This window comes from Barbatula barbatula (assembly GCF_947034865.1).
Source record: "Barbatula barbatula genome assembly, chromosome: 22".
In the NCBI taxonomy this organism is placed as follows: Eukaryota; Metazoa; Chordata; class Actinopteri; order Cypriniformes; family Nemacheilidae; genus Barbatula; species Barbatula barbatula.
The window spans coordinates 12,069,585-12,135,253 of record NC_136785.1 but is presented as its reverse complement, the minus strand read 5'-3'; the positions used below and the strand labels follow the sequence as shown (position 1 = coordinate 12,135,253).

General features: G+C 40.3%; 6 protein-coding genes and 1 pseudogene across 7 annotated transcripts; all 7 read left to right on the top strand.

Moving 5' to 3' along the window:
- Nucleotides 1-9,921: 9,921 nt before the first annotated feature.
- On the top strand, nt 9,922-10,878 carry or70b1 (olfactory receptor, family 70, subfamily B, member 1; the record flags this gene model as incomplete). Its single annotated transcript, XM_079487069.1, has 1 exon — nt 9,922-10,878. The coding sequence occupies one exon, from the start codon at nt 9,922-9,924 to the stop codon at nt 10,876-10,878; it is 957 nt and encodes a 318-aa protein (XP_079343195.1).
- Nucleotides 10,879-19,348: 8,470 nt separating this feature from the next.
- LOC306911604 (olfactory receptor 8G17-like) lies at nt 19,349-20,284 on the top strand (the record flags this gene model as incomplete). The annotated part of the gene is made up of 1 exon (XM_079487068.1): nt 19,349-20,284. The coding sequence occupies one exon, from the start codon at nt 19,349-19,351 to the stop codon at nt 20,282-20,284; it is 936 nt and encodes a 311-aa protein (XP_079343194.1).
- Nucleotides 20,285-24,309: 4,025 nt separating this feature from the next.
- LOC306911603 (olfactory receptor 52L1-like) lies at nt 24,310-29,523 on the top strand (the record flags this gene model as incomplete). The annotated part of the gene is made up of 2 exons (XM_079487067.1): nt 24,310-24,450; nt 28,738-29,523. The coding sequence occupies 2 exons, from the start codon at nt 24,310-24,312 to the stop codon at nt 29,521-29,523; spliced, it is 927 nt and encodes a 308-aa protein (XP_079343193.1).
- Nucleotides 29,524-33,977: 4,454 nt separating this feature from the next.
- LOC306911602 (olfactory receptor 52N5-like) lies at nt 33,978-42,574 on the top strand (the record flags this gene model as incomplete). The annotated part of the gene is made up of 3 exons (XM_079487066.1): nt 33,978-34,317; nt 41,557-42,023; nt 42,566-42,574. The coding sequence occupies 3 exons, from the start codon at nt 33,978-33,980 to the stop codon at nt 42,572-42,574; spliced, it is 816 nt and encodes a 271-aa protein (XP_079343192.1).
- Nucleotides 42,575-43,981: 1,407 nt separating this feature from the next.
- LOC306911148 (olfactory receptor 8G17-like) lies at nt 43,982-44,920 on the top strand (the record flags this gene model as incomplete). The annotated part of the gene is made up of 1 exon (XM_079486251.1): nt 43,982-44,920. The coding sequence occupies one exon, from the start codon at nt 43,982-43,984 to the stop codon at nt 44,918-44,920; it is 939 nt and encodes a 312-aa protein (XP_079342377.1).
- Nucleotides 44,921-45,797: 877 nt separating this feature from the next.
- Nucleotides 45,798-54,785, top strand: LOC306911601 (olfactory receptor 52N5-like; annotated as a pseudogene). Its single transcript has 3 exons — nt 45,798-46,026; nt 47,490-47,647; nt 54,307-54,785. The product of its transcript is annotated as an olfactory receptor 52N5-like (transcript).
- Nucleotides 54,786-57,919: 3,134 nt separating this feature from the next.
- On the top strand, nt 57,920-64,448 carry LOC306911600 (olfactory receptor 8G17-like; the record flags this gene model as incomplete). Its single annotated transcript, XM_079487065.1, has 2 exons — nt 57,920-58,431; nt 64,019-64,448. 2 exons carry the CDS (start codon nt 57,920-57,922, stop codon nt 64,446-64,448), a joined length of 942 nt encoding a protein of 313 aa, XP_079343191.1.
- Between the last annotated feature and the right edge of the window lie 1,221 nt (nt 64,449-65,669).

The window sequence follows — 65,669 nt, the reverse complement described above, 5'->3', positions numbered from 1 at the left end:
TGTGTTTTATTTACAACAGTACATTGCCATTCGTATGCCTAAGCAGTTTGTGAAGCAGTTCATAGAAATCTACTTACAACTTGCTGTGACTGAAGAGTTGGAGAAAGTATGTCCTACTTTCACTATGAGGAAGCTAAAGACAACTTAACCAGCTGCTGTGACTGAGCAGGCGGGCTTTCAAGACTGCGCAATCAAAGAAAGAAAGAAAGAAAGAAAGAAAAAAAGAAAGAACTTTATTATGTATATTGCAAAAAGTACATTTCTGATGATTTTAATGTTTTTTGTATTTGTATATATATATATATATACATAAATAAATATATATATATATATGTATATATATATTTATATATATTTTTTTACAAAAAAGGTCTAGCTTAACCTTATTAAAATGGCCAAACCCAACAAAAAAAGATCCACATACTCTCCTAATGTTTTATTCAAGTTTGCACAAACATTAATATATTTTTTTTCCACAATGACATGATAATACCTCAAACCATTGCTGAACAGCTTTTGTAGCTTAGATCGGTTGGAGATGCTGGAGGCTGTCATTTTGCAAACTGTTTGACTCACATAAACACACGAATTGAACAAGCAGGGTCTAGTGCCTGATAAAAAAATGATCTGATTAAATTGTATTTTATCATAGGCGCAATGTGAAAGCAAGATAATACATGATGAATCATTCACCTGCACCGTGTGAAAACTGTGACTCATCAGATCATTAAAGAAACTCATAACTCTCATGTCTTCAGCAATCTCACAACCTGTTTTATCGAAAAACCTGTTTCTTTAAATTCTGTGTTTCGGTTTATGCAGTAGATAAACACATTTTAAATCAGGCTGAAACAAATCATTTTCCCATACAGCAGATTTGTTTTCCATTGCTGGCATGCTGTGTAGACTTTATAAAGGCAACTATGGGAGGTTTAGAACCTCACAAGAATTTGCAAATACAACCAGCAGGCGGAGACAAAGTAAAGTCTAGAAACATCACTCTCACTCCAAGACATCACATGACAGAAATGGGAATTCATTTAAAGAGGGGATGGAATTCTATGGACATTGCAGAAATTAAGAGCAGCGTAGTGCATTTCCATCCTGCGCATGCAGGCTTCTTTATCATTTGGAGGAAAGAGGAAGGTGATTTGTACAAACCCAGTTGAGTTTAAATGAAGCTATTCTGCGTTGTTTCATCTCATGGTTGGGTCAAGACTTTTTCTACCATAATTTCTTAGGGTGTAACATTAAGATATTTAGTTTATTCGAGTTTAATGATCATTCTGGTAATTAGAAATGAAAAGTACAAAGGTTTACACTTCCTGGTGCCAAGTAGGCAACTTACTAAGAATACAGCAGACAAGAGTTCTGCTTAAAAGTAGCCTACAGTTCACCCAAAACTAAAAGTTCTGTCATCGTTTACTGTACCTTATGCCATTCCAAACTTTGATCACTTTCTTTCTTCTGCAGAACACAAATATATTTCGAGGAACATGATGTTGGGGTTAGTTTTGGAAATACTGAGGAAATGTGTTGCATTTCTCCTTTTCCATTTTCATTCCACGCAGGCTTCTATATTAAAGATGACTGCTACAGTTTGTAAGAAATGGGTACTGAAAGGACTTTCATAGAATTTGAGGAGAAAGGCCTTTGAGTATGTACGTTTTTAGTCATTTTAGTCATTTTTGCAATTAGCCTTTACGCTAATATATTGGAACAATATATTTTTGATATGAGGATTAAGTCTGATGACCCAGCATGATCTCACAGGAGTCCATAACAATTAGGTGTCTAATTCGCATTAATGTATATGATGTGAATGATCTGCCAATAAAGGAGATTGTACCAAAATGTAGGCCAACAAATGAATTCATACAAAGTTAAGAATTAGACCCCCCCTACAACAGCTACAAATTGCCATGTGATTGGCTTGGATGTTTGACCGTGTCTGCAGTTAATGTATTAAATGTATTAAGGATGTATTATGGATCAGGAAAGTGGGGCCTGAGTCGAGGTTCAGAGACCTGTGGTGGTCAAGACGAAACACTCAAAAACAAGCAAATGAACTTGTGAATGGACAATGAAAGAAAATAACGAAATAAAGTGACTGCATGTCATTTTCACATAATGTTATCAATCCAAGCATGTGCAAATACGTAAAGCATACAAGGCAATTACATAAACTGGCCATCAGTAAACACAATGAATCTGATACAATAATAAGAAATGCACAATGTTTGACCTCTGGCCATCTGAGATTTAAGTTATGAGTACATTTACTGTTTTAGCTCCAGTCATATTAAAAGACTCACTTTAAAAGATGTCCTAGCAGATGAAATATTACTTCAACATTGATTAGAGTGACATTTATAAATTTGTTTGTCAAAGAATGCAGAAATATGCAGACAGGAAGAGGAACTAACAAACAGCTGGATCCTGTTAATGGATTTGGGTCACAATATATTAAAATGTGAACCCTTGGATTTAGAAATAGACATAAGCTGCTTAAACAAATAAGGCAGAAGCCCTGATATGTTTTTTTCTGTGCTGAACACATCCTGTCATAGTACAGGGAGGAAAAAAACATGTTACCCCAGGATTATAATTTCTCCAGAGGAAAGCAAAACAAGAATGAAAGTATCAAAGTGTGATATTCACAGCATCAAGCTGTAAAGGTCCACATTGTGTATTTTAATAAAAGTAATGTCTTTTAAAAACATATTTGTGGAATTTGAAATGTGGTAAAATACTAAGACCTATTTACTAGGACACTACCTAATGACTAGGACATCATCAGCAACATGATGCAACACTTGAGGATGATTGTGTAGCCCCTGACAGCATCCGCTCCTCGCAAGACAACATTCATTTAGGACATGTGTATCATACTTTTATTTAAATATATGGTCTGATGGGAACAATAAAAGAACAAATCAGAACAACAAAATACAAGATGGAACCCCTGTGCAAATAGGTACTTCCGGAAACAAGGAGACGAGGCGGGACAGCAGAAAATAGGGGCACAACATCCCTCCACAGCATATCACAATGGTCACACCTATCACTCACACACACGTGCACACACCACGGCATTCCTGAGAAAAGCACCGCCACCAAAATCCGCATCGCCCTAGGCACTCGACTCCTGTACAAAATTTGTTATATAATTATATTGGGTTATCCGAACAGTTATAGCCACCTTAAGAATCCAGGAGATACAACAAGCAGGCCCTCTTCTTGTTCCTGTCTATACAAACTCGCACACAACCATTAAGAAAATAAAATAACAAAATACAAAGTCAAACACACGTAACCCTGAGGCACAGTCAAGACTGGTTAACACAAACAAAGCAAAGCAAAAGCAAACACAAAACAACAAAAAAGCAACAGCGCAGGAAAATAATTCCCACGTAGCCCAGAAGCACAGAACTTAAACACACGTATCCGTCTATAATACAATTAACATTAAGACAGATTAAACGAAAATGCCCGCTCGGCGTGCCTCGCCTTCTCCAGAGAGAGAGCTTTCCCCGGTTTGCTTCACCCAAACGGATCAGCGTCCACTGGTGGCCGCCAGTGACATGATCTAGTTCGGTGGAGACGAACTCGAGGAGGACGACACCATGTCGTTAGCGGCTTCGGACGGGGAGGAGCTAGCGGGTTCAGTCGATGACCCCGCCCCCTCTTCAGGGAGCTTCGGAGCGCAACGGATCTCGCCCTACGCGCCACCAAGGCCACGGCCCAGGCAATAGGAAGATCCAGGGCCAGCCTGGTAGTGTTTGAGCGTCATCTGTGGCTGACGCTCACGGAGATCAAGGAGGCAGACAAGGTCCCCTTCCTGGATGCTCCAATTTCCACTACCGGCCTCTTCGGACCGGCGGTCGAGGGATTCGCGGAACGCTTCACGGCTGCGCAGAAGTCTTCGCAGGCCATGAAGCACTTTCTGCCGAAAAGACCCGGATCCAGACCTGTGGCGACTCACCCCAAGTCAGCTCCGACGCAACAGCCGGTGAGAACCCCTGCTGCTCATAAGGCTCCGGGAGCTGACGGTCGTCAACGCTCCCGATCGTGACGGCGCTACCCGCATCCCCATGACAGGGTCCCCGGCCTAAGATCACGCTGGACCCTGCGTCTCAGGCTCCCTCCTGAGACCGATGCAAGGAAGAGGAAGGCTACAGGGCCCGCTCCAGCTGGCCCTCCTTCAAATACTGCTCTCATGTCTGCCCAGTCACCCCGTTCAGTTCCGGGTGCCGGCGAAGTGTTGATAATGTGCAATGTTGTAAGTGCGGGGCCTGTTGTGTTCCACACAACATACCGCAAAATGTTTAATAAAACCACGCTCAAAGTCTATGTGGCAGCCATTTCAGCCTCACATACCCACATCGAGGGAAAAGGAGTGGGCAAAAACGACCTCATCGTCTGTTTCTTGAAGGGCTCCAGGCGGTTACACCCCCCTCGCCCTCTTACAGTTCCCACTTGGGATCTGCCCACGGTCCTGAGGGCTCTAAAGAGTTCTCCCTTTGAGCCTATGCTATCTGTGGACCTCCGTTCCTTAACGCTGAAGACCGTTCTGCTTCTCGCTTTAGCATCGGTGAAGCGTGTGGGCGACCTACAGGCTCTCTCTGTGAGCCCATCCTGTCTTGAATTTGGGCCTAACGACGCCAAGGTCGTCCTCAAACCAGGGCATGGCTATGTACCTAAGGTGCTCTCTCCTCCGTTCAGAGCACAGGTTATTACGCTCTCTGCTCTCCCCTCCTCCGAGCGGGACCCAGAGCCTAACCTGCTCTGCCCAGTCAGAGCATTAAAAATCTACATTGAGCGCTCTGCCCCATTCAGACGGTCGGAACAGCTCTTTGTGTGCTTCGGTGACTGCACCAGAGGGTCTTCGGTCTCGAAACATAGACTGTCAAAATGGATAGTCGAGGCTATATCGCTGGCGTACTCTTCCTTGGGCCTTCAATGTCCCACAAGAATTAGAGCCCATTCTACTAGAGGCGTTGCCTCTTCCTGGGCCTGGTCTAGCGGTGTCTCTATAGAGGATATCTGTGCGGCGGCCTGCTGGGCTTCGCCGTCCACTTTTACAAGTTTCTACAGTCTGGACGTCCCGGCCCTTCAGGCCCGGGTCCTTTCTGCTTTGGATTAGGCCGCTGAGCCCCGGCTCTATAGCCACGCCAGCACCTAATACTTTTTGGGACGATTTTTTTGGGACCATTTTCCAGGTTATTCTAAAGCAACAGCTGTGTTTGTCTATACCAAACCATGGGTTGAAACAACACAGCATTTCTTGGTGTTACATTGTGTATGTATTATTTAGTGGAGTGTAATGATTGGGATCACATAAATTAACATGCAAAAACATTCTGGGAATTAAAGATGAAAAGTACAAAGATTCACACTTCCTTGTGTGACTACCAGGGAACTTACTAGGAGTACAGCAGACAAGGGTTCTACTCAAAGTGACAGCTCACCCATGTTAAATATTAAAATGAATTAATCAGTGCTTTACCCTCGTGTCATTCCAAACTTGTATGACTTTATTTCTTCTGCAAAGTATAAAAGAAGATATTTTAAAGAATGTGGGTAACCAAACAACGTTGACTTCCATTGTATGGACACAAAATCACTGAGAAATATCTCAAAATATTATTTTGTGTTCCACATAAGAAAGAATCAAATATAGGTTTTAAATGATATGAGAGTGAGTAAAGGATGACAGAACTTTTATTTTTTGGGTGACATATATACATATATACTGGTAGTCTAGGGTGAGGGATGTCTGGGCATCTCTGCTTAGACTGCTGCCCCCGCGACCCGGCCCCGGATAAAGCGGTAGAAAATGAATGAATGAATGAATATATACAGATATAAAGTTTGAGTTGTGCTCATGAACTGTTCAGATGATTCATTGAGAAGGTTTGACTCAAATAAAAAAATCTGTGAGTCTATATTAAAATACTTTAACCAAACTTGTAACCAAAAATCCTGTACAGTGTGGATAATCCAAATGATTCATGTGTGAAAGGCCATCAATTCAACTTTGCAGCTTTAATCTACACCCAAGGGCTTAAAATTACCATTATTGTTATTGACTGAAATAAAGCAAAGTTCAATCTCCTTTGGTGATATGATCTGACAGCTGTCCTCCCCATAGACTATTAAATGTTTGCCGTTCCAAGGGTCACTTTATGTAAACAATGTTGATGCAATATACCCAGAACCCCTTCAGGACTGTTACTACATCATCCCAAACCAATTGCTGTCGTGCAAGTAACAACATATTGCCGGAGATAATAACATGTAACTAGCAACTTGTGTTAATACTGTCTCTGGGGGACAGGGCAACTGTTGCATTGTCATTAATGAATGCTAAAACAAGTTGTTTATAGGGACACTCGAATATGTCAAATAATAATTAATCCTATGGGAGCTAATTGACACACTATTAAATGTTTATCTGATACATCTGCTAATGAGGAGAGCTGATAATGAAGTCCCGGGACGCTTTAGACCCCTCAAGGCTCTTATTCATAATGGAATAATTTATTATTCTTTATTGTTCAAAACAGCTCAATGCAACACGTACAGGCCTCTCAATATTAAGTAATATTAAAGTCTGCCATATCAACAGCAATATCATTTTCAGTATATAAAATATACCAACATTAGAAAAACAGACATAAACAAACAATCTAACATCTAAATGAACTGTTTTAAATTAGTACTTAATAAGATCAAATCAACACAAAACTACAATATGTTTCCAACAAAAGCGGTTTAAAGGTGTCGGAGGTCAGATGAGAATATATAACTACATTAGAAATACAGCACATTTCCACTTTTAACCGTGAAGAATTCTGATTCCTTGGACAATAATAGAATTGCAACAGTAATTGAATTATGGTATGGTCATTGGTGTTGTGAGTCATACACAGAGGTCATTAGAAAAGCCCCAGTGTTTCTCTTATAACTGCTCATTTGGGTTTGACCACAACAGCAGCAGCCACTGAGGGACACGCATGATGTCACAATACAAAGATTGGATTTTTATATATCCTAACCTGAAGGCATTACGAGTGACCACACTAAAACAGCACAGCAGAGAGATTCTGCCAGGTGAAAATAGAGACGATAATCGCTCTGCTACTAGCAATTGATCGTTTTGGTATTCTACTGCATTAGCAGCGCAAATGTGGTGCAAATGGGTTTAATAACCAGAGATCTTATAAAGCGAAACCGCTCATGAAACACAGCAAATCCCCTTTCGAATAGTGGAATATAGTCGATATAAAAAAGTGGATGAGTAACAATTTCTCATTACTGGACTCAGACAAAACTGAATAAGTGTTACTTATTGGACCGAAAACCGCCCTACGTAACTGTAATAAAGTTCGTAAGAAGGGAAGGAAGGAGGTGGGAACCGGCGAACATTCAAATAAAACTTTAATTAAATAAACAATAACCAATAAACAATGAACAAACCGGCAGCCACCTCACGTTAGACTGCCGGCCATAAAACATACACAAACTAAACACAGTTTCGGGCCCGGTCCTCTCTCGTCAACAGTCCTGCCGAACATCCATTTAAGCTCCCAATCTCCTCCGTGATAAGATGCGGGACCGGTGCGCGCACAGCTGCTTCCACTTATCACTCACGCCACCGGCCCCGCGTCACGGCTCTCGTCCCGCCTTCCTCACCACATACCCCCATCACCCCTTACAGGCCGGGGGGCACCACCGAGACTGTACCTACTCCCCCCCCGGGGAGCCAGTCTCGGAGTCCGCGGCGCCTGGGGGTATGCACCGGCGAGACGAAAGAACGGAGACGGGAGCCCCCGGAGCGACAGGGACGAGAGAGGGGAGAGAGGAAAAGAAAAAAAAATTGTCCGGTTCCCTGACACGCTGTCGCTCGGTCCTCAGCCCAGCCGAGAGGCTCTTCATCGCGGTGCTATGCGGTGGTGCTGGACGTCGGGGGGAAGGTCTGCTCCTCCTCCGCCCCCTGGCGGTTGGCGGTGGCTTCTTTGGCTGAGGGCAGCCGGAAGGAAGTTTTCCGTTCCCTGCTCCTCCCCTTTCCTTGGTGGACGGCAGCAGGCTCCGGCCAACGGCAAACGGCCCGAACTCCTCCGCTCCCTCTTCTACGGCCGCCACCCCACCTAGGCCCAGGAGTACGGCAGCGAGGTCTTCGTGCCCTGGCGGCCGGCGATGGCTCCAACGGCAACCACCCCACCTCGACCCAGGCGCACGCCGCGAGTTCTCCGTCCCAGCCGATTCCTCTTGCTACAGCACCACCGCCTCGGGCAGCCGCTGGCGGACGTCCCTTGTCCGCGTTGCCCGAACTCCTCAGCACCGCGATCACCCTCGGCAGCGAGGGCTCTTTGACAGCATGTCCCTCCTTCCTCCCGGGTTTCGGCACCAGTGTAATAAAGTTCGTAAGAAGGGAAGGAAGGAGGTGGGAACCGGCGAACATTCAAATAAAACTTTAATTAAATAAACAATAACCAATAAACAATGAACAAACCGGCAGCCACCTCACGTTAGACTGCCGGCCATAAAACATACACAAACTAAACACAGTTTCGGGCCCGGTCCTCTCTCGTCAACAGTCCTGCCGAACATCCATTTAAGCTCCCAATCTCCTCCGTGATAAGATGCGGGACCGGTGCGCGCACAGCTGCTTCCACTTATCACTCACGCCACCGGCCCCGCGTCACGGCTCTCGTCCCGCCTTCCTCACCACAGTAACATCCAAGAATACAGCTTAACTATTGGTGAATGTTCCATAAAAGCATCATCTTCAGCATGCCGTTTTATTCGATAGTACTCTGTCAATTGAGAAACGAGTCGCCAACACCTGTATAAGCTAATTTATGCCTTTATGACATCAAGACTACATTACTGTAATGCACTATTCGGTGATTGCCTAGCAGTCCTATAACAAAAACTCCAACTGTTCCAAAATGCCCAGAAAAAAAGTTTTCTGGAAGTGTCTTTTTATCATCATTATATTATTTGAAGCTGAATAAACAACTGAAATTTATTTTGGGAAAAAAATATGTTTTATTCATACGCTATGTTATTTCCACTGTAGTGGACATCAGGACTTGGTTGTTCAAAAAGTAAAATGGTTTTCTGTTACCAACATTCTTCAAAATAACTTTAGTGTTATGTACAAGAAAAAAAGTCATACAGGTTTGAAATGACACAAGGGTTAGTAAATGATGACAGAATTTTTATTTTTAGGTAAAATATCGATTTTAATCCTGGTGTCCACTATTGTGTACGTATAAAATCCTGTAATATTTTTACTTTAAAAAATCCATAACAATTTCCTGAGATTTAGATTTTCCACCAACAATAATGAATCTGTCAGATTAACATGATACACATTTCTACAGGAATTAGTTGATTCATTTAATGTCAGTCATATTTAAAGACCAAGGGGAAAAAGTTGACATGGTGAAACCTAACCTACATATATCTCTTATTATGTCTATGAAAAGCCCTGAATGTGCTCTTTATATGTACCGTGTCAGAGAAATTCACTCAATTCATAAAGTGTCCACTACAGTACAGAGTAAAAAAACTGTTAATTTTTTTTGTCTGACGTACTGTAGTTGTGACATAGACACAGTCACATGTGCATGTTCTGTATCCTGGCACTCTGTTAAATAGAGCACATCTGCATTCCAACTATCACACACTAGATTATGTATCCACATTTTTATCTTGTTCAAATGCATGTGAGATAAAATCTGTGCTTTTGTTTTTTTTCATTTGCTGTTTTCTAAAGAACCGTGAATGTGCTACATTAAGGAGACCTGCTATAGAGAAAAAATTCAGGACATCAGACTGTGCTCACCATCTTTTCAGTCCTCTCAGAAGGGATTGCTTTTCAACTGTCTAACTGTTCAAGGCTTTACAATGGAAAACCTGACATACAACAGAGCCGTTTTGCAATTAGAAGGACTCAAGGTGTCGGAGCAGTTTGTGTACCCTGTTTTTGTATTGTTACTTATTTTCTATGTGATACTTGTTGTGATGAACTGTGGAATAATCATTGTAATAGCAGGACAGAGAAATCTTCACAAACCCATGTATCTGCTCTTTTGCAACTTGACGTTTAATGACATCTTTGGCAATACTATCACGATGCCCAGAATCTTGTTGGACATTTTAAGGGAGCCGTCTCAACGCACCATCAGTTATGCAGAGTGCGGCATTCAATCGTTCTGTGTGCAAATGTTTGGTGCGACCTCCCATACCATACTGATGACAATGGCTTTTGACAGATATGTGGCCATATGCAATCCACTCCGCTACACGACTATAATGAGCAATAAAACGGTGATCACGCTATCGGCTTCGGCCTGGGGGGTGCCACTTTTTTTCGTTTTCATTTTGTTGGGACTCACTTACAGGCTCAAACTGTGCAGAACTTTCATAGCAAATCCTTACTGTGATAATGCGTCTTTGTTCAAGTTATCTTGCGATGATGTGACAATCAATAATCTGTATGGGTTAACATATACAGTATTTCTGTTAGTCTCCTCCTTAGGAAGTATTACAATCACATATATTAAGATTACTGTCGTCTGCTTGATATCCAAAAGCAAAGCTCTAAACAGCCGGGCACTGAAAACCTGCAGCACTCACTTGATTGTGTATTTGATTATGTTTTTAGCTGGCATAGTTGTTATACTCCTACATCGCTTTCCTGCTTATTCAGATTACAGGCAACTGGTTTCTCTATTGTTTCATATTGTTCCAAGCATCTTAAACCCTGTCATATATGGTCTGCAGTGCACCGACCTCAGACATGCTCTCGCACAGTTACTGTGCTTCAAGAAAACAGGGCAGGGAAAGACATTCTCACATTGAATTCTGTGTGGGGAGACTTAACTAGCCGTTGCCGGCTCCACTAGCTCTTGAAAATGTAATATTTGCTCTTTTACTGTAATCTGATGAAAGTAACACATTACTAGGGTGGGCCATTTTGATCCACTATGATCCGCTTAGGTGTCAGATGCATTTCTGGTCAGTTGTATGTACTGTGAATGTGAACTGTATACAAAGTAAGTTATATATAAGTTATATCCAATACACTTGATAGAAATCGTAGTCTTAGATGTTTGCGTTCAGCGAAAGGTAACTCTTTACAATAAGGTTGTATTTGTTAACACTTGTAAATGGATAAGCTTCTTTAACATAAACTACAGTAACAATTAACTTCTATAGTCCATGTTAATTGCAGCATTTACACATGCATTTTAAATCAAAAGTAAACATCAATTTAGTTGACTATACTGTGATATTGTTTTAACTGATTTTATTTCAAGATCAATGTGTCCTCCACAGAAACTCACATGTTGTTTTGACACATGCCTATTCATTATGGTGGAAAGAAATGGAATGTGTTGAAAAGGTTCCATGTTTAGCAAAGCAAAGACAAATCACCTAATTGGTGACTTTAGCAAACGAATATACAAGAAATTAGTTAAAACCTCTATGACCTTTTTATGACAACTATCATTTCATAAATAATTATTAAATAATTCAGGCTCAAGGGTTTATGTGTAATCCTGGGAATGGGAACTAATCATATTAAGTTCATTACACTAAAATGTTTGTTTATCTATCTGTGCAATATCATACTGTATCTTATATCCACATTGTGAAATGTTATATATAGTAGCCTATGTTTAGTAATACACACATTCTTTATATTCATATTCTCTGCACACATATTTACATTGAGTGAGCAAGTGTGTTTGTTAAAGTCAAATGTACAGATTTGTATAGTATATATTTTGTTTGTTTAAAGGTATAATTCAAGCAAATCAGATAATTTTACCCTCACATTGTTCCAAACCAGTATAAACTTCTTTGTTCTGCTAAACACAAAGAGAGATATTTGGAATAATGTCAGCAACCAAACATATCTCATCCCCCATTTACTGCCATAGTCAAACCAAAATCAAAATTGTGGGCCAAAACCGATACCGGAAATTTAGGCTGCAACCGACACTTTCTGATATAGTTTTGATTTCATTGTATTAATCACAAAAATGAGGGAAAACATATTTTAAAACAATACAGAATAAATCATTTTTCCTTGGTCATTGCAACACAATCTAATATGACTTTTTTTAACAATCATCTAAATATTCTAGTTTTAGAATGATTCTGGAATTATTATATGCGTAAAAGTAGTCAAGGGTTTTTCCTGCATAGAAAAATTGGAGGTGGCCGCCTCCATCCAATTTCGTGCCCCCTCAGTCTCGCCAAAATTACGTCGGGTGTCTTCACAAAAAACACTGCATGTATTCTGTCAGGAGACTATCATTTGCAACTGCAGTAGCGTTATTACACCGCAAAAGAGGAGCTGTTTCGTTATCAGCCCAGTGAGGCACTAGAGTTTCATTACAAGAGCTAATAGGAACTGTATATGCTGTGTTTCATGGCTTTTCAGATGACATTTTGTCGAGACAGAAAGGTGTTTGACCTTTCTGAACCTATCATCTTGGATTGTACTTTTAAAAGACCTATAGAGAGCAATCCCCTCATTCCATGGACGGCCATCTAAAAATACAAATACCGATAACCATTGCCCAGACTCATTATCTGTTATTGCCTTCACCTGTGTCCTGTTAACTGTTGTTTGTCTGCCTAATTATACCCAGTTGTCTCAGTCACTCATTGCTAAGTCTTGATCTCTTTCGACCTCACTCTGACCGTCACTACGGTCTAATTGGATGATAACCTACGTTCCGCCTTCTCTCGAGACCTTATGTAACAAAGTCATGCCCATGACCCACGTCACGCTCTATAAAAGGCGAGTAAACCTTCCGGCTCGTTCTCTTTACCTTTCTCGCCTTAGAGACCTGGTACAGGTAGGAACCGAATTAATATTGTTGTTCACCGTTCAATTCATCACCCTTAAGTGGTGCAGGTGCCTTGTGCCTCTGTGAATTGTGGTGTTTTATCTTTTGATGCATACTACCATTCAATGTTTCAATGCAAAACTCAATTCATGCTATAGATTCATGCTATAGGCATTTAAGAATTGAGAGTAACTTTGGTATTTTTCAGATATTCTAAGGCTAGTTTCTAAACATACTAGCCATTCAATATTATGGGTTATTTCTGTCCTCTTTCAGAGTATCCATCAGTAACCTGAATATAATTCATTATAAATTTGGTGAGTATTTGTGCCTTTGGAGCCCTATATCACTGTTCGCAGCTGTTGGGGTTTGGTAGAGGCCTGCTAAAAAACGTACTTTGCGTACTGGTGCAGGCCTTTCCTTGCTTTGTGTGAGCTGGATATTACCTTCACGACTGTGCACAGTCAGTGGGATTGTGTGTGGCCTTACCTAGATTAAGGGTATCATGGCCTCTCATTGCTGCCGATATTGCCAATCAGCAATGGACCCCCGTGATGGGCATAGGGAATGGATAATCCCTGCAGTGCGGTTGGTGACCTGCCTAGAGGGGAACGACTGCATAGAATAGGCAGTTCTGTACCTGAGCGTGGTAGGGAGAGGGAACGCTCATCGGACAAGCATAGTCATAAGCGTTCTCGCAGACACTCACGTGATCACTATGATCCACACAGTTCGAGTCATGAGAAGGTGGGGAAAGTGGCTAAACGCCCATCCCCGCTCCACCGGCAGAGGTTGTCAACACAGACACTCAACTACAGATCCTGGCTGCTATTCAGAGTTTAGCACAGAGGATAGACCGAGTGGAAGCTCGTCACTGATTGTCACCATCATTACCTCTTGGTCAGGAATGCATTCCTCCACCGGCACAACAAGGCAATCCTGAAACTGGCGCAGACGATGAGGATGTATTATCTCTTTGTGCTCCCCACTCGCTGGTTGATAATGTACAGCAGGTGGAAGGGGGGAACCAAGGAGAAGGACCCCATTCAGATTCTGCCGAAGTGGATGACGAATCAATTGGGAAAGATGATTTTTCAGCAAACACTTTTGTTGCTAGAGTATTTAGTGCAGCAAAGATACCATGCTTACAGCCCTCTGTGTCTGACCCAGCCCCTGTCGGAGGTGTTTGGGAAGGCATACCTCAGTCTAATTCTCCATCTTGTATTCCGGTCACAGATGATTATACTTCCATGTTGAGGACGGCATGGAAGAGACCATCTCAGAAGCCTCAATTCAACGCAGGCTGCAGACGCTTGGCCAATGCCCGTTATCCAAAGGAAACTGGACTAGGGGACATGCCACCTGTGGAGCAGGAAATAGCATCGTGGACAACTCTAGGACCAGGTTATGCATCATCTAACCCTCGTTGTCCCAAGAAGGAGTGTGCGAAAACTGACCGTCTCATCTCACGATCCTTTAATGCCACTGCACGGGCAGCTCATACAGGCAATGCTTTGGCTATCCTCTTGGCAGCTTTGCGAAAAACGATAAGTGGGGAGGACCAGGATTCTAGGAACCTTGTTGATTCCGCTCTTGCAGCCCACTCGCAATTGACACGGGATGTGGGGGATGCTATGTCTTTTCAGCTATTTTGTGTCGTAGACAAATATGGAAGGCACAAACTTCTTTGCCAGAGACCATAAGAGGCGAACTAATGAATCTGCCGGTAATTCCCGGTCATGTCTTTAATTCAAATTCTCAGGAGGTGCTGGATAGGGCTGAATGCTCCATTACAAGTGGGCTTGCCATAAATCAGCTTCAGTCTTCAGACCAAGGTCTCGAGAAACACCAAGACTGCAGCAACCAGCTTGGTCTAGACACACAAGTGGCAATCCTGTTAGTGTTCAAGGGCAGAGCTTTGGCACCCAGAGACAACATGCCACTTATCCCCAGAGGAGATTTCAGTCCCGTGGGGGAGCACAACAGAGAGGTTCACGAAGGGGTGCCAGGGGCGGACCGTCGACTGTATCTCTCAGCTATCGCGGGCCAGTTGGGAGAGAGTGATTTCAGACCAGTGGGTTTTGTCTAAGGTAACTCACGGCTATCGGCTACAGTTTCAACGGCCACTTCCGGAAGGGGACGTTCGTGACAGCACACAGGGTTCAGAAGCTGATAGGACTGATGGCGGCAGCATCAGTGGCGATTCCCTTAGGCCTACTGAGGGCACGCCCGATACAGAGATGGTTCAATTCATTTCGTCTTCATCCAAAAAAAGACAGAAGAACGAAGCTGTTGGTGAAAAGGGCCTGCATGCGGGCCTTACTCCCTTGGAGGGACAAGGACTTTCTTCGCAGGGGAGCCCCACTGGGCAATCTTCCCCACAGAAGATCGGTGGTAACAACGGACGCATCACTGACAGGCTGGGGAGCCGTTTGGGAAGGCAGGTCAGTAAGGGGCAAATGGGATCCCCCTTGGTAAAACACATAAATGTGCTCAAACTGAGAGCTGTTCATCTTGCTCTCAAGGGTCTGTTACCATTTTTTCGCCACAAGCATGTGCTAGTGAGGACAGACAGTACCTCAGCGGTTTACCACATAAATCACCAAGGAGGGACGAAGTCACTACGCTGTCTGCAGGTAGCAATGGATCTGCTGACTTGGGCAGCGCCACGGCTTTCCTCACTGAGAGCAATCCATTTCCCGGGGGTGGCAAACAGAGCAGCCGATATTTTGTCCAGAACAGGGCCTCTCCCAGGAGAGTGGCAGTTGCACACGGCGGTAATAGCCCAAATTTGGACCCAGTACGGGACAGCTCAAGTAGATCTCTTTGCGTCCAGGGAAACGACCCATTGCCGGGGATGGTACTCCCTCACGGTACAAGAAGGCAGTTTAGGCCTGGATGCTCTGTCACAAGAGTGGCTGACAGGCTTATTATATGCTTTCCCCCCCTTTCCTCTGATTTCCCAGGTCCTCCAGAGGATCAGGGAGGGTCATTGCACAGTTCTGCTGGTTGCTCCACGCTGGTCAGGAAGACCATGGTTCCCGGACCTAGTTCAGTTGACGCAGGGTCCTCCGTGGCAACTTCCAACACGAGTGGATCTCCTATCTCAAATACTGGCACTGCAATTGTGGGTATGGCCTCTGCAGAGTCCGTTCCTCAACAGCTAGATGAAACGGTACGTGAGACACTGAACAACGCCAGGGCCCCATCTACTCGGGCTAATTACGCCATAAAGTGGAGAATTTTTTCAGACTGGTGTGCAGCCATGAAGGTTGATCCCATAGTTTGCTCTGTTCAACCCCCTTCACTGGCAGATCAGCAGAATTTGATCACCCTTTGTCCAGTAAGGGCATTACGCACCTATGTAAATCTTACTCAGACCTTAAGGAAGGCTCTTTCCAAGCTTTTTGTTTGCTATGGAAAGACCAGATTGGGGTTGCCGCTTTCTAAGCAACGTTTGTCTCACTGGTTGGTTGAGGTTATTTCCCAGGCTTATGTAGGAAGAGGGTTGCCAGTTCCTATAGGAATACGGGCCCACTCAACCAGAAGTATAGCTACGTCATGGGCCTCACTAAAAGGAGTTTCAGTGGGGGAGATTTGTGCTGCAGCATCATGGTCTACACCATGTACATTTGCAAAATTTTATAGAGTGGATGTAACTGCCATAACGCCTGTTAGCAATGCGGTTTTGATGTCGGTTGCCCAGCGAGGGTTGAATAGTTCAGAGTCTGTAGTTCCTTACCCCTGTTGACATGAGTCATCCAATTAGACCGTAGTGACGGTCAGAGTGAGGTCGAAACAGATCGTAAGTTATGAATATACCTATGGATCTGTGAGACCGGAGGATGACCGTCACTATCCTTGTCGCTCGGAATACTGGGGCGTTCAAGGTAAGAGAACGAGCCGGAAGGTTTACTCGCCTTTTATAGAGCGTGACGTTCCGCTTCCGGGGTCATGGGCATGACTTTGTTACATAAGGTCTCGAGAGAAGGCGGAACGAAGGTTATCATCCAATTAGACCGCAGTGACGGTCATCCTTCGGTCTCACAGATCCATAGTTATATTCATAACTTACGTTTTGTGTCATACTGCAATTCCCAGCATTCTATGTCTGGATTTCTGTTTTTTGTCTTTGTCGTCTTGTCTTGATGTCTTTTGGATCATTCTGTTTGTCTTTGTCTTGTGGCTTTGTTTGCTGTGTTTGGATTTATGCCTGTCTTTTGGATTTTGTCTTTGGAGTACCCCTTTTTTGCCGAATCGAGTGCAGTAATGATTTATTTAATATAAAATCAAACCAAAATAATAAGATAAAAATACAACATAATTAAAAATGAATATTTTCAACTTTTATTTCACTGAAAACTTTAAGAAAGGGTATGATGTTGAATTTGTATTAGATTTTGTTAATATTTTATGGCTGTATTTTATAGCTGTAAGTGTTAACTATCAAGAATCAAAGTTATTTAATGCCATATACACTCAACTAAAGGATTATTAGGAACACCTTCTCAATTTCTCATTAATGCAATTATCTAATCAACCAATCACATGGCAGTTGCTTCAATGCATTTAGGGGTGTGGTCCTGGTCAATACAATCTCCTGAACTCCAAACTGAATGTCAGAATGGGAAAGCAATTTTGAGCGTGGCATGGTTGTTGGTGCCAGACGGGCCGGTCTGAGTATTTCACAATCTGCTCAGTTAGTGGGATTTACATGCATAACCATTTCTAGGGTTTACAAAGAGTGGTGAGAAAAGGTAAAAACATCCAGTATGCGGCAGTCCTGTGGGCGAAAATGCCTTGTTGATGCTAGAGGTCAGAGGAGAATGGGCCGACTGATTCAAGCTGATAGAAGAGCAACTTTGACTAAAATATCCACTCGTTACAACCGAGGTATGCAGCAATGCATTTGTGAAGCCACAACACGCACGACCTTGAGGCGGATGGGCTACAACAGCAGAAGACCCCACCGGGTACCACTCATCTCCACTACAAATAGGAAAAAGAGGCTACAATTTGCATGAGCTCACCAAAATTGGCAGTTTGAAGATTGGAAAAATGTTGAGTCTCGATTTCTGTTGCTAAATTCAGATGGTACAGTCCGAATTTGGCGTAAACAGAATGAGAACATGGATCCATCATGCCTTGTTACCACTGTGCAGGCTGGTGGTGGTGTAATGGTGTGGGGATTGTTTTCTTGGCACACTTTAGGCCCCTTAGTGGCAATTGGGCATCGTTTAAATGCCACAGCCTACCTGAGCATTGTTTCTGACCATGTCCATCCCTTTATGACCACCATGTACCCATCCTCTGATGGCTACTTCCAGCAGGATAATGCACCATGTCACAAAGCTCGAATCATTTCAAATTGGTTTCTTGAACATGACAGTGAGTTCACTGTACTAAAATGGCCCCCACAGTCACCAGATCTCAACCCAATAGAGCATCTTTGGGATGTGGTGGAACGGGAGCTTCGTGACCTGTATGTGCATCCCACAAATCTCCATCAACTGCAAGATGCTATCCTATCAATATGGGCCAACATTTCTAAAGAATGCTTTCAGCACCTTGTTGAATCAATGCCATGTAGAATTAAGGCAGATCTGAAGGCGAAAGGGGGTCAAACACAGTATTAGTATGGTGTTCCTAATAATCCTTTAGGTGAGTGTAAATACAAGTTAAACACAATTGATACAAAAATCTTATTAAACAAGCTCTTTGAATAAATATTTTGGAATTTTTTGGACAATAGGGCGATTTCCCGTTAGCCTAGTCCCAGACTAATTTAAATGTTAGAGATGTCTAAATCGAAAACTACTTGACACCTCTTAAAATATATCATTGCCATTGTTTCGTCTCAAAATGCCGACCAGTGACGTTTTTTTGTAAAGAATATTTTTAAAAATCCCTGTCCGGGAAACAGCCCCAAAGAGTCATGGGGTATGGTGACAAGACTTCACTTGTTGTGAGAGAAATATATAATGACCATGTGCACACAACTCATGTTGTGTTCTTGAGTGTAGTTACTTAATTTCTTAGTAAGACAAACTAGGAGGGAGTGCAACAGTTCAACACTTGAACAACATATCGGCGAAGTCACTGCTTTTTTTAGTTTGTGTGTGTATATTCACTGGTAAGTAAAGAATATTCAGGAGTTATTATTTAATACTATATATCATATTTTTTTCATATTTATATCTTATATTTGCAGTACAACAAAAAGCATGTAAATATTTACAACTAAAAGGAAAGCAAACTGAATAATGTACTTTATACCCAATATAAAAATCAGTAAAAAATATATATAAAAATTTATATTAATAGATAAAGAGTTTTGCTACTCTGAGAAATTTTCTTCTTGCAATACTTGTTGATGTTGTTAATGCCGGTGCTTTACTGTCCATGTACTGTATGTGCATGTTAGTGTTGCGACTCTCTTATGTCTGTGGCTTTTCTTTAGGTCACAGATGGACAACGCGACATTCAGATACAGCGTACTCTTAATGGAGGGACTGAAGATTCCACCTCAGTCAAACCATCTTGCATTTATCTTTCTTTTGATCGCTTACATATTTATAATGATATTTAACATTGGGATTTTGATTCAGATCACGATAGAAAAAAGTTTACATGAGCCCATGTACATTCTGTTCTGCCAGTTGCCATTGAATGATGTGATGGGGGCAACTCTTATTATACCACGCATGTTGAAGGATATTTTAACGGATCCCTCCGAGCGTTACATAACACACATGGAGTGTTTTACCCAAGCTTTTTTTCAACATCTGTATGGAACAAACGCCCACACTATACTCATTGTCATGGCTTTTGACAGATATGTGGCCATATGCAATCCATTACGATACACATCAATAATGACCAACAGAATGGTTGTAAAATTATCTGCAGGAGCCTGGGGTGTTTCTTTTGTGATGGTGGGGATTTTAATCGGCCTGACTGCACGTCTGTCTCAATGCAGATCAGTGATTCAAAACCACATGTGTGACAATCCCTCACTGTTTAAACTGTCCTGTGAAAATGTGATGATCAATAATATTTATGGATTAACTTTTACTGTGGTTTTGCTCACCTCTTCAATGGGGAGCGTGTTGATTACATATCTCAGGATTGCAATGATATGCATAAAAAGCAAAAACAAAGCAACAAACAGCAAAGCCATAAAAACCTGCAGCACTCACTTGACTGTTTATTTAATTATGCTGATATCTGGATTTGTGCCAGTTATCCTCCATCGTTTCCCAGAAAACCCTGAAGGTAGAAAACTATCAGCTGTGCTTTTCTATATTATACCTTGCAGCTTAAACCCATTAATTTATGGTTTACAATCCAAGGTAATAAGACAAAAGATTTTTAAATGTTCTACTAAAATTAATTCTATGTGATTTCTACAGTATGTGTGTTTATTTATTCTGTAACAATTGTGGAGGAATAATGTCTATTAAATATGAAATATACCGAATGAAGTCAATTAAATGTGACAAGTACATTGTATGTCAACACAATAAAACCTTCTTACATCAATATGTAAGATACATATTTACTGAGTATAATGGTAACACTTTTTTCAATTAGGATCTGTTTGTTAACAGTAGTAAAAGCATTATCTAACATGAACTAACAAAGAACAATTTCGTTTTTTAGCATTTATTAATCCTTGTTAATATTAGTTAATGTCAAAACAATGATTTATGTTAGTTCATGTGTATTAACTTATGTTAACAGACACAATGTTTTGATTTTAAAAATGTTTTAGGAAATTACCATGAACCAAAATGAATTAATGCTATACAGGAATTGATCATTGTTAGATCGTGTTAGCTGATGCATTAACCAAGCAGCACGTTATTGTACAGTGTTACCAGTATAATTTATGTATGGGGCAAGAGAAATCGGCTGGGAAGAGAAATCGGCCCTGGATTGTTTGGCCCACATCGGCCCTACACCATTTTCTGTTTAATAAATGACACGTTGCTACAATGTAAAGTAATGAGTGTACAGCTTTTATAACATTGTAAATTTGCTGAACCCTAAAAATAACGTATTAATAACATTAATGGCAAACAAATGGCAACAAAAGTGAGTACATCCCTAAATGAGAATTTCCAAAAATGTAAACAAACGTTTCCAGTGGTCTATCAATGAATCACTAGTGACCGCCAGAGCCGTTCTCTTCTATTGTGTCATTAGCAAAGTGAAAGCATGGTGGTTTTCACCAGAAATAGTGCACTTTATCAACAGATTATCAGCACTATGCTAACATGTATAGGGATCAATTTTGGGGCACTTACTTTGCAACATCTACATCTTTCCAAATGGACAGCTTCTGAAATCACTTGATCTGAAATAAAAATGTTATGCTGATTTACATGCATTCGAAACCCAATGATTTTGTGCCTGTTGATTTTCTTTCTGAATGTATCTCTAAGACAAAATATAGATTGCGCAACATTTTCTCCGTCTTAAAAGTAATAAGCCTGGATCTTGCTCATAGGTTCAACTCAACAAATACCCAAAGCATGGTTGGTCACCTTAACTGTTGATGGCTCTATCACTGAGTTTCAAACGAAACTAAAAAAATTGTGATTTTTGAGTGATTTTTGATGGCAATTTTACATTTTTGCCACATGTTCAAAACAATGTCAAAACATAGTTTTTTCATCTTAGAAATTACTCCTACCTTGGAGTATCTACATTGGCTCCCTGTTAGGTTAAGGGTTGATTTTAAAATTCTGATGCTTATTTACAAGGCTTTGAATGGGTGTGCACCTCAATATTTGTCTGATCTTATAATTCCCTATTTTCCAGTGTCTGACCTTCTCTTTTCTGAAACTAGTCTATTGCCTGTTCCATCTACCGGTTTTAGATTGATGACCGTTTTTTCTTCAGTAGCTCCTAAATTATGGAATGCTTTACCGATTAGGAAAAGGCAAGCTTAATCTCTTTTTGCATTTTGCAAAATATTTTCTTAAAACTAATTTTAGGGCACCTTTTACTTGAATATTGTTTTATTTTTATGGTTTATTGTGAAATTTTATAAGGTGTATTTTTTCTTTTACGTATTTTTGCAAAGTGCTTTTACGTGCACTTTTAAAGGAGTTATAGAAAAATAAAGATTATTATTATCATCATACAGACTTTTTTGCGGTGATAGCAGATGTGTTTGTGGGACACCTTACTCCCTGAATAACTGAAGCCTGATTAAATCACGCTATTGCAGTTGCAGTAGGTAATAGCATTCAAACATGTGCATTCTTGAGTGGGCCTGCCATTATACACTCACCTAAAGGATTATTAGGAACAGCATACTAATACTGTGTTTGACCCCCTTTCGCCTTCAGAACTGCCTTAATTCTATGTGGCATTGATTCAACAAGGTGCTGAAAGAATTTTTTAGAAATGTTGGCCCATATTGATAGGATAGCATCTTGCAGTTGATCGAGATTTGTGGGATGCACATCCAGGGCACGAAGCTCCCGTTCCTGCACATCCCAAAGATGCATCCCAAAGGTAACAAGGCATGATGGATCCATGTTCTCATTCGGTTAACGCCAAATTCTGACTCTACCATCTGAATGTCTGAACAGAAAACGAGACTCATCAGACAAGGCAACATTTTTCCAATCTTCAACTGTCCAATTTTGGTGAGCTTGTGCAAATTGTAGCCTCTTTTTCCTATTTGTATTGGAGATGAGTGGTACCCGGTGGGGTCTTCTGCTGTTGTAGCCCATCCGCCTCAAGGTTGTGCGTGTTGTGGCTTCACAAATGCATTGCTGCATACCTCGCGAGTGGATATTTCAGTCAAAGTTGCTCTTCTATCAGCTTGAATAAGTCGCCCATTCTCCTCTGACCTCTAGCATCAACAAGGCATTTTCACCCACAGGACTGCCGCATACTGGATGTTTTTCCCTTTTCTCACCATTCTTTGTAAACCCTAGAAATGGCTGTGCGTGAAAATCCCAGTAACTGAGCAGACTGTGAAATACTTAGACCGGCCCGTCTGGCACCAACAACCATGCCACGCTCAAAATTGCTTAAATCACCTTTCTTTCCCATTCTGACATTCAGTTTGCAGCTCAGGAGATTGTCTTGACCAGGACCACACCCTTAAATGCAGTGAAGCAACTGCCATTGGTTGATTAGATAATTGCATTAATGAGAAATTGAATAGGTGTTCCTAATAATCCTTTAGGTGAGTGTATATGCAGAGCCTCACGCCTCTCCTTCACCTCAAGCCTGGTTTCATCATTGAGATGTTTTGACACCGGCTCATTGACCACCTTAGGCCCAGTTTCTTACTCTGAGGACAGTTCTTGCTCTTTCCCTAAGGCGCAGGCCCTGATCTCTTTTGAATGCGCACAAGAGTAAATCATGTCCATGGATTCTGTTTCATCATCTCATTACATGACAGAATAACCGGCACTGATAGATCCAGCAACACAAAACTGTACTTTGATGTCATCCGCCTGAAAGGTCTTGCAGCACCACGTAAAGTCGAAAAAAGCTATTGTGTCTATTGTGTACATTATTTCATTTAGATTTTTGCTGACTTTTACACTGTTTGTTTATCTTTTAGTCTGCTTGTGTGTAAGTGCTGTTCTATAAATGTCCCAACATGACTACATGCTTTAATTCAGGTTCTAGATATACAAATAGTAACCAGAAGCAACACCATTAAACAAGCCCTCTGAATGAATATAATAACAGAGAAACATAAATACATTTTTCAATCACGTGGGGGCGGGTTCCCGGACATGGCTTTGGCCTAGTCCTTGACTAACTTAAATGTTGTCTTGAATACACTGACATAGCTGCATATATCAGTGTGATTGTTCAATATGCACACAGTAATGTTTCTTTTGTAAAGTATGTTTTTTAAAACAACTTAAATATCCTAATTTAACTAAGTCCTGTCTTAAAATTATCCTTGTCTGCGAAACCACCCCATAGAGTTGAAGACTCATGGGGTATGACGACAAGACGTCAGTGATAGTGAGACAAATATAAAACGGCTATGTGCACTAAACTCATGTTGTGTTCTTGTGAATTGTGCTCACATAGTTCCACAGGGAAGTAGGGGATACAATAGTTTACAATTTATTAGGTAAAGTCACTCCAGTGTGTGTCAATTAACTTCTTTGGTAAGTAAAGAATATTTCAGCAGCAATAATAAATACTTTGTGTACTGAATGATAGCCTAAATGTTAAATATTGAATATATTTTTTATATTTGAAAATAATCAAATGTTAATATTGACATACAAGAAAGAAAGACACAATTGAAAACAAATAAAAATACAATGTAAACCCTGTAATACATTATCTTTGAAAAATATAACATAAAGAGTTGTGCTTTCCATGTACTGTCACTCTGCTGTGACTCTGTCTGTGTGTTTTCTTTAGATCACAGATGGACAACGCGACATTCAGATACAGCGTACTCTTAGTGGAGGGAATGAAAATAGCACCACAGTCAAACCATCTTGCATTTATCTTTCTTTTGATCTCTTACACATTTATAATGATATTTAACATTGGGATTTTGATTCAGATCACGACAGAAAAAAGTTTACATGAGCCCATGTACATTCTGTTCTGCCAGTTGCCATTGAATGATATGATGGGGGCAAGTACTGTTATACCACGAATATTAAAGGATATTTTAACTGATCCCTCTGGACGCTACATCGCATATGTGGACTGTATTTCCCAAGCTTTCTTCACACATTTGTATGGAACAAACGCCCACACTATTCTCATGACCATGGCTTTTGACAGATACGTGGCCATATGCAATCCATTACGATACACATCAATAATGACCAGCAAAATGGTTGTAAAATTATCTGCAGGAGCCTGGGGTGTTTCTTTTGTGATGGTGGGGATTTTAATCGGCTTGACTGCACGTCTGTCTCATTGCAGATCAGTGATTCAAAACCACATTTGTGACAATCCCTCACTGTTTAAATTGTCCTGTGAAAGTGTGATGATCAATAATATTTATGGATTAACTTTTACTGTGGTTTTGCTCACCTCTTCAATGGGGAGCGTGTTGATTACATATCTCAGGATTGCAATGATATGCATAAAAAGCAAAAACAAAGCAACAAACAGCAAAGCCATAAAAACCTGCAGCACTCACTTGACTGTTTATTTAATTATGCTGATATGTGGATTTGTGCCAATTATCCTCCATCGTTTCCCAGACAACCTGGAAGGAAGACAAGTATCAACTTTACTTTTTTATATTATACCTTGTAGCTTAAATCCCATAATATATGGCTTACAATCCAAGGAAATAAGACAAAAGATTTTTAAACGTTTTAATAAAATTAATTCTATTTGATTTATGTTTATTTACATGTTTATTTACTGTGTAATATAATGAATTTTATGAAGAATGAATAATGTGAATAATGTCTTTAAAAAACTATACCTGAGCATATTTCTGTTTTCTAAATGATGTATCATAAAGTATGTGAAAAATACAATTTGTATTTCAATACATAACAACCTTACATCAATATGTACTGATTATACTTTATGTATAGGGATGCAATACACCTAATGCAGATATGGACTGTGTCAACCTGTGTTAAAAACTGTCACATTAAACATTTCTATTTCCCTTTCATTGTGGACCAAACCTAAGTCTCAATTCGGACAAAACACACTGACAACCCGAATATTTGCACTGTACAAAGTAATAAGTTGAGTTTACTTAGAAAACCTGTGAAAACTGATTAACTCAGAATTTTTAAGTTATTGAGGAAGCTTACAAAACCTTTGTATAGTTAACTTCAGTATTTGCCAAGAATTACCTGAAAGCTTAGGGAAAGGAAACTCTTTAAAACAAGTTCAGCTAATCTACAGATTTAATTTAAACTTCAACAGAGTCAAATAAAAGTCAAATAAAAGAATTATTTCAACATACACTCAACAACGTGTGGAAACTGATTACCTTAAATTTCTCAAGCAAGTTGGTATGGAAACCACTAAGTTATTAGTACAGGTCGTTGGCACAACTGTTATTAGTACAGTTTCGTTACACTGTACTTGTATATGTGTAATGACAATAAAGTTGAATCTAATCTAATCTAATCTAAACAAAGTCATCTATTCGATAAAACATTAATAACAATGTTAATTCAAATCCTTCTGTCATCAGTCAACAATTCTGAGATCAAATGCACATGCTGTATAGCACTCTGGAAAGATAAAAGATGTCTCTTATTCATGTCATTAACTTTTCACAAAAAGTTAAATGTAGAATGTCATAAAAGTGACGTTAATGCATTAGAAGATTTTTCAGGGATAGTATTTTAGGTTTCAGAGACTTCTGCCCGAGTGACAATATCACCCTCTGGATGATATCAAAGTTGTTCTTTGTAAGCTACTGGAGGGTACTCTAAATTCAGACCATAAAAGAGCCCAAAAAGAGGGCACATGGCTTGGGGAAGAATCCATCCATTATACTTGTACTTTCCAAAAAGATGGCAGTGGATGGCGTTAAGGTTCAGGGAGTAAGGTTTTGTGTCACAGTTTGTAGGTATCACTGTCAATATGCTGCTTGAATGGCCTTATTCATCATCATAGTCCTAAAAATTATAAACAAATATTTAGTCACAAATAATTAACATAACATCTTTTAAGACAACATATTGTCACTGTCCGACAGAAACCTGGAATCTTCAAACTTGTTTTATTATCAGTTTTCTCATAAATCTTTAGTTATGTTTAACGTCTGCATTTGGGTTTTGCAAATATTTAACCAATATATAAAGTATTTCAAATAGCTTGTGATGAAACCTCAAAACTCTGTTGGATCCCTTTTGACCTTCCCATGGACCTGGTGCATGTTAAGGTATATGAAAAGATAATAGCTGAAGGCCAGCTATAAAAATTAAAACCTTCTGAAACTGCTAATTTGATACTTAAAGTGATCTAAATTTAGCATTTCTAACAATAATTTTTAAAACGTTGACATTTTGTTCTGCATGATTTCTAGTGGTTTTTAATTCTTTCTTTCTAATTTATTTTCTTCAATTTATTTAATTCATTTATATTTTTTTTCCTTATTCCATTCTTTGTTCCAGTGTCCAGATTATTTGGTTCAATAATTTTTTGAATTACTTTGCAGAACAAAGTTCCTGAACGAGTAAATAGGGCTTTCGTTCATGAACTAAGTTTTCACTCAGGGCATTTCCCACAATCGTATTCAAAACGGAAAAATGAACTATTTAGTGACGTAAGCCGGTCGATAGCAACGTCATTTAAGTGTGTCCGTTAAACAATGACAACCAACCAATTACAGAAGTTTGGCCAGTCAGCATTTGCGTACGTTACGGATCGTTCGTGTTCTGCTGGTTTAGACCCTTCCTCGGAGAAGGAGCTAAAGTTCCTGCGGCGCAAACAGAAGGTACATCTGGCAAATTGTCCTCGAACCATGAAATCGTTCCTGCGGTGCGAAAGCCCCTTAATACATAGATCAAAACAGACAAAACTACTTACAAAACATGTTTTGTAAATCAGTGGGGTCTTCTCCAAGGAGGAGTGGAAGGCCATGAAGAACTGCTGTTCGAGACGAATGATGTCATGAATTAAAATTCTTATTTAATAGCTTACACACAACACAATGCAAACAACACTTGCAAAAGCAAAGTCTCTGGAGCTTATTATTTTCAATGATGACCCGAAATATCATATTATGCATACTTAGCTTATGATAAATGTCAGGCCATGTAGCAATGCAAGCCACAGGAGCCATAAAAGAAACCTGCATTAAACATCATCAGAAATATTGCCTAAACAAGACTTGACGGCATGAATAAAGCATGGCAACAACACGCAGCACCATGTTCCCTTTGTAGGGAATCTGGATACATGCGTAACCGTAAACATTATTTTTCAAAGGACCTACTAGGGAGCACTCAGACAGAAATTGCCTAAACAATGTCTGAACCTTGGCACCCAGGCCCAACCGAGCTGGAGGAGTAAGGGCAAACCAGAGGGGAACAGGTCTCAAGCTCAAAGGCCACAAAGTGCATGCATGCAGCTCTGGCTTCTTTGAGACTCCAGGGCAGCTGTGTAATTTTGGTATGATGCATTATATTGTTTAATTACAGACTCGAACCAGCAGTCGATCAAGAATGGTTATTATGCCTCCACTCTAACAAGGAGCCTCTAACATCAGAGATCGGTAGGTGAGGATTATTGCACTGCTGAACATTTTTGAATAAATGTATTACTTTACCCCAGTTATAGAGCTTGATTTTACATTGTGACCAGAAAATGTTTACTAAAACGTTGTCATAGAGACAAAGACTCATGGGGTTTGATGACAAGACTTCATGCGATTGTAAGACAAATATAACTTGGTCATAACCACTAAACTCAGGTGTCGCCTTGAATATTATGTTCACTAAGTAATACAGACTAGAAGGGGATGCAAAGTTAGGCACTTGTGCTATATATTAAGTGAAGTCACTGCTGTGTGTGTATCTTCATTGGTAAGTAAAACATATTTCAGGATTAATACTAATACTAAAATATACATTTTCTATAATAAAATTAATGATATAAATTATATAGACCATTTTGAAAGCCAAACCAAACTGGTCGAGAAGCACAGCCAATGTGCGGTAAAACAAACATCACATATCATCACAAAAATAATGTCTTTTTCTTTAGATCACAGATGGACAACGCTACATTCAGATACAATGTACTCTTAGTCGAGGGACTGAAGATTCCACCCCAGTCAATACATCTGTCATTTATCTTCCTTTTGATAACTTACATATTTATAACAATTTTCAACATTGGGATTGTGATTCAGATCTTGTTCGATAAAAGTTTACATGAGCCCATGTATATTCTGTTCTGCCAGCTACCCATAAATGATGTGATAGGGGCATCTCTTATTATACCACGCATGTTGAAGGATATTTTAACAGATCCCTCTGCGCGCTACATCACCTATGTTGAGTGTGTATTTCAAGCGTTTTTTAACCATTTGTATGGAACAACATCTCACACTATTCTCATAATTATGACCTTTGACAGATATGTAGCCATATGTAACCCATTGAGATATCCATCAATAATGACTAACAGAATGATTGTGAAATTATCTGCAGGAGCCTGGGGTGTTGCATTACTGCTGGTGGGGATTTTAATCGGCCTGACTGCGCGTCTGTCTCACTGCAGATCAGTGATTTACAATCACATCTGTGACAATGCATCATTGTTTAAACTGTCTTGTGAAAGCGTGGTGATCAATAATGTGTATGGATTAACGTTTACTGTGGTTTTGCTCACCTCTTCAATGGGGACCGTGTTCGTGACATATTTCAGAATAGCAATGATATGCATCAAAGGCAAAAACAAAGCAACAAACAGCAAAGCCCTCAAGACCTGCAGCACTCACTTGACTGTTTATTTAATCATGCTGATATCTGGACTCATACCAATTGTTCTTCATCGTTTCCCAGAAAATCCTGAAGGTAGAAAAGTATCTAATATACTTTTCCATGTTATACCTCCATGCATGAATCCAATAATATATGGTTTGCAGGCCAAAGTAATAAGACAAAGGGTTTTTAAACTTTTTTACAAAAAATAAGTAGATTTTATGCATAAGCATATTTATTTGTTGTAGGAATCAGTCACTATAATGACCATTTTTGTCTGAATGACTTTTAAACGAGAAATATAAATGTACAGAAGTATTGATCACGGAACGACTCGAAAGAGGGGACAGCCCATAATCTGAACCCACAACACCAATAAAACAGACCAGCAGTTTGTACTTAATTGTTGGTTATACTAAAAACTAAAACATTATTCACTGTATGATATTTTATTAAAGCTACAAATGTCATTGAGACAAGGGCAGTGAGTCAATCTTTCTTTTTCTTTAGTTTTATTCATGTAAAGAGCACCAAGAATATCAGGCTGCTGTCACTTTAAGACCTAATACATTGAGCCAAGACTGTACTTCCTAACTATTCACAGTATGTTCACTTAATGACACTTACAGTAACAGCCATGTTAATTTGAAAACCTACCGGGCATTTGACATATCTTGTTTAGTATTTCAAAGTAAAAATAAGCATCTCTTTCATACTGCAATGCTGCTTTAAATGCCTTGATATCCCAGATGCCACCAAGTTCATGGTTCCATTGGTGCGTGCCTGTGTGTTGTGTGTAAAGTGATATTCATAGATAGAAAACATATTCAGATACAGAAACAGAACCCCAGAGCAACCAACGTCAAAAAAGGTCAAGGGTTTTATCCCAGGGGATTGCAAATACATAGAAACAAATGTTTAGTATAATGCAATGTAAGTCGTTTTGGATAAAAGCTGTGTATTTCTTTCTTGGATGCAGAACAACAAGGAATTTGGTTATTTAAAGTGACCATGCACTATTTTTATTCATTCAGTTTGACACTGCAGTATTTATCCAATCATGACTGTTGACACCACACATAAGAATGTTTACCCAGGGTTTAGTGATGTACAGTGTGAATTGTCAGGTTATGAATACCCAGGGTTATCGCTTAAAGGAGAAAGCAGTGCGGCACTTTACATACGGTTTTAGACATAATTTCATGCCACATTTCACAAAATCTAGTCATGTAGTAATGATGCGCATGTGGTTCGGCATGCATTTTTGTAGACCCGATAGTGCCGCATCGAGATGAAAACATTTCCAGTTTTCAAAATGCCACACGCACATAAGCATCCATTCCACTCTGCTCATTCCAAGTCCATATATATTAAGCTCCATTCAGTTTCGATGCAGAAAGGTAAACAAAGTGCTGTTGTACATAATTAATTTAATACAAAAATAACAATAGAGTGTAAGTGTGTAACGAACGCTACTAGTCCGTTTACCACGCCCCCAACACCAGCGCTCTCACCCAGCTTCTTCCGATCTCAATCCGCAGACCACCCGAACAAAATTGACAAGCTCTGTGAAGGAGACACAGCTTATGGCATTACAACATACCTCCTCGTCTCAACGGCTAGTGTTGCCCATTGTTGCTTAGCAACGACAGATGCCAGGAGAGCTCAAACTCCTAGGCTTTGGGAAAAATTAGTAAGCAGTGTGGCTTGTGTTTTCCGCGCGGTTTTAGACTCGAAATGTGAATCTCACCTTCAGCAGAGTTTGTCATGAGGACTACAGGAGTCAGATGCAGGATTTGACAGGTTTATTTAAATACAGGAAAAACCGAGCGTTTGTAGCAACAAACACTGCAACTGGCAAAAAATAGCACTAAATGCAGAGAAAGTCATAAACCTCTGACGGAGCTACCGTCATTAAAGTCCCGGGACCGAAAGTCACAAAAATGATCTGAAATCTAATCCAGTAACTAGAAACAGAAAAATCCAATGAATCCAAGGCAGAAAGCTCAAGGGTGGAAATTCACCCGCTGAAATGAGCAATAAGTCTCTATAGAGTTCCCCGCTGTGTATTAATCCAGAAAGGTCGGTGTCAGTAGCCAGTAAGTATTCCCCGGTGAGTATTCACACGTTGATTTGAGCAAGAAGTTTCTGTAGAGTCTTCCGCTGTGTATTAACCCAGAAGGTCGGTGTCAGTAGCCAGTAAGTATTCCCCGGTGAGTATTCACACGTTGATTTGAGCAAGAAGTTTCTGTAGAGTCTTCCGCTGTGTATTAATCCATAAAGGTCGGTGTCTGTAGCCAGTGACTCTCTCCGGTAGGTTCGTAGCGCAGCAATCGATGTCAGGTTTGTTGTCATAAGATCCGTCGCATTCTCCGGAATTGACGCACCCGCGAACACCAGGGCATAAACGTCTCCGAGAGAACACAGCAGAACAATGATAATCCAGCCAGGAGAGGAGGTAATGGTCGCTTAGGACAGTAGATAGAGGAACCCCAAAAAACCCCAGAAGTGCGCTAGGACCTGGAGTTAAAGGTGGGACAAGGTGAGTAACAGGATTCACTGTGAAAACTAGGAAGTCCAGATAGCTAAAAAAAAAAAAGAAATAACTATCTCAAGACAAGGAGCAGGACAAGGTTAGGTCTAAAACACTACAGGTCTGACAATGGGCAAGAGGAAACACACAGTATATAAAGGAAACAGAACTAATGAGTAAATGGGAAAACACCGTGTGCAATGGTGAGGGAGAGGAGATACCAGGAATAAGCTAATTAACAACTGAAGTGAAACTAGCGGGAAAAAGAAAATCACGCAAGGATCAGACACGTGAGAGCTGTCAGAAACCACATCACGTGCCAGGAAAACAAAAAGACAAGAAAACACAGACAACATAGGGAGTGCTAGACCCGAGACCTGACAGAGTTGGCATGTCACCAAAACCTAGGCTATAGCTAAATTTCCTCTGGCCATACAACAATGTCATTCCAAAATAACAGAACCATCAATTATAACACATCATATCTAAACAAAATGTGTACGAGAATCCTCAAAACCGTTCCTGAAGAGACAAGAAAGCGTATTTCAGTTCCACCGGTGCGAGGTCAGATTATCCCGGGCTGGACCAGTGTAATCTAGCTGCCGGAGTCCAATGTGGCGGTAACAGGTCGGCCGTCAACCCTGACAGTTCACCATGGAGCTCCGGATGGCACGGTCTGGTACGCACAGCCCGCCAGCCACGCGGAGGGTCCGGTAGAACCAGTACTCACTGGCCTGGGTTTGTAGGGTGAAATAGGCCCGCTGTGCTTCGGCGGTCAGGAGGGGGGCCAGTATTCTAGCCCACTCAGCTTTGTTCCACATCTCCCACGTGGCAACAACCTCAAAAGTATGGAGGTATACCTCAATGTCATCTTGCGCGGTGAGTTTAGTCAGCAGCTGGGCGGTATTCCTCGCGTCCGGCAATGGCACCCGGGCAGCCACTGCTTCTGTCAGCATTCCCAGTGCTTGGTCGGTGCTCTCTTGACGCATGACTAGTTGCTCCGAGAAGCGTTGCTGGCGCGTCACCACATCGGCAGTCGATGAATAATTTCCTCAATGGCAACCCGGAAGTGAGAGGGAGAGCGAATAGGCGTCATGTAAGACAAAATATAGAGAGATTATTGACTCGGTACGTAGTTAAACTACAACAGCTTCGTCACAGTACCCGCATTCTCCACCAGTTGTGACCGGCGAAGTAACTACACATACACAAGAGTGCAATATGTAGACGAGCGAATTCGAAACCAGATTCAAACCTGCATCACGATAGTGTCAAAAATACTTGTCAGGCGTACCTTACTCATACACCATTGAAGCTGCTGGTAAAATACTGTCTCTCTAAAATACACATGCTTCCGACGCCCATGCCAAAAATATACAGCAGTCTAAAATGTTTTTATTATCTTTAATGAGCATCATAATGCACACTTTGTTTTCATAATCTGCCATACGTAAACGCCACCCCTGCCCTTAAACCTAGTCTCAGAAAAACTTAAATGTTACAGGGGTCTTGATCGAAAAAGTAAGCAGTTTTCAGTTACAGCAAAGATATACTCTTGGGTATATGATGACAAGACAAACTTTGTTGTGAGACTTATAAAATGGCGAGGTCACAGTATCTAAACACTACACGGAGACAAACAGGGTGAGCTCTTGAATCTCAGGATTTCTATCTAACCCACTTTGAGGAAATATATCGTCACATACTTAGTTCCCAAATAATACACAATTGGACAGCGACCACCAATATTTTTCAGTAACGTGACAACTCGGTATGTGTCAATAATTTTCTTTTGAAATATTTAAGAAATAGAGATGTTTTCAGCTTATACACAAAATATTATCATGTGTCTTTCTGTAAGATTCTGTAGAAAATATCAAAAACATAACAGTAGCAAGTAAACCGTTTTACACTGTTGTCTATCATGTTTGTATATTAGAAAATATGATATGTTCTAAAAACACTTTTTGCTAAATATTAATGCCAAAATCAACCTTTTTCCATGTTTTCTTAGGATCAAATATGGACAACCTGACATTTAGATACAGCGTACTCTTAGTGGAAGGACTGAACGTGACACCTCAGTCAGGGCAGCCTGCCTTTATCCTTCTTTTGATTACTTATTTGTTAATAATGATATTTAACATTGGGATTGTGATTCAGATCTTTGCAGAAAAAAGTTTACATGAGCCCATGCACATACTATTCTGCCATTTACCATTGAATGATGTGATAGGGGCAACAGTTCTTTTACCACGCATGCTAAAGGATATTTTAACAGAGCCCTCGGCGCGGTACATCCCATACATGGAGTGTGTTTTTCAAGCTTTTTTTGCACATTTGTTCGGAACAACATCTCACACTATACTCTTGATCATGGCCTTTGACAGATATGTGGCCATATGTAACCCATTGAGATATTCATCGATAATGACCCACAGAATGATAGTGAAATTATCTGCAGGAGCCTGGGGTGTTGCATTACTGCTGGTGGGGATTCTGATCAGTCTGTCAGTGCGTCTGTCTCACTGCAGATCAGTGATACAAAATCACTTCTGTGACAATGCCTCACTGTTTAAACTCTCCTGTGAAAGTGTGGTGATCAATAACGTGTATGGGTTAAGTTTTACTGTCGTGTTATATACCTTTTCAATTGGGTGTACAGTAATAACATATCTCAGGATAGCGACCGTTTGCATCAAAAGCAAAAACAAAGCAACGAACAGTAAAGCCATAAAAACCTGTGGCACTCATTTGACAGTGTATTTAATCATGGTGATATCTGGATTAATCATAATTGTTCTTCATCGTTTCCCTGATTACACTGAAATCCGAAAGATATCAAGTGTAATGTTCCATGTTATACCACCAAGCTTGAATCCTATAATATATGGTTTACAAGCTAAAGAAATAAGACAAAGCATTTTTAAAAGATTTGGGAATAAAGTCAATACTAAATAATGATACCATATTTATCCAATCATAAAATAACAAAGTCAATGTAATGACACATAGACATTTTCAAATGCAAACGAGCAAAATGGGAACATACCACTAATATTCATTTTTTTATATTCTTATGTCTTAGAAATATTTACATATACTGTGCATTAAATATGTGAACATATTCAACATAGATTATTCATAAGGAGTCTTAATAAAGATTATATGTACACTAAAAAGTTCATGAACTACTGTGCATTTTACATTCAAGCCTTGAAAACCTTACAGGGAGCTTTTTACCTCAGGCATCTTGAAACTTAATAAATGTATGATCTGTGCTTAAAATATTAGGTTTCACCTGATGTCTTTATGACAGTACAGTAGTAGCCATTTTGTTTTTTTTCATTTTGCAAAATAAACAAACCAATGTTAATGGCCGTGTTTCACAAGTTACATTTTTGTTAAAACCTACTATATAGAAGAATTAGCAATGCTTAGCTGAAACTCATCACATACACAAAGAGTAAGCAGCCATCATCTGTTAAGGTATATAAAAATGAAACATTGAATTTCAAAATGATACACTAGAACATTACGTTGATAACAATCAGTCGCGGTTCTACATTGAATTGCACCCCGGGCGAGAACACCTTTGAGCCCTTCAGATGACAACATGGATACAGTAATCATAACACAGAGAGAACATTACAGTTGCATACCTTTATCTTTTCAGCATGCAGGGGCGCCAATTTGCCAATTCCCCACACAATGAATGAATGATAGATAATAGATAACCGCTTCGCGGCTGCCCAGAGTTTTTTTTTTTACTGCTCGTGCCGGTGTGACATGCTCGTGCCCCCATGTGACATGAAAAAATGCCGCCCCGGGCGACTGCCCAGTTGGCCCATGCCTAAAATCACTAAATAAGGTTGGACAGTGACCACAGTTATTTCTAGGGCAATATATCAGAAAGACTAAAGTGAAATTATTCAAAAACAATAAAATGTTACTAAAAGCTGAAATTATTTTGTATCTTTACGGTGTTAGTACAAGCTTTGGTATTTTGCATAATTATAAATCCGGTAAAACAGTTACAGATGTAAAACTTTTGAATTGTATGGTAAAATTATTAAAATCATTACTGTGTGTTGTGTATTTGCTATGACAGCTGATATTAGTCAGATTTGCGCCAGTACTGCACCAGGCACAGTCAGTCGTAATCATTACAAAGAGCTAAGACCAAGTGCATAACAAGGTCTACACACGTTCATTTGAATGGTTTCTTTTACCCCCCAGCGCGGTGACACATGCCTGCACTTAATAGTGCTGTGCATTTTAGATGTTTTTGCTATGAAGGCTGGACTTCAGGGAGGAATTTGAACAGGCACATAATCTAAAACATGCATTCATAACATAGTGCAGCGCTTCCTATAACGATTGGCTTCATCATAATGAAGTATGTGGGGCTGATTTAAAAGCATACTGAGCCTTTTCTATTGTGCTGAGAAAAATCGCTTTGTTTATGTTTTCTTAAAAGGACGCAATGTAATGAAGAAAGTATACTGGGGTGTGGATGGTAACGTACAGTGTGAGCGCAGGTCAGCCAGGGAGTGGGGATGATCGCGCTCCGGCATAGATCAGGGCACGCAATAGATGCAGGGCTCTCCAATCCTTAGTTTGCTCATCTCTTCAGATTTCGGTTAACTTTTCAGAGATGCAGAACACCAAACTGCAACTTTTTGGTATTGTAAAATTTACAAAGAGCTAAGACTAAGCAACCAATCACCCACAGCACCCTCAACCCCCCCCCCCCCCCCCGCATTCTGCTTCCGCCCCATGTCCCACATAGCCCTTGATTTTGTTACTGGGCTACCTGCTTCCAAGGGTAATGTAACAGTTTCTCTAAAACCAAGGGTCAACCACCACGCTCCGGAGGAGCCGACACCAAGGACACCAGTCAGGCAGGACAACGATGGTACAAAATCTTTTCTCTTTATTAAGTAATTAAAAGCACTTATAACAACATTGAAGCCCAACTCCAGGGCGTCCCACGTGGGCCTCGAACGAAGGGAACTCTGGCCAGCAGAGAATCAAAAGGGCCTGAGCCAACCAGTCGCGGAAGGTAAGCGACACGAGATAAACTCTAGGTCGGGGCGTCGGCGCAGCCGTAGACTCCCTTCCTCTCCCACAAAGGAATCTCATTACTCCTCACAAAGGGATCTCTTCACTCCCAATGCGGCAGCCAATTGGGCACAACAGTCAGCAGACTCGAGGTTTACTTCATCTCGGAGTACAAGGTCAGATGCAGCAGCCAACAGACTCGAGGTTTGCTTCTTGCAGGGCAGCGGTGGACCAGACTTTCGGCGAAGGGTGTCGCCAAAGCATCCAGCAACTTCCTGTGTTCACAGAACAATGAGTAGACGGTACAACCGTTACTAACCGGCTTCCTCCTTCGTAGCAGGTCGGGTGCAGCAGCCAACAGACTCAAGGTTTGCTTCTTGCAGGGCAGCGGTGGACCAGACTTTCGTCGAAGGGTGTCGCCAAAGCATCCAGCAACTTCCTGTGGTCACAGAACAACAATGGGTAGGCAGTACAAGCTTTACTAACCGGCTTTCTCTTCCCCTGAGCAGACAGGGAGGAGGTGGCAGTCTCCCAGGAGAGAATCGAGAAACACAAGGGGGGTGACTGGACTTTCTTCGGTTCCTAGAACAATAATCAGAGAATAATCTCCCACAACCTCAAGTGCGGCTCATCCCACCAGCACACAAGGCCGAGCTTCTCCGCTCTCGGATACAGCAACAACAGGCTAGGAACCCGGACACAGTTCTTCAGATTTGTAGATCAGATTGAATGCTTGATACCCCACTGGTTAGACTTCCCCAGACCAAGATTACTGAGTGATGGTAATGGTTAAATCTCCCACTATCGTGCATACATCAATACTAGAACTCCTCACACGTGTTCACTTCACACTTTCAGACACTGCAATGCCACACTACCTCACCACAGTGAACAACAGGCCTTCACTCCATCTCAGCAGGGTCGGACAATCCACGGATGGCTTTTCGTAAGAGGGTATCAGGTTTCCAGATCGATCACATAAGGCCCGGTTCTTTACTTGATCTCTGAGGCTCACGGTGAGAGAGAAATACACCCTGCCAGCAAGCACAGGTCAGTATTCAGCATGCTCTAGGCCAATCCTCATAACATCACTTTTCTCATAAGCCAATTAAAGTGCACTTAACTTTCCTCTTTGGTGACAACATAGATCCTTAGTACTATCCTTAATCACTCTGTCCTCAATCCCATTTGCCAGTCACTTACCCGTCTTCAGTGTTTAAACACCCTCACACTTGTTGCTGTTGCTGTTGCTGTTGCTGTTGCTGTTGCTGTTGCTGTTGCTGTTGCTGTTGCTGTTGCTGTTGCTGTTGCTGTTGCTGTATGTCCACTGGTAGAAAACACTAAAGGGAATCCGAGGTCAAAAACAAGCACACCAAACACGAACCCCCCTATGGCTTCCAGCTTCTCCTTTTATCCATCTCCCCACATGTGTTCGCCAATACCGGCCTGATTAGTGGTCACAGCTGGCGCTCGTCAATGTCGTTGGCCATTCCTCTTCATTTCATCCGGTGACAGTAACACTGTGGTTCTCACTGTGGTGGATCGTTTCTCAAAGGTGGTCCATTTCATTCTACTTCCCAAGCTTCCCTCCGCCTGGGAGACTGCCCAACAGCTGATGGATCATGTCTTCCGCCACCATGGCTTGCTGGTCAACGTGGTGTCTGATAGGGAGTCTCAGTTCTCCTCCAAGTTCTGGAAAGAGTTTTGTAGACAGATCGGGGCCTCAGCGAGTCTGTCTTCAAGTTTTCACCCCAGACAACCAGGCAATGCCAGCGGGCCAACCAGGAACTCAGCAGAATGCTCCCCTGTCTGACATCCTGCAATCTGAGTTCTTGGTGCTTTCAGCTTCCATGGGTAGAGTACGCCCATAATTCCCTCCCCTCGGCCGCGTCATGTATGTCTCCTTTCAAGTGTTCTGTTGGCTAAACCCGCCCTCTGTTTTCCTTGCAGGAACCCAACACAAGGCAGCAGCTGATCGCCAGAGGATCTCTCCTCCAGCCAATATTTCTGGTCAGCGGGTATGGCTTTCTACCAAGGACCTGCCTCTCACAAGCTGGCACCCAAGTTCATTGGTCCATACCGCATCACAAAATTGGTTAACCAGACTCAGACTTTCCCCCTCCCTTGGTCGGGTCCACCCTGTTTTTTATGTGTCCAGGCTCAAGCCGGTGTTCTCTTCCTCCCTTCACCCTGCCAGCAACAGCCTGCCCCCCTCCCCCACGTCTAGTGGATGGCTCTCCCACCTTCACGGTGAGGAGATTACTGGACATTCGTTGCCGGGGCAAAGGTGTCCAGTACTTTGTGGACTGGGAGGGCTATGGTGCAGAGGAGAGATGTTTGGTACCCTCCCGGGACATTCTGGACCCGTCTTTGATCTAGGACTTCCATCAACGCCGAGATGAGCCCCCTCCTAGGACGACTAATGCCGCCGCTGGGGGGGTCCTGTTGGGTCTCAGGTCTGAGCACTTGTTTGTTTTGTTTTATGTCGAGCACATAGTGTGGTTTGACAGCTCACCGTGTGCTCCGTGTCTCTGTGGCTGCCCCGCCCTCGTGTGCCTGCATTGATTACCTTATTATTGTTTCACTCTTCTCACCTGGGTTGGCTCCAGTTTTCTCTTTCCCCTCCTGATTTCTCATTTTCGTCCGTAAATCTTTTCCCTTCTTTTATCCGCTTGTGCCTCCGTTCTGTGTCAGATCGTCAGTGTTATTTCTCACGACTTACCGGTCATAGTATCTTGTTCTTGGGCAGTTGTGTTAATCACCCTTTTTCGTTTAGGCTCCTGAGCTGTGTTTGCCATATGACAGTTTGTACATTGCATGTTTGAGTCACAACAACTATCTGTTTCTCAGCTAAACATTGAACTTTGTCAGGCTTCCATGGACATGCTGTTCAACAAAACTTAAAAGCTTTCCGATACAGCACACTAAGATCTTTAGAATGCACCTACCAAACATGATGTTTATCTGACTCTTTCTGAAGAAGAAAACTAACTGTAGTGAGGTAGGCGGAACGAGAGCCAGGATACGAGACCGGTGCTCGTACAGCTGACGCTCGTAATCACTCACAGTCTCGTATCACGGAGGACATTGGGAGCATAAGAGGACAAGTGACTGGACCATCATTGAGAGAGGACCAGGCCTGGATTTTATGTTGTGGTTTGTGTGTGTTTATTTACGTTTGATTTTATTAATTAAAAGGGGCCACCGCCTGCCAGAGGCTAGAGCCTGCATCCGTCTGCCCAAGGGGGAGGACCAGGGGGTGGGCCCGCTGCTGTCTCCCTATCAGAGGAGCCCCCGCCACGGGGTGGGAGGTCTAGCGCTCAGGGCCACCGCAAGGCACCGCAAAGGAGAGTACCCCGGCTGGTTGAGGACCGAGTGGCAGCATGTCGGGGAACCGGACAATTTTCCTCTCTCCCCTCTCTCATTCCGGTCCCTCGGAGTGCTTCCGCCTCCGTTCTCTCGTCTCGTCGGTGTATACCCCAGGGGAAAGTTCGCGGAGGGTGGGCGACCGCTACCCCAGAGGGAAGGGGGGGGAGCAAGCACAGTGTCGGGGTACCACCGGCCTGTGAGGGGTGATGGGGGTATGTAGTGAGGTAGGCGGGACGAGAGCCAGGATTCGCACCGGTCTCGTATCACGGAGGAGATTGAGAGCATAAGAGGACAAGCGACCAGACCGTCATTGAGAGAGGACCAGGCCTGTATTTTACGTTGTGGTTGGTGAGTGTTTATTTACGTTTAATTTTATTAATTAAAAATTATTTTATGTTCGCCGGTTCCCGTCTCCTTCCTTCCCTTTATGGATCTTGTTACACTAACCTAATATCAACAATGCTCGGCCCCTAAACCATACAAAATATGTATGGTATATAAATATGTAAACAACCTATCGATAAAAGGGGGAAAAGTCAAGTATTAAATAGCCAGCCATTGTTTGCTTGCAACCTTTCTGCCCCTTGAGGCCTGATACTTGAAGATGTGATGCACATATAAACGGTTGAATCAACACAAATCATCTCCCAAGGTTGTGCTACTATCATATTAGTAGTAACACTAGTTAGGAGGGGAACCAACAGCTTTGAGCCGCAATTGAGTTAACCGTGTATCCTTTACATATCTACCTTGGTGAGTATACACAAGTCAGAAATATATTTCAGCTCTATAGTATTGAACTCTTTTGTCACTGTGTATGTTTTGTTTGTATCACAGATGGACAACCTGACATTCAAATACAGCGTACTCTTACTGGAGGGACTGAAAGTTACACCTCAGTCAAGTCATATTGTCTTTATACTTCTGTTGATGGCTTATGTATTTATAATGATATCAAACATTGGAGTTTTGATTCAGATCTTTATAGATAAAAGTTTACATGAGCCCATGCACATTATTTACTGCAACTTACCACTGAACGATGTACTCGGGACAACTGTTATCATGCCACGCCTGCTGAAGGATATTTTAACAGATCCCCCTGTACGATACATTTCATATGGGGAGTGTGTGTTTCAAGCTTATTTTGCACATTTGTATGGAACAACATCTCACACTATCCTCATGATTATGGGCTTTGATAGATACACAGCCATATGTAATCCATTACGATATCCATCGATAATGACTAACAGAATGATTGTGAAATTATCTGCAGGAGCCTGGGGTGTTGCATTGCTGCTGGTGGGAATTCTAATCAGTCTGTCAGTGCGTCTGTCTCACTGCAGATCGCTAATCCAGAATCCCTTTTGTGACAATGCTTCACTGTTTAAATTGTCCTGTGAAAGTGTGGTAATCAATAATGTGTATGGATTAACATTTACTGTGGTTTTGCTCACCTCTTCAATGGGAAGCGTGTTTGTGACATATCTCAGGATTGCAATGATATGCATAAAAAGCAAAAACAAAGCAACAAACAGTAAAGCCATAAAAACCTGCAGCACTCACTTGGCTGTGTATTTAATCATGCTGATATCTGGATTAATCATAATTGTTCTTCATCGTTTCCCAGAATATTCTGATGGTAGGAAATTATCTAGTATAATGTTTCATGTTGTACCCCCATGCTTGAATCCCATAATATATGGTTTGCAAGCAAAGGAAATAAGACAAAGAATTTTTAAAGTAATTTTTAGAAATAAAGTAAATTCAAATGGTTAATTGATTTGAATTTTAAAGGCTTAATTTTGTTCTTGTCGGTGCTTTTGTTAACAGCCTAGACGTTTTCATCATACGCAGACGCGTAGCCCACAGTTAACTTGCACTCTTTGTTTAGTTTTCAATCTGACTTTTATATTTCATTTATATCAATTTATTTAGATATTTTATTTTATAACAATTGAATTAATTAAAATTAAATCTACTCAACAGTTTTTGATTCTTTGCGGAGGTCCACCGGAAGTTAAGATTGGAACACAAAACAATTGTTTATGTTGATGCTGCCGAAATCGTCTATGAACGTTACAGGCATATATGACATCAACTAACAGTCTTGTGATTAATGAAATTGAACTATGAAGTATGTAGAAAAATGGCATAAGTTTTCATGTGAATATTTAAAAAAACTGTATGTTGCATTTTCTATTACTGTTTACCTTCTCATAGCAGTTTTCATTATGAATGCTTGAATATTGACAGTTAAATGAACAACAATTTGTATGTTCTAGAAAGACTAATGGCATACAGCCATGGAAAAATGAAGAGACCACTCCAAAACTAATTTTGTACTTTTCATAGGTATATTGTAAAATATATTTAATGTTTCATTCTGTGAACTAGTGACTACATTTTTCCCAAATAAAACAAATTCGATTTTTAATTTGCATTTTTGGCATTTCTTTGCTGTAAACTGAACCATAACAAAAGTGTTTGCTGGATACTGTAATAAAATCAAGTTTATATTGATGTTTACACAAAACAATAATAATGTTTTACATGCATTTTAGGATCGGTTAAAACGTTAATTTGTCTTTGAGTTCTGTCAGTCTTTCATTTTGCTGTTGGATGACTATATTTCATTCCTGAGGTTTGTTTCAGTTGTAATTCTACAGCACTGGAATTACCACCATACATGCTGAATAAAGACCAAACTGGAGCTGTCTCTTAATTTTTTTCCAAGGCTGTATATTTAAAAATATTAAAATACAATAGAACTCAGCCAGTAACATTTAACATGTAACATTAAACACATTTAAAGGACATAATAAAAATATCAAGTTTACAAAATAAATACTTCATCCTAATCTTTTAATGTCTCAAAGTGTGTGAGTATTATGTTCTCCGTTGAGGATAAAGAGATGGAGCCAGCATATGTCACTGTACATTCATTTTAAAAAATCTGCAAAGGTTCAACGTGTCATTCATTCAAAGTAGCCTACATTTAGAAAAAAAGGGACTGCAAAACCCTGCATAAAAAGTGCTCTTGTAGCTGACCACTATTGCATGTACAGTATTTTAGTTAAAAAACAAAACAAAAGCATGATAGGGTCAAAACACCTTTGACAACCCTTTTAGGCTAAAATTGCACTTACATAAACATACAGTTCATAATCATGAGTAATACTGTTCATGACAACACGTGCTACGCAAATGTTTTCCCTGTTGGGGTGATGACAAGGCAACAGACATATAATACATATAAATACCACAGTAAAGGCCATCAAGCATTGCATCATATGTGCAACTGTAAAGCAATAGCTTCTTAATAACATAAAGGTTATTTTTATGGTCAGGATTTCTTTTTAACATCTGTTTGTTTTTTAAAAGAACATTTCTTTTGCCAAGTGGTCTGTGGAGCTCACTTAAATTTAGGTAATATTGAAGAGAACTTGATGCATTTGGGTTGATATTTCCATAGTAAATATAACTTAATTTACCATTAATTTACAAATCAGTGAACGGAGATTACACCACCTTAACAGCATAGTATTTTACACAGTGCATTATTATATTTACTGATTTAAGTAATAAATATTTATTATAAAAAAGGATTTAAATATTCTGAAACATTGATGTTCTAATAATGACATATCATGTGTGTATACGTTTGTTTCTCTGTTTACAGGTCTTGTGTAGAGAAGCCAATGGACAACCTTACATTAAAAAACAGCATTCTGCTGATGGAGGGACTGAAAGTTACACCTCAGTCGTCTTATCCTGTTTTTACCCTGCTACTGTTGGCCTATGCATTTGCAACAATATCAAACATTGGACTTGTAGTACTGATCTCAACAGAGAAAAAGCTACATGATCCTATGCACTTTCTCTTCTGTAATCTTCCACTGAATGATATATTAGGAACCTCTGTCATTTTACCACGGCTACTGCAGGATATTTTAACGGATGAATCTGAGCGTTATATCACGTATGCCGAGTGTGTTGTTCAAGCTTATTTTGTGCACATATTTGTAGCAGCAAGCCACTATGTTCTGATTATAATGGCATTTGACAGATATGTGGCTATATGTAATCCACTGCGATACACGACTATAATGACAAATAAAATGGTGCTCAAACTGTCAGCATCTGCTTGGGGGTTGGCAATATTTTTAGTGTCTATAATGTTAGGCCTCTCGATACGTCTGTCTCACTGCAGATATAAAATTGAAAATCCTTTCTGTGACAATGCTTCACTGTTTAAACTGTCCTGTGAAAATGTGTCCGTCAATAATGTGTTTGGAATCATTTACACAGCAATTGTACTCAGTCTTTCAGTGATGTGTATATTGATAACGTACCTGAGAATTGCCACTGTGTGCATAAAAAGCAAAAACAAAGCACTCAACAGCAAAGCCATCAAAACGTGTAGTACTCATTTAGCTGTTTATTTAATCATGTTCACATGTGGAGCCACTTTTATTTTTCTTCATCGTTTTCCTGAATACTCAGACAGCAGGAAACTAGCTAGTATCATGTTTCACATTGTACCAACAGGATTAAATCCTTTAGTGTATGGTTTACAAACCAAAGAAATAAGAGATAAGGTTGTAAAACTTTGCTGTAGAAAAAAAGGGTATTCATGATATTGTGTTTTCAAAACAATATAAAAATTATGACAAAAATAATATGATTTTAACATTGTACAAACCCTGTTTTTGTCACTGTCAAACCGGTTAAATCTTGCTGAAAACAAAAATTTTGTCAGTTTGTTTTAATTTCCATTGTGTTGCATTTATTGCATTTATAGTGCTTTAAACTGAGTTTTGTCCTTTATGTAAAAAGGTCAGATACTGTATATAAGCACCAACTGCAGTCAGATTTAATACAAACATTTAAGGCATGACACAAGCTAATGGCAATGCACAACAAGCAGATTTAGATTGTGGTGTAGAAAGCCTAAATGAATGTTCTCTAGTAGCTGACTAGCATGATATGTACTGTGATGGATTCAGTTCCACTGATGTACAGTAAACTTCATACATCCTTTTAAAGACATATTTTTTTATATAGTTTTAAAGAAAACGTCTTGGTTATGGATGTTACCTTAGTTCCCTGATGGAGGGAACGAGACGTTGTGTCGACAGAATGTGGTTTGATTCGAGAACCTCAATCATCTTTGATTGTACTTTTAAAAGGCCAATGAACTTGACGAATGGGATGGCATGCCAGACTCTGCCCCATCGATACAGTTATAAAAGGAAGTGGGCGTGGCCATTCATTCACCTACTGTGCTGAGGAACCTGAAAGGCATTCTCGGTCCCTGAAGCGTACGGCGAAGTGTGTGGCATGATGGACACAACGTCGAGAGACAGACAGAAAGGGAAAGTCTTGTTACAGATGTTACCTCAGTCTCCCCTTCTGCTGTCCTTCAAAACAGACAAAGAGCTAGTCGGAAACCATTCTTGTCTCTATTTTCGGGTAAGTTAGCAGACCCGCTCACCTCCTCAGGGCCCCACCCTGATGAGACAGCCGTGCTGCGTCCACAGAACTTCCCCTCACGGGGGCGATAAAGCAGATCCCCTTGCTAGTTCCTTCGTCACGCTGTCAAGGGCCTGGTCACAGCTACGAGCCACACCTGCCCTTCGGTCTGGCCCTGTATCCCCGTTCCTTTTTGAAGGACGCAGAGACAACTCTCGCTCCCCCAGGGAGCAGGGAATGCGTATCCTCCACTATCTTGACGACTGCCTCTGTATGCTTCCTCCGTGATTCATGACAGTATACAGTACACAACACTGAAAAGTGAAATGACTGTGTCATGTGACTATTTGAACATCATTGTTTCTTTTTTAACTTGTCTTGTTCACTTTGGCTAAAAGCAAATTACTCTTGGACAAAAATTGTCATAATTTTTGATTAACCACATGAAATAGAACATACTACAAAATAGTAGAACACACTAAAATAATAAGTTAAAATAACTTGAACAGCCTTGTTAAACATTTGATTTAACATAAAGCATAAAACCAATTTAACAGTATGGGGTGTTAAATAGTATCCAAATTGGTATCTGCATACACTAGCTAACACCAAAATAAGAAGAAACATTGGACAACCATAAAAAAAGTATTCAAATTTGTTACAGCCAATTTTATTACTTTTTCGCAATTTACAAATTATATGTTGCAAGTTCTTTAAACTTAAGCACACTTATCGATGTACATGAGACAGGTTGGTCTTTTTGTACTTCAGAGAGCACAACGGGTACGTCTGGGGTTGTTTTAAGGTAAATAACACACTTGTGTAAGGACCTTTTTTCGCAAACCAAACAATGACGCCAAATGAAAGAGTTATTTGTTTAGGAGAAATCTCTGGTGGATGCAAGCTGCTGTTTGTAAAAGAAAGTCAAAGGCATTATGTCTTCACCAAGAACCTTACCGCTCGTGGTCACAAGTGCACAAGTATTCCCTGATGTGACAGTGACAAGGTCATATATACTGTAGATATAAAGGACACATTTAAAGACAAGGGCCAACAAACTTCAGAGAAGAGCAGGTCCTATTGTTTAACTAAAGCAGTACAAGGAGGATCTTAAGGTGAGGCAAGATGCAGCTTTAAGAAACAAAAAATTGTATACTGATGATACAGTACTTTTCTATACTGTATGTCATGTTTAAAGAAGTCAAATTAAGTTGATTTTAAAAATGCAAGCAATGTTCTCTTGATATTCATTAAAATCAGGAACAAAGCAAGGACAGAGAATTATGTTGTTACTTTATTATGTATTATCAATATTGTGTCATGTTTACCGTACAATGTTTGCATTACATATATAACTGCATAATGCATATTATAAATGGAAGTAACATGTCTGGCTTTTACTTTGTTTGCAGGTTTTTGTAAAACAGCTGATGGACAACCTGACATTCAGACACAGCATTCTCTTAGTGGAGGGACTGAAACTCACACGTCAATCCTCTTATCCTGTTTTCCTTGTGATTTTAGTGGCTTACGTCTATGCAACAATATCAAATATCGCACTTATAACTTTGGTCTTAACAGAGAAGAAGCTACATGATCCTATGCACCTCCTGTATTGTAATCTTCCAATGAATGATATATTAGGAACCTCTGTCATTTTACCACGTTTACTGCAGGATATTTTAAGGGATGAATCTGAGCGTTATATCACGTATGTCGAGTGTGTTATTCAAGCTTATTTTGAGCACATATTTATTGCCGCATGCAATTATGTGCTGATGATTATGGCTTTTGATAGATATGTTGCTATATGTAATCCATTGCGATACGCCACTATAATGACCAACAAAATGGTGCTTAAACTGTCAGCATCAGCGTGGGGATTGGCAATAGTTGTGGTCTCTATAATGTTAGGCCTCACGATACGTCTGTCTCGATGCAGATATAAAATTGAAAACCCTTACTGTGACAATGCCTCACTGTTTAAACTGTCCTGTGAAAATGTTGCCCTTAATAATATGTTTGGAGTTATTTATACAGTGATTTTAGCCAGTGCGTCAATATTGTATATATTTCTTACATATATCAAGATTGCCACTGTATGCATAAAAAGCAAAAACAAAGCACTTAACAGTAAAGCCATGAAAACGTGTAGTACTCATTTAGCTGTTTATATAATCATGTTCACATGTGGAGTCACTTTTATTTTTCTTCATCGTTTTCCTGAGTACTCAGACAGCAGGAAACTAGCTAGTATCATATTGCACATTGTACCACCAGGATTAAATCCTTTAGTGTATGGTTTACAAACCAAAGAAATCAAACAAAAGATTGTTAAAATGTGGGGTGGAAATTTTTTAAATGTATTTTAAATAACATATAACCTCATAATGTATAGAGTTATAATATGGCAATTATATATTATAATGTATTCTCAAAATAAAATATATGACTATACAATTAAGGCCCAAATGTTGGCTGTCTTTTTTAAAAACATGTTGGGGTGGTTTCCCGGACTACTTGCACTGACATATCTTCAAATATATCAGTGTGATTGTTTTGTATCAAGATCCTTGTTGAAATTTATTTTAATATTAATAAGTGGATAATAAACAGATTTGTAAACAGCTTGAACAGCGCAAACACCTCTTTCGGCGAAAAATTTACTATTCTGTCTGTACTTAGTAAAGACACGCAATGAAATTTAGCGCAAAAATGCGTGGACACAGCTGTTTTTGTGACTGACCTCATTATTTACTAAGGTTTGTGCTCGTCTTTGTACTGGTGTTTGCAGCTTTATTTAACACCAAAAAACATGTCTTAAACCCAGCACCGGATTGCAAAGGTCGTTATGGGAATAAAATATTGTATTTTAATTTACAGCTCGGTTAGTAAATCAACCGCCGAAATGTTCACTTCCACCGGCGCTTTTTTAAAATTGGACTATTCTGCCCTGGTTAGTAAATCTATCCTTAATTTGTTAAATAACCCAAGAGAGGTGTTTACAGGTCACATGTATTTATTTGTATAATACTGGATAAAAGTGTTATGAACAACTCATGTTGCAAACCTTGTGAACTGAAGCCATAAGTTAACTTTATACATAAATGCACACATTTAGAGGAGTCAATTAGCCTGACACACAAGAGCCAGTGCTATTTCACAATGAAATCTGCCACTTCTTTTAGCGGTAGTTTTTAATGTTTATGTTCACTAGATGTCACGAACAGATGGAAGACCCAAGAGCAGATGCGTTAGAGTTCATTTTATTAAATAAAACAAAAGGCAAACAAAGTTACGCGGCAGTACAGCTGGAGTAATGCGGGAAAAGACAGGACTCGTAGTCGGGCAGGCGTGAGTCGATCGAGGCGCATGCAGTATCCGTACAGGGAGAAGAGAGAGCGTAGTCAAGCAGGCGTGGGTCGTCGAGGTGTGAACATAAACTGGAGACAGATGGCAAACTCTTAGTCGGAGCGAAGAATCGGAGAACCGGGAAGACAACTGTAGAACGGCAACTCCTGAAACACAACCACCAGAACGAGCTGGGGAAAACAAGATTGGTGACAAGACAGGGTACGACCGATTGATGTCCAATAAAGGAAACAACACACTGGCAACGGAGGAGACAGTTGAAGGAGAATATAAAGCAAAGGGAGGTAATGAGAAAATCAAGACCAGGTGCGCGAAATGAAGAGAGCGTGAGTGGAAACAGCTGAGCGTGCACAGAAGTGAATGGTAAGTCAAACCTGAACCCTGACAGTACCCCTCCCCCCAGGCGCGCCCCCAGGCGCGCCAGAGGAAAGAGGGGCAAGATGGAGGTGGAAAGCCTCAATAAGCGAACGGTCCAGGATGACCCGGGCAGGGACTCAACATCTTTCCTCCGGACCATAACCCTCCCAGTCGACCAGATACTGGAATCCCCTACCACGGTGCCTAGAGTCAAGCACCTTCCTGACCCTGAAGGCGGGAGCACCATCAACGATCAGGGGAAGAGGGAGGGAGACCGGGAAGAAACCAGGGGAACATGAGGAGAGCGACCGACAGGTTTGATTTTAGAGACATGGAAGACTGGATGCGGACCAGATGGTAAGCATTGCGAAGGTCCAGTTTCGTGAAGAACCTTGCGCCCTGCAATAGCTCGAAGGCCGATGACATAAGCGGCAACGGGTACCGATTCTTAACGGTTATGTCGTTCAGTCCCCGGTAATCTATGCAGGGACGCAAGGAACCATCCTTTTTCTTCATGAAAAAAAACCCTGCACCGGCCGGAGACGAGGAGGGACGAATAACACCAGCTGCCAGAGAATCACTCAAATATTTCTCCATGGCTATCCGTTCGGAAGCGGACAAGGAGAAAAGCCGGCCGCGCGGCGGAGAAGTGCCTGGGAGAAGGTCGATCGCACAATAGTACTGATGATGAGGAGGGAGGGATGTGGCCCGGGACTTGCTGAAGACCGCTCGCAGGCTATGATAAACCTCTGGGACACGAGCCAGGTCAACTTGTTCATCCTTTAACACAGAAGGAACAGAAGAAAAAGCAGAACCAAGACAGTGAGCATGACAATACACGCTCCAACCAGAAACAAAATTATCTCCCCAGTTAATGGCGGGGTTATGTAACGATAGCCACGGGTGACCCAAAATAAGAGGAACGACAGAAGACTTTAAGACAAAGAGAGTGAGCTCCTCACGGGGGTTGCCGGAGGTGATGAGACCTACCGAAGTGGTGGTAAATGATACTGTGCTGATCACCTTGCCGTCCAGGGAGTGGGCGAGAATGGGTGGATGGAGAGGAAAAAGGGGAATCCCTCTCTCACGAGCCCAGGTCTCGTCCACAAAATTGCCTTCCGCCCCTGAATCCACGAGGGCCGACTCACAGAACGAGTCATTGACACAGGTAAGCACGACCGGTAGAAGGGTAAGCGAACCCAGGATGGGGGAGATGGAGGTGCCGCTCACCAGGACTCCCCTTTTTACCGACGAGCGCTGGCTTTTAACGGACAGGCAGCTGCTTGGTGTCCTTGTCCCGCACAGTAGAGGCACACTCCGTCGTTTATGCGACGCATCTTTTCCTTGGCCGAGAGGCGAAGTTTGCCAAGTTGCATGGGTTCCTTTTCATCTGGAATAGGGGGTCTGCGAAGCGAAGCCCACGGATCCAGGTGAACGGTAGCTGATGACTTGACTCGCTGACTAACCTCTCTCCTCGCATCCAGCCGAATGGCCAACTCCACCAGTCGGTCAAAATCCCCAGGGAAATCCCTGGCATAAATCTCATCCTTGATCTCACTGACGAGTCCCTCTAAGAAACGTGCCATCAGAGCTTCGACAATCCAGGCACAAGTGGCGGCCAGGGTACGAAACTCAATGGAATAGTCCGTCACCGACTGCAGTGAGGCAAAATGTCGAGAAGCCTCCCTCCCGAAGACTGAACGGTCGAACACCTTGATCATCTCTGCCTTAAAATCCTGAAAGTCGTGCCTGTAGCGAGCCTGTGCCTCCCACATAGCTGCTCCCCACTCGCGAGCCCGTCCGGTATGAAGGGAAACCACAAATGCCACCTTGGCTCTATCTGAAGAGTAGGTGCGAGACTGGAGGGAAAACACAACTTCACACTGCGTGAGGAATGCTCTGCAAAGGGTGGGCTCACCGTCGTACAATGGTGGGTTATTTACCCGGGGCTCTGGAGGTAGTCCTTGAGAGGTCGCTTCGAGCTGTAGTGTGTGTTCCATCCGGGACGAAAGATCATTCACAAGAGTGGACAACACATCAACCGTCCGCTGAGTTGCCGTTATGCCTTCCTGATGATGGCCCAGTAACGCCCCCTGCCGCTCCACGGCCGTGTGCAAAGCTGAAACATCCACTGGGTCCATGATGGCCAGTGTGGTCTGTCACGAACAGATAGAAGACCCAAGAGCAGATGCGTTAGAGTTCAGTTTATTAAATAAAACAAACAAAGTTACGCGGCAGTACAGCCGGAGTAATGCGGGAAAAGACAGGACTCGTAGTCGGGCAGGCGTGGGTCGATCGAGGCGCATGCAGTATCCGTACAGGGAGAAGAGAGAGCGTAGTCAAGCAGGTGTGGGTCGGTCGAGGTGTGAACATAAACTGGAGACAGATGGCAAACTCTTAGTCGGAGTGAAGAATCGGAGAACCGGGAAGACAACTGTAGAACGGCAACTCCTGAAACACAACCACCAGAACGAGCTGGGGAAAACAAGATTAGTGACAAGACAGGGTACGACCGATTGATGTCCAATAAAGGAAACAACACACTGGCAACGGAGGAGACAGTTGAAGGAGAATATAAAGCAAAGGGAGGTAATGAGAAAATCAAGACCAGGTGCGCGAAATGAAGAGAGCGTGAGTGGAAACAGCTGAGCGTGCACAGAAGTGAATGGTAAGTCAAACCTGAACCCTGACACTAGATTTCAGATTTATGACAAATGTGATTGCTTTTGCATCTGTTTCTCATACAGATTTGACCTCTGTACATTTGATACATATTTGTATATACAGGTGCTGGTCATATAATTAGAATATCATCAAAAAGTTTATTTATTCACCAATTCCATTCAAAAAGTGAAACTAGTATAATGTATTCATTCATTACACACAGATATATTTCAAATGTTTATTTCTTTTAATTTTGATGATTATAACTGACAACTAAGGAAAATCCCAAATGCAGTATCTCAGAAAATTTTAATATTACTTAAGACCAATACAAAGAAAGGATTTTTAGAAATCTTGGCCAACTGAAAAGTATGAACATGAAAGGTAAGAGCATATACAGCACTCAATACTTAGTTGGGGCTCCTTTTGCCTGAATTACTGCAGCAATGCGGCGTGACATGGAGTCGATCATACTGTGGCACTGCTCAGAGCCCAGGTTGCTCTGATAGTGACATTCAGCTCTTCTGCATTGTTGGGTCTGGCATATTGCATCTTCCTCTTCACAATACCCCATAGATATTCTCAGGCCAGTTTGCTGGCCAATTAAGAACAGGGATACCATGGTCCTTAAACCAGGTACTGGTTGCTTTGGCACTGTGTGCAGGTGCCAAGTCCTGTTGGAAATGAAATCTGCATCTCCATAAAGTTGGTCAGCATCAGGAAGCATGAAGTGCTTTAAAACTTCCTGGTATACGGCTGCGTTGACCTTGGACCTCAGAAAACCACAGTGGACCAACACCAGCAGATGACATGGCACCCCAAACCATCACTGACTGTGGAAACTTTACACTGGACCTCAAGCAACGTGGATTGTGAGCCTCTCCTCTCTTCCTCCAGACTCTGGGACCCTGATTTCCAAAGGAAATGTAAAATTTACTCTCATCAGAGAACATAACTTTGGACCACTCAGCAGCAGTCCAGTCTGTTTTGCCTTTTTGCGAGACGCTTTATTTTGTGAATGGAATTAGTGAAATAAATCAACTTTTTTATGATATTATAATTATATGACCATCACCTGTAGGTGTTTTATGTTATGAAATGAGTAGTGTAATGTGAATACATGAATCCTGGCAATCCTGAAAATCATACCCCAATAAATGCCATCTTTGCTAAATTATACCCCATATATAATTTCATTATGACTTTAGAGGAAATCATTTTGTAAATGCTTCTATGGTTGATATTTGGGCAAAGGGACATATATGGTCGTATAGGTTGGAGGATAGGTTGTTGGTACATGCAGTAGTTATTGTAATGCTGATAGATCATGGTGGCTGTGACCATGGCAACTGGTGAAATCAAGGTTATCACCCCTAGGGTCATGACAGCATCATAGAAACACCTTTAAAGCACATATTAAAAAGTGAGGGCCGGTAAACATTTTCTCAGAGAAGTGGAATTTATGTCACACTCGGTACTGACTTGGCTGTGAATTTATCAGGCGACCTGAAATATTGGAAGCAATACATTAACTGCTGTACATACGTGACTGGACATTTCTGGTGTAAGTATGTGTGTTGTTTTATTAGACCTGCAACTAATACCAGGATATTATAGAATTTACCATGTACTGCATTTCAGTTGCTTACAAACATTTGTCAACGTTTCCAGGCATATAGGCTTTGGGAAAAACAGTGAATGGACAACCTGACATTGAAGAACAACATCCTCCTAGTGGAAGGTCTCAAAGTCACACCTCAGTCTTCCTACCCCATTTTCATCCTTCTTCTGCTAGTTTATGTATTTATAATAATATCCAATACTGCCCTTGTAATTCTGATCTCAACAGAGAAGAGTATGCATGATCCTATGCACTTTCTGTTCTGTAACCTGCCAGTGAATGATATTTTAGGAACATCTGTCATTTTACCGCGACTACTGCAGGATATTTTAACGGATGAATCTGAGCGTTATATCACGTATGTCGAGTGTGTTGTTCAAGCTTATTTTGTGCACATATTTGTAGCGGCAAGCCACTACGTTCTAATTATAATGGCATTTGACAGATATGTTGCTATATGTAATCCATTACGATATTCAGCTATAATGACCCACAAAATGGTGCTTAAACTGTCAGCATTTGCTTGGGGGATGGCAGTATTTTTAGTGACTATTATGTTAGGCCTCACTATACGTCTGTCTCGCTGCAGATATAAAATTGAAAATCCTTTCTGTGACAATGCTTCACTGTTTAAACTGTCTTGTGAGGAGGGTGTGGCTGTTAACAATGTGTTTGGACTCACTTACACAGTAGTTTTATTTACTTTCTCAATTCTGTCTGTGCTTATAACATATGTCAAGATTGCTACTGTATGCATAAAAAGCAAAAACAAAGCCCTCAACAGCAAAGCCATGAAAACGTGCAGTAGTCATATAGCGGTTTATTTAATCATGCTTGTGTCTGGATCCACTTTTATTTTCCTCCACCGGTTTCCTCTCTACACTGAGAGCAGGAAACTAGCTAGTATAATGTTCCACATTGTACCAACAGGATTAAATCCTTTAGTGTATGGTCTACAGTCAAAAGAGATACGACAGAAGTTTGTGAGCTTTTGGTGCCGAAGAAAAGGGAATTAGTAGTCAATTCAAAATATAAATTAATTTTCATCCGTTTGCGCTCTAAAAAGCAAGAAAGCAGTGGTCATGATCATATTGATGATGCTTTAGAAATGTTTTTTTTAGTAATACTTATTATCTGCTTCTATTGGGTACTTATGTAAACTACTGTTCTCACATAAGAAATGTGTATTTTTTTCTGTACCAAAGATTGGTCTTATAGATCGGTTTGCAAGACATAAAAAACACTACAAATATCATGGTTCAACTATATGTAGGTTACTATGGGCACTTTTACTTTTTCACACATCAATGGCATTTGTCCTCAAAATGATTGATACCCTTGGTTTCGTCTGTCGAAATTTATTTGCATAGTTAATCCTTTCGATCTTTTATTTAAAACATTTTATATGGGGTAATCTCATCATGAACTAAAAATAATCTCTAATACACTTTGCTCCTAATTGTTCATACCTTTTTATTCAATACTTTTTGCAACTTTCTTTTTTGCCAAGTCCTCACCTATAATGCCTATAATGAGTTTGGTTTGGAGAAAACCTGGAGAACACAGGTCAGGGAACTTGGATATCCATGGCAGAAGCTACATCTGACTGTAGACTGTTTCATTGGACACTTGCGCCTGAACCACAGTAAACGTCCGGTCTGTGTTTGTTTATCGGTCAGGCTAGTCTATAATAATATGTCTATTTATATATCATTTATGTTAATATTATTTCATATTATAATTTTATTGTATCATAGTTATATTAAATAAATGATTTGTTGAATTTTGCTATGTTCATTTTATTAACACTCAGTATGGTTTTGGCACAGGGATAAAAGTACCCCATGAGTAAAATGAAATATATGAAGTCTTTAATGTATTGGGCCTAATTTTCTTGTTCAGATAGATGGAATATTGGATTCTAGCAAATATCACCGGATACAAAATCTAAACCTGATTGCTCCTGCTAGAAGTCATTCATAAGGTTGGATCTTTCAAAAAGCAGATGAGCACAAGACTATGCTTCTGCCATGGTCATCCCAGTTCCCTGACCTGAACCCTATAAAAAATGAGTGGGAAAAACTGAAGAGGAGGCGTGCCGACATGGATCCTGAAATCTGAAGGGTCTCTTGTCAGATGTTCTCCAAACTCATAAGGCATTATAGGTACCTGACCTATTTTTTTATAGGTGAAAACTCAGAGCTGTTATCTTAGCAAATAGAATGTTGCCAAAAGTATTTAATAAAATGGTATGGTTAATTTTAAGGGATGTGTATAAGAGAATTTTCTTTATTTCATAATGACATTTTCACCCCATATAAAGTTCTTATTCTCCAATGAAAGGTTGGAGTTATGTAAATTGAAATAGAATGTATTAACAATGCAGACTTATTTTCCTTACTTGTTTATATTTAGACACTTCAAAATTTATATTTTATTAATATTACATTAATAAATAGTTAAATTATTAAAAAATATTTGCTGCCCATTAATTTGGTAACATAAATAAAAAAATCAATGTTTTTTTCCATCCCTGTTAAGCCTTACTAACATTCATAGGAAACTCTGAATGTCAATCTGTTGCAATTTGCCTGTTTATGCTGCACATCCATATCTTGTAGATTTGTGTTTTGTTTGAAATTATATAAATAGGACTAATGCAAATGTTGTAATTGCCTCATTTACATCAGTCTTTAGCAACAAGCAAATAGAAGCTGCAAACACTGACCAAAACAGTAGGCCTATATAAGCATTACAAATGGGTCGTTTTGCATTCCGAGTCTTCTAAAGCCATACAATATTGTTGTATCAGCACAGCAGGTTTTAATCAATAACTGACGGCCGAGCTCCAGGAATGCGCAAAGTCGACATTTATTTGAAAGTATAAGCTCAATGTTAGCAGGACAGACAATGCCGTTTCATTACGTAAGCTAAAGCAATGATGCAACCATTCACAAAACACACAAGAGTCAATGCCGTTTAACTTCGATGTTGTGACACCGGTTGAAATTTCTGACTGTGTTCAGGGAGCAGCCGGTCCCGTTCTGAGTTTTATGGCGGCCAGAGAAGGGGATCGCTTTTAGGTCTGCCTCGGAACGCTTGGTATAATTGCACTTTTTGAATAAACTGCATCTGTAGCCATATCTGTCTCTTATGTGTTGTGTTTTATATTGTATAATATAAGTTACAAACTTTTACATTTAGGGGTAAGGTGGGGTCGGGTTACATGCTCAAATACGTCTTAAATGTGCATACAAAACAATAAATGTACACAAAATAAGATGTCTAAAAACTACTACACCCCAATATAATAGAATATAATGTATGGTATTGTTAACATTACGGTTGTTGGCATCAAGAAAAACAGCCCCCTGCTGGCACTCCACATTTATATATGCGTGTCATGTTCCCACCTAGAGATGCTTTGGTACATATTGTACCAAAACACAGTAAATTGATTTGAGTGTTGCTTATCTATACAGACTTCAAATTATCCCATTTTACTTGTGTGTCTATGTCATCATCATTAATTTAGCAATGAACACTTCTTTAAGTGTCTTTTATTTTGTCATAAATGTGTTTAATCGTTTTGGGGAGTGAAAGTGAGTGATAATAAATCCAACCGTATGAATGTGCTTTCTTAATATATAGTCAATGTGTAACAACATTTTTAATAGTGCCTTTGAAAATAATAATAACACTTTCCCTCTAGGGGTTTGACAGCATCATAGAATCAGCTTGGAACCATATAAAAAGCCTAAACCTATAGTTTTCTTCAGAGGAAAGCAAGCTAACAATTCAATAACAATTTTGATAGAATTTCATGACTGATTATTCAACCGCCTGTAGGTAAAAACATAAATCTTATGATGCAAATATTTTTTACTTATTCAAACACAGAACACCACAGAATCGCAGATGTTAGGTTTTTGCGGATTTGCTATGTAATGCTAACTGTAGATTATGAAAATGAACGGACAACAAGCAATGTACGTTATTTTTTAAACAGACACATACAAATTTGCATATGAACATCAAGCCTATTGTTATATGAAAGCAGATACTTTCTTCATAGTACAATGCAGTAAAAGCTGATGTTATTAATGCCAACGGCAGGTCTATTTGTTACAGGTTTTGGACAAGGAAGCCAATGGACAACGTGACATTTAAGAACACAATTCTGTTACTGGAGGGACTGAAAGTTACACCTCAGTCTTCCTATCCTGTTTTCATTCTTCTTCTTTTGGTTTATGCGTTTATAATGGTGTCAAACATTGGAATTATTATTCTGATCTCGACAGAAAATAATCTACATGACCCTATGCACTTTTTGTATTGTAATCTGCCAGTGAATGATATAATAGGGACCACTGTAGTGTTACCACGCTTACTGCAGGACATTTTAAGGGAGGCCTCAGAACGCTATATGACATATGTGGAGTGTGTTATTCAAACTGTATTTGTAAACATATTTGGAACGGCAAGCCACACTGTGTTGATGATCATGGCTTTTGACAGATATGTGGCTATATGTAATCCATTACGATACAAGACTATAATGACAAATAAAATGGTGGTACGGCTATCAGCATTGGCCTGGAGTTCTGCTGTATTGGCGGTGGCAGTTTTTGTAGGCCTCACGATACGTCTGTCTAACTGCAGGTATAAAATTGAAAACCCGTTCTGTGACAATGCCTCACTGTTTAAACTGTCCTGTGAGAAGGGTGTGATTATTAATAATGTGGTAGGAATCATTAGTACTGTGATTTTGTTTACCACCTCACTTGGATCTATATGTATATCGTATGTCAAGATTGCTGTTGTGTGCATTACTAGTAAAAACAAAGCGCTCAACAGCAAAGCTATAAAAACCTGCAGCACTCATTTAGCTGTTTATTTAATCATGATTGTTTCTTGTGCTGTCATGGTTTTTCTCCATCGTGTTCCTGAATACTCTGAAAACAGAAAAATAGCTAGTATAATGTTTCATATTGTACCACCAGGATTAAATACTTTAGTGTATGGTTTACAGACAAATGAGATAAGACAAAAGTTGACAAACATTTTGTGTAAAAACAAAATTAATGTAATGTAAAGTAAATGTTGTGTACATTTTGTTCATGTTCATTTTCTATCATTTCAAGAGATGTGTTTTAAATTAGAGAACATATTATCTAGTTTATTAGAGCTAATGTGTTCTTGGAAATGATTAAACAATTATATTTACATTAAAGATTCAGTTCAAACTCTATATATTTTTCTGTCTGGTATGTTAGAGAGCAGGGGGATTGCATTGCATAATAGACTGTTGTGAGATTTATAAATCATTGTTTTAAATGCGTTAAATCACATTAGTTTAAAAAGATGCATTGTTATTTTGTTATTTTAGCTGTTTACCAAAATGGTTTCAAGTTACAGTTCTACAATCAATTGGTTTAAAGTACACACTTTTAGACTGTGTTCACTTTCAAATTGGTTGAAGGGTTAAAAGCTGTTTTATGGACAGGTATGGGCTTTTCGTTAAATAATTTCCTTATAAAATGAGCATGTTAAATGTCTGGCTCTTGCAATTGGAAGCTGTTGCTGTGAACCAACATGCAGTTCAGAGACATCTCGAGGTGAAACAGGCTTCAGAAACACAACAAATCCATAAGAAAGATACCAGCAACATTAAGAGTGGTCAAATCAACTATTCGGTACATTGTGAGAAAAAAACACACCGGTGAGCTCAGAAACAAATAAATCCCGGATAAGATAACAGTGGTGGATGATGGCATTGTCCTCTCCATGATCAAGAAAAACCCCTTTACAACCTCCAGACAAGTTAAGATTTAATCTGGATGCTTCAATCCTCTGTTACAAATAGATTAATTGAAATTGTTGACTATAATTTTGAATTAGTTTTGAGGTATATTTGTGTGGGATACGAAACTGGTTTGACAAATTAAGAAAAAATCCATAACCTTTTATGAGGATTGTGTCTAGATGCTACATATTACATTTCGTGCAAATCGTACAAATGCAGTGGGAGGAGTTTGATCAAGTAGATTTACAATAACAACAATACAATAATAGCAATACAATAATGAATCTAAATTGTGGACAGGAAGTATGTTGCACCTTTTAAAGTTTTATGTCAAATGAGTAGATATATAATAAAAAGAATTATCAATATATATATATTATATATTTTGACCACAAGGGGGCACTGGTTTAATATTTTTCAAGTGAGGTCACGATGATCATTTGGTTGAAAATAAGTGCCTGTATGATTTGATATGCAATGTGAATGTATTTCGGCAAACGGTGGATTTGATCTTGCACTCTTATGTAGTGTCAGTATACACGTCACGCATCTTACTGATTGGTTGAGCCGAGTTCTAAGCCTTTATAAAATATCCCGATTTATAACGGCTGACTGCATTACATAATTTTTTTTATAAAATCTTGCTACGCATATGGAATTGCCATTTTATAAAAGAAATAAGCCCGTTAAGCAGTGGGTTACAGTGCATTTTATAACAGCAAAGGGTGTTTAAGGCACTCCACTTCGTGTCGTGCCACAATACCCTTAGCTGTGATCAAATGCACTGTAACCCTCTGCTTCTTGGGGCTTATTGCTTTATTTTAAAACAAGATATGATATGATATGTTAAAAGGCATTAATTTCAAAACGTTTTCTGGAGGTTTTCAGCAATGGTTCGGCTATCGAAGATCTTATAAACTTTAGGTTACATTGTGTTGCAAAATGTGTCGGAGAGTGGTGCCGACTAGCACAAATCTGTTCCACCATCTGAACCAGTTTCACCCGATTGAACATTCTGAGAGTGAGAAGATGCGGCACCATAAAAGTGTAAGCCAACCTGTCCCTGAAAGCATCCCCTGCCCCGACACCAACTACGTCAAATGAGAAACCCATGCAGCAGCAAACACAGATGGTTGTATTCATGTCTCTTGGCTAAAGGCATCATGCCGTTTAGTACGGTGGAAAACGTGGGCTTCAGAAAACTTACGTCAATCATTGACCCCAGAAAAATATTTTTCGCGCACAGCCATACCTAAACATTATGGTGAAGTGAGGGAAAGGGTGGAGGAATAACTGAGGTCAGTGACAGCCTGACACTCCACTTTATTGATCAAGTTTGGAAGCTTGTCAGCTTATGCCTCAAGATGGTCTACTTTCCTGAGGATCACACGGGCGAAGGAATTGCTGACAGACTTAAGGATGCGCTCACCTCCTGGGGATTTTTTTTTTTTTAATAAGAAGTAAGAAAGGGAAAAGAATTAGGTTAAATCAATCAGCGACGTGTTGACGGAAGAGATGGTTTTCGGGCGTTTTTTAAAGATGGCAACAGAGTCTGCCATCTTGTAGCAGCAGGTAGATCATTCCACCAATGTGGAACAGATCCATAGAAGGTACGGGAGAGTGACTTTTTCCATTTTGGGATGGTACCACTAGTCGTTGTTCCTTTGCAGACCGCAGGGATCTGGCAGGAACATAGATCTGCATTAGCGAGTGAAGATACGATGGTGCAGTCCCGGTGGTGGTCTTGTAGGCCAGGAGCATAGCTTTGAACTTTGTGCGGGCGGCAACAGGGAGCCAGTGTAACCTGATGAAGAGCGGAGTTAAATGCCCTCTCTTCGGTTCATTGAAGACCACTCTTGCCGCCGCATTCTGGATCATCTGGAGAGGTTTGATTGTGCAAGCAGGAAGTCCAGACAGAAGCGCATTGCAATAATCCAGTTTGGACAAGACAAGACAAGAGCCTGGACTAGGACTTGCGTAGAGTGCTCTGATAGGAAAGGTCTAATTTTCCTAATGTTGTAGTAGAGGATGAATCTACAGGACCGGGTGGTGCTGGCAACATGACTTGTGAGGTTAAGCCGATCATCGATTACCACCCCCAGGTTTCTTGCTGTGCTGGACAGTGTAATAGTTGATGAGCCTAGTTGAATGGCAAGGTTGTGGTGAATCTTTGGGTTGGCTGGGATAACAAGCTGTTCCGTTTTTGCAAGGTTCAGCTGCAGGTGATGATCCTACATCCAAAGCGAGATGTCACTCAGGCATGTCGAGATGCGAGCAGAGACCATCGGATCATCTGGTTGAAATGACAAGTAGAGTTGTGTGTCATCTGCATAGCAGTGATAGGAGAAGCCATGCTTCTGAATGACCGAGCCGAGGAATGTCATGTAAGTGGAGAAGAGTAGCGGTCCAAGCACTGAGCCGTGTGTCACCCACCTGTTGAGCTGTTGGGACGTGGAGACCTCATCTCTCCAGGATACTCTGAATGACCTACCAGAGAGGTAGGACTCGAACCATTGCAACGCCATTCCAGAGACACCCATAGCACTGAGAGAAGACAGGAGGATTTGATGATTCACAGTGTCAAAAGCAGCAGACAGATCCAGTTGGATGAGCACAGATGACATGGATGATGCTTTTGCCGGTATCAGGGCTTCGATGGCAGTACAGTCTCTGTGGAATGACCGCTCTTTAAACAAGACTGATTGCTGTCCAGGAGGTTGTTTCGCATGGTAGTGTAGGCTACATGATATATAAATGGATTTGGTCTTGGCCAATATTTAAACGTAGAGCTGCAAGCTCATTGGCTGCTGATACGGAGGGAACCAATCAGCTTCACTGTGGAGTAATTATTATGTCAGATTGGATTAGACTTTAGAACTGTGCCATCTAGAGTTTCAGGCGGCTAATAATGGACAGAATTCCGGTAAAAGATATTTTCCACAAAGATGCATTTATTGTCTTGAATGACGTCTGCACCAATTATTCTTTGGCAATTATATCTGTATTAATGGTCTAAACAGGGGGGTCGGCAAGTAAGTTTGGCATCGGGGCTAATTCGCCGGTAGATGGTGGGCCAGAACATAGTCAAAGGATAATTTATGAAATGTATTTATGAAAAATACAACTAGAATAGCCTACTTCTAAAAATATAGTTATTATATACGTAATTACATAATAATTACATACTTATTTAACATAGCCTAAACTGCATTTTTTTGCCTGCTGGGGATACGCTATTACGTGGTGTGCAGAGTGATGGTAACATTTTAGTTAAGTTAATGTGAGAGAAAATGCCACTATCAAAGAGTCTAAAGAGGAAAATTGGGCATACAAACAGGAATGGAAAGACAACTATGCAATTACCCTACCTGGATATGATGCATTGCTGAGTGTTCATTTGTTAAAACATTCATTAAGCTATGCTGGCCGTAACTTGCTTATATTTGACTTTTTTTAAATAGACAACCTATAAACATATAATAACGCTGGGCTGTTAAACCATTACAATCAGGGCAACAAGTGTTACGCCTCAGTTTTTCCCTCTTGGGTGACGACAGCATCAGAGAAACATTGTTGAACTAGTATTTAACAGAGGGCGAGTCATTGTTTCTCCAGAGAAGTATAAGTTGCACAGTTTGACTAGACAATCTTTGTAATTTGCAGTTATAATAAACAGAGTTGCCTTTTTGTAAATACATTTATATTTATAAAATACATTTCCTTCTAGAGTAAGTATGCTTAGCTGCAGTTGTGACCTACTGTAATACAGCAAAAACAGTTTGTGTGGTTTTGATTTTGATGTTTTGATTTTGATGCATTTGTCTGCTCTACGTACTGTGTATCTACAGAGTACCTTTAGCTGAAATATTATACGCAAAAAAGTGGTTACTCTGGTTATTTTTCTGTTCACAGGTTTTGTGCACGGCAGTCAATGGACAACCTGACATTTAGACACAGCATCCTCCTAGTGGAGGGACTGAAAGTTACACCTCAGTCGACTTATCCTGTTTTCATCCTTCTTCTTTTGGCTTATATTTTTACTATGGTATCCAACATTACGCTTCTAGTTCTCATCTCAACCGAGAAGAATCTGCAGCACCCTATGCACTTTCTGTTCTGTAATCTGCCAGTGAATGATATACTAGGAACCACTGTCATTTTGCCTCGGTTAATGCAGGACGTTTTAAGGGACACCTCAGAACATTATATTACATACATTGAGTGTGTTACTCAAGCGTTTTTTATTCACGTATTTATTGCAGCATGTCACTATGTACTGATTATAATGGCTTTTGACAGATATGTGGCTATATGTAATCCGTTACGATATTCAGCTATAATGACCAACAAAATGGTGCTTAAACTGTCAGCATTCGCTTGGGGGTTGGCAATATTTTTAGTGTCTATAATGTTAGGCCTCACTATACGTCTGTCTCACTGCAGATATAAAATTGAAAATCCTTTCTGTGACAATGCTTCACTGTTTAAACTATCCTGTGAAAATGTGTCCGTCAATAATGTGTTTGGAATTACATATACAATAGCTGTGCTCTGCTTTTCAGCAGTAACTATATTAATAACATATGTCAAGATTGCTGCTGTATGCAAAAGTAGCAAAAACAAAGCCCTCAACAGCAAAGCCATCAAAACCTGTAGTACTCATTTAGCTGTTTATTTAATCATGTTTGTTTCTGGAGCTACAGTAGTTTTGCTTCATCGTTTTCCTGAGTACTCGGACAGCAGGAAACTAACAAGTATAATGTTTCACATTGTACCACCAGGATTAAATCCTTTAGTGTATGGTTTACAAACCAAAGAGATACGACAAAAGATTGCAAAGCTTTGGTGGAAAAAGAATATTTTGTCTGTATGAATTCTCATTATTTTTGTATAATATGCTTTAAATTAAAATATTGCAACCTGCAGATTTATTTTATCTTGTTTTTTAAAATGTTTCTTAATAATAATGAATTTGCAATGAAAAATTTTAGATGTTAGGTATAGGCAAAAATTTAGATCATTTTCCAATTACAAATTGGTAATACGTTATAATTATAAGGTATATCATTTTAGTTTTACATGATCAAATATTAAGCCTATTGCGATTTCATGTTCAGCATGAACAGAAGACAGGGCCGTATCTGCTGACATCACGTTTGTTCATTTCAGCATTTCAACATGTTGATCTAGCCAAGGGGAGTGTCAAGTCATTTTGCAATCGCTTATGGAATGAAAGTAGCAAAAGTCTGTGATGTTCCTTTACTAAACACAGAGCATGACCTCTCAGTGCTTGGGTGTCATACCTAGTCTGCCTGTGATCCCTACTAACATTCAAGTCTTGTGTTGGTGGAAGTCTTAGCAGGGCTACAGTTATTATCTAGTGGTCACCTATTGCAATTGAATTGTAACTTGTTAAAATGATTGAATTATAATATGTAACAATTATTTTTATTTCAGTGTATGAAAGAAATGTGACAGTAAATCTAATATAAATTCTGTATAATTCAAATGTTTAAAATGTTTACTTGATGATGTCATAACAAACTATTTTAACACTTTTTGGCTTCTCGTCGATGGTCTGAATCAGGGCTAAAGCCAACCCGTTGAAATTAGACCATAAATTGCCTCGATTTCGCCGGGAAGACTTAAAGCAGACTGCACGTAGCCCATCCAATTCAGAGCTAAATCGTGACTACAGATCGACCATGTAATGCAATGACTCTTAGATCTTGCTGATATTTATTTACATATTGAACATGATGAGATATATCAACAATCTCTGCGCTGACTGGCCAATAACGATAATGAACCACTCATGACTATAAACTGGCTGTAAATAACCGATCTGAATACAAGCTAAATCGTGGCTACGCATAGAGCATGTCAAAGAAATTAAACCAGGCACATTTTAATCATTGTTGACTTTGCCTACATGATGGAATATCATACATCACACAAACTATTTTGTCACAAATTACATGTAACCAAATTTTAGATTATTTTGGCTAGAAGTGTGTCATAAATAGCCGGACTATATATCATCTAGTTGACCAAGACGGTGAAATGGTGGCTATTGCTATCAGCCATAGGTCAC